The sequence below is a fragment of the Oncorhynchus nerka genome, linkage group LG1, assembly GCF_034236695.1.
Source record: "Oncorhynchus nerka isolate Pitt River linkage group LG1, Oner_Uvic_2.0, whole genome shotgun sequence".
NCBI lineage: Eukaryota > Metazoa > Chordata > Actinopteri > Salmoniformes > Salmonidae > Oncorhynchus > Oncorhynchus nerka.
In genome coordinates this window covers 14,853,401-14,906,467 of record NC_088396.1, presented here as the reverse complement: position 1 = coordinate 14,906,467, position 53,067 = coordinate 14,853,401, and the positions used below count along the sequence as shown (strand labels likewise).

General features: G+C 42.7%; 1 protein-coding gene across 2 annotated transcripts; it reads right to left on the bottom strand.

Annotated features, from left to right (window-relative positions):
- Positions 1–1,096: 1,096 nt before the first annotated feature.
- On the bottom strand, positions 1,097–36,043 carry LOC115102636 (integrin alpha-6-like). 2 transcript variants are annotated; one of them, XM_029622822.2, is made up of 26 exons: positions 35,728–36,042; positions 16,133–16,260; positions 15,917–15,996; positions 15,501–15,762; positions 14,610–14,741; positions 13,874–14,087; positions 11,947–12,140; positions 11,767–11,861; positions 11,533–11,660; positions 11,338–11,427; positions 11,156–11,217; positions 10,871–11,040; positions 10,634–10,777; positions 10,381–10,496; positions 10,103–10,262; positions 9,929–10,015; positions 9,743–9,822; positions 5,275–5,352; positions 4,455–4,557; positions 4,187–4,363; positions 3,963–4,055; positions 3,765–3,881; positions 3,559–3,657; positions 3,297–3,422; positions 2,993–3,127; positions 2,386–2,473 (listed from the first exon to the last, which is right to left on the bottom strand). In XM_029622822.2, exons 1-25 carry the CDS (start codon positions 35,907–35,909, stop codon positions 3,020–3,022), a joined length of 3,225 nt encoding a protein of 1,074 aa, XP_029478682.1. In that variant the 5' UTR covers positions 35,910–36,042; the 3' UTR covers positions 2,386–2,473; positions 2,993–3,019. The 2 variants fall into 2 exon arrangements, with proteins under 2 accessions (XP_064864080.1, XP_029478682.1); XM_065008008.1 differs by lacking the exon at positions 2,993–3,127 and having other exon boundaries at positions 1,097–2,473; positions 35,728–36,043.
- Between the last annotated feature and the right edge of the window lie 17,024 nt (positions 36,044–53,067).

Sequence of the window (53,067 nt, the reverse complement as noted above, 5' to 3'; positions counted from 1 at the left end):
AACACCTGCACAGGATCGGTACATCCAAACATCACACCTGCGGGGCAGGTACAGGATGGCAACAACAACTGCCCGAGTTACACCAGGAATGCACAATCCCTCCATCAGTGCTCAGACTGACCGCAATAGGCTGAGAGAGGCTGGACTGGGGGCTTGTAGGCCTGTTGTAAGGCAGGTCCTCACCAGACATCACCGGCAACAACGTTGCCTATGGACACAAACCCATCGTCGCTGGACCAGACAAGACTGGCAAAAAGTGCCCTTCACTGACGAGTCACAGTTTTGTCTCACCAGGGGTGATGGTCGGATTCGCGTTTATTGACGGAATGAGCATTACACCGAGGCCTGTACTCTGGAGTGGGATCGATTTGGAGGTGGAGGGTCTGTCATGGTCTGGGGCAGTGTGTCACAGCATCATCGGACCGCACTTGTTGTCATTGCAGGCAATCTCAACGCTGTGCGTTACAGGGAAGACATCCTCCTCCCTCATGTGGTACCCTTCCTGCAGGCTCATCCTAACATGACCCTCCAGCATGACAATGCCACCACCCATACTGCTCATTCTGTGAGTGATTTCCTGCAAGACAGGAATGTCGGTGTTCTGCCATGGCCAGCGAAGAGCCCGGATCTCCATCCCATTGTGCATGTCTGGAAACTGTTGGATCGGGGGGTGAGGGCTAGAGCCATTCCCCACAGAAATGTCCGGGAACTTGCAGGTGCCTTGGTGGAAGAGTGGGGCAACATCTCACAGCAAGAACTGGCAAATCTGGTGCAATCCATAAGGAGATGCAATGCAGTACTTAATGCAGCTGGTGACCACACCAGATACTGTTACTTTTGATTTTGAACCCACCCTTTGTTCAGGGACACATTATTCCATTTCTGTCCGTCACGTCTGTGGAACTTGTTCACTTTGTCTCAGTTGTTGAATCTTATGTTCATACAAATATTTACACATGTTAAGTTTGCTGGAAATAAACGCAGTTGACAGTGAGAGGATGTTTCTTTTTTGCCGAGTTTATATCTGGCCTAACCTAATATATTTTGGCCATAGATATGTAAAACAGAAGGAGGAAAAAGAGTGAAATACTGGTACTTTCAACTTTCATACATTTCTCTATTTATTGCAATTTGCACAGTATTCAAAACATCTGAATTGAGGAATGAATAGTCAGTGATTTACATAATCCCCCCCCCCTTTTTAGGTAGGGCTACTAAATTTCTCATTGATCACCATTCCATAGCAATATCCCTTTGAATAGATTCCATATAATGAAATCTGATACAGAGGCAATTACATAAAACATACATTTAAATGTGAACAATGATAGTTTAGTCGCACCTCTTATCACAGTGAACATATTATGTGTGAACAACCAATTTGGAGTGTCCAAACTACATCACCTGGACCTGGCCATAACCACAAGTGAACAACGATGCAGGTTATTCATCAACAAAATCAATGTTTCTCAATTCTGCATTTTTGTGCGTATTATGTGTCCTCTTCAAGACCCACACATCCTTCAAATACAATTAGCTAAACAAGAATTAGCATTTTATTGCTTGTTGGCTCCAGTTGTCCCAGCTGCATTGCTATTAACTGAAGCATATCCCAGTACAGGGGGGTAAACAAAGGTATGGTGTTAATCATAGTTCTCAAAACTCTTAACTGATTTATATCTAATAGCGTGTATTGAATGACCTTTTTTATAATCAAAGCAAGTGCAAAGAAATGACTCCCAATGACAATATTGTTTGCCTAATACCTGTAGCTACTTTTTAGTCTGTGTAGCACTAGAAAATCATCAGTAACATTTGCCCTTACTGAAAAGTAACTTTTAGATAAACATTTTTTTTTTTAAGTATTTGGCAAATGCATTTTTTTTTTTTTAAATAATGACTCAAATAAATATACAGTGTGCTAAAGTATTTAAATATATACAAACATACAAAATGTTCCAGTCTATACAGTACATTAGATTGGACAAAAGTGACTGCAAAAAAAAGATTATCTTCAGGTAAACATTGGATTGAAACTGTTTATGCTAAAAATAAAATAAAAACTGTATCAATGACAGATAATTTGTTTAAAAAGTCCCAATTCAGAGAAAATGAATTGTAAGATATGATGCTTCTCATTTCCCCAGGATGGGACACAGTTTATTTTGTAGTTTGCTTCACAAATGCAGTCAATTGAGTTTAGACTGTACACAATAAATAACTAAGATCAATGGGTTCGTGACACTGGGATGTTTAGAAAAAAAATGGGAGATTCTTGTCTCTGACAGCATCCCAACAGTCAAGTGTCTTATGAGTAGTTCTCATTCTCATTCCAGCGTGTCACCCACTGCTTTTTCTCAAAGGAATGCAGCTTGGCTTTCCTGTCTTTGAACTGACGAGCCTCTTTCCTTATCCGTACAGCATGGTATATTGGAACGCTGTCATCATGTTCAGAACGTTTGAAAAATCCACACTGGCAAGAGAAAGGCAAGGATAATGATTCATTCTGCATTTCATAGGCTTGTATCAACCTGAACATACAAATAGAACACACATAATGCTCAAGCAAATCAGAGAGGCAATCCAAAGAGAGTTGTGTGAGAGCATGCTAAGAGTAGTAATTCAAAATAGCATTTCCAAACAGCCAGCCTGACAAAGCAGAAACCTAGAAAACATTAAGAAACTCCAAAGCACACCAGAAATAGTGGTTGATAGGTGTGAAATGTAGGAAAATGTAATAACTGCTCATTTGGGGGGGGGCATTGAATGCTGACCTAATTCAAACACACATACATGAACAAATGTCTGAACACCCTATCAAAGCTCGTTTTACATACTAATTGGCTAAATGATCAATTAGAGTACAAACTACATTGGTCTATGTATGTGTCTCTGACATTTTTGCACTCGAGACGTGCGGAAGTAAGCATTTCCTTTGAAGCAAAAGTGAGTTAGTGTTTAAGCGCCATGCTGACTGCAATGCCCATTTTACCCCAGGTCTGAGCGCAGAGAACGGGCACTATGCCTCAGTAGTGAGTTTCTCTTTATCAGAGGCCTGAACATGGATCTGAGCCTTGTGATACGCTGCATCGTACTGGTCTTGTGGGGCTCTCTTGAAGAAACCACACTAAAGGAGAGCGAGGGTGATGAATCATTGGGAACAATATGAGAACACAGATATACTATAACACTACCTGAATGAATAATGATTCAATGTTGCATGTGTCTACTAATAGCTCAGAGTAGAATACAGTGAATATGTTGGTAAGTGTGTTGCGGTTGTAGACCACGCCTACCTTCCAGAGTAGAAACACTAGCAATGCCAACATCAGAATACCAGCCAGGACAGCCACAAGGATGATCCACCAGGGAACTCCACCATACTGGGTTACTGCCTTCTCTGGAAACACTGTGACTCTCACCTGCATGGGTACAAGAAGAAACAGTCTGTTTATTTCGATTTGTTACATATACATTCTTAAAATTGTATTGATCAGTGAAGGTGTCATTGTGTGAGTGGATGATAACGGATGTCAAGAGTTCTTCTGTGCCACACACCTGAGTCTCAGCATTCCTGAGAACCATATTCTTTGCAGGAGCATCAAGGCTGATGGATGCTTTCACAATTATATCAAGATAGTTCAAATTGGCATAATTCTGTTTCAAAACAAAGGTTTTCAATGTTAGAGAATGACTGAATTATTCGTATCTGCTATTTAGGACTCTTTTGAAAAGCAAATAGCAACAGGCATGTTGTTTCTGACCTCAAGGAAGGTAGCGTTCCACAGACGGCATCGCAGCGCAATCACTGCACTACTGTCCAAGCCCTGTAGAGGGCACTTGATCACCACACATCTAGCGTCATAGCCATTGCCACACATCTGAGAGGAACATAACCTTTTGTCAGACAGACAACGTGTCATCATTGATCTATTTTTAAATGCAAGTGAAAGTGTGTTTACCAAAATCTTGTGCTTTTTTTGGTCCAAAAAAGTCATTTTGCTTCCAGATTTTTTGCCTCCAACTTCACGCTTTTTCCTAGATGTGCTGGACTCCTAAAAAATAAATAAACTCATCACAAGTTAGTGATTCAAACTTGAATGTCTTAATAACGCTTAATCTCTGGCCCATTTAGCTTTTCCACAAATGCATCAGGTACAGTGAAACTTCAGTAGGAAAGTATTACCTGAATGTGTTTGAGAGAGTTGATCTCAGTCTCTGGGGAGCAGGGGACCTCTTCCAGGCCAGTACTGCTGATCTTAACCAGATATAACAGCCATTTCCCATCCACATTCTCTTTGGGCCACTGGATGTTCAACGAGGCTGTGCCAAAGGACTTCAACGGCTTACCCAAATTGATTATCTGGAGGTATAATATTAACATTTTTTACATCACGGTCAAACTCAGACAACGTGATATTGAGAAACTGAGATAAGCAGACAATGATAATTACCTTAAATTCATAATCAATCAAACCGCCGATCTCCTCTTCTGTCTTGATGGCACTCTCTCCTTTCACATCACCCCCAAAATACACCTGGGAGGGTCTCGCAACTCTGATTGATAAACAAACCACATATTAGTGGACTACATTTGTATTTATTAAGGATCTCCATTAGCTGCTGCCAAGGCTACTCTTCCTGGGGTCTGTCGGAATTAAGGCAGTTATACAATTTTAAAAACATTACAATACATTCATTACAGAATTCACAACACACTCAGTGTGTGCCCTCGGGCCCTTACTCCACCACCACATATCTACAACACAAAATATATTTGTTTGTGTGTGTATAGTGCGTATGTTATCGTGTGTGTGTGCATGTGTCTGTGTGTGTTACGTCATAGTCCCCGCTGTTCCATAAGGTGTATTTTTACCTGCTTTTTAAGTCTAATTCTACTGTTTGCATCAGTTACCTGATGTGGAATAGAGTTCTATGTAGCCATGGCTCTATGTAGTGCTGAGCGCCTCCATAGTCTGTTCTGGACTGTGAAGAGACCTCTGGTGGCATGTCTTGTGGGGTATGCATGGGTGTCCGAGCTGTGTGCTAGTATTTTAAAAACAGACGGCTCGGTACCTTCAGCTTGTCAACGTGTCTTACGAAAGCAAGTAATGATGATGTCTATCTCTCTTCCAATTTGAGCCATGAGAGATTGACATGGATGCCATTAATGTTCGCTCTCCATGTACTTTTAAATACATCAGATCAAAAAAAGTATTGGAAATCGAGTCGATGCAGTAGTCAACAAGTGAAAACGTTAGAAACACTACTTACCCTGCAACAGAAAGTAACAGCTCAATCACGACTTTCGCCTTTGCTTTCACTCTTCCCATTTTGTCCTGTGTACTGGTCCTGAAGGTAGAGAAGTGACACATAACTGTTTGTTATCCTCTTAAAATGTAATGGCAAAAGATACATTTCCGCCTGAAATAGACATACCCAAAAGTAACTGCTGTTCGTGTGTAATTACATGCTTCTGACATGCAGAAACTTTGTGTATTTGGAAAGAAGACATCTGGGAGATGAGGAAATGATCAGAAGATAGATAGTTTACACATGAACAAGAACACACAAAATACGTTTTTATTGTTCTTTTGATGGTCATCTTTCATTAACCAGCTAGCTATAAGTGAATTATTGATGACTAGAGCTGGAAACCCATCAGATGGCTTCCACAACATGTGAACAATATCAGAAAAAAAATAGGCTTGATAGACCTAACAATTAGAAATGGGCAGATGTTTTAGTAAGTGGTGTCAGGTATGGTCACGGGACGTTTCCAAGTGTCCCTAAACCTCTCCAAAGTGGGATATGTCTGCAAATTAGATCATTCCAATGCTATTACATATTTGCAATCCCTAAATGCTATTTGTTCAGTATAAAAAGTATTTTTACCATATCAACCTCACTTCAAACATTGTGGTGGTGTTATGGGTTAGGCAGGGTACATTTCAGTGTCCTTTCAACGTCTCCAAAGTGTCTGAATGTGGTAATTGCACTGTTTTTGCTAAATGGATGTGCCTAAAAGTTATTGTTAACTATAAAAACAACATTTCTACAACACCAACCTCTCTCAAACATTGTGGTGGTGTCGGGGGACATAGAAGTGTTTTTTCAACCTCTCCAAAGTGCCTGAACGTTTAGCGTAGGCTTATCCAATGTATTGGTCCCACATTCAAATGAACTGTTTACAAAAACAATATTAAAGCAACATGTATACATAAAAAAATGATATAAAATGTATTCTGAAACACAACTTGGTTTCGCATGTGTCCTTCACTAGAAAATGTGCAAAAATGGAATGAATAGAAACTATTTACAAATGGCATTTGTGTTCGTTTTACATCCCAGATGATTAGATTTCACCATAGCTTGTGCATGTCAATAGTCTTTGAAGCAGTCCCTCTCTGCCAGGAAACAAAAAGTGAGCTGGCATTTCAGCCCCCCCCTAGTTGGGCCCCTAATTCAGGCCCCTAATTCAGCCATTTCCAACACCAGCTGCTCTCAGAAGGCCAACTGGGAGAGAGGGGTTTGACCTTTTGCTTTGGCCATCTGCTTGTGGAGAATGAAAGCATTTACTGTAGCAATGTCCACAAAGTGGTAAACGAAAGTCTTACACCACTTCCTGGTCTGGTGGAGGACCTGGTAGTAGCCTATCAGAGCATCAGTCCTTCACAGAAACGGGGACATTCTTCCTCACCCGTGCCCCATTGGCATTTTTCACCCTCTTTGAGACATGGTTGTTATTAAATGCCTTATGCTGTGTGGTGAGAGTGGTTACTTCCATAGTGTCTATCCATTTCACAAAATGCAGCTTATTAGTCCTGATCCAACATATAGTACCCCTCTTCGCTGTCTTTGCCATGCCGTTTACCTTGGTTTTAGGGAAACGCGATTCTGTTAGGACGAATGGTGCCACAAGCCAATATTTTATTTTTCAAGAGGTCTATGAAAAGCATGGGACTAGTGTAAAAATGGTCCACAAAGAGCTTGTACTCACTGCCAAGTAAGGGGAAGTCCATCAGCTGCATAACAGAGGCCCTTCCCAGTGGGTGTGATGACCTTGCCTTCAAAGATGAAAAGGGTTCACGTGTAGGCAGGGGCTGAATTGGCACAAAGAGCTTGTAGCCCCACTTGGTCGGCTTATTATTCATATACTGCTTCAAGCCAATTCGAGCCTTTGAGGCAACCATGCGCTCAACTATAGATAGATTTTGAGCAGAATGTAAATAAGTTTTGCATGCCTCCACCATGTCATGATAAAGGGGTTTGACTCTTACGAGATGATCATACCCTGCAATCCCTTTCTTCTGGTCATTCTCCTGATCCTTTTGTGGGTCACTCATGTGAAGTGACCAAGAATCGGTTTTCACCTACGATGGAGGTGGGGAACTCAAAACCGATAGAGTGGGGTCTTGCTCCAGTTGTCAACTAGTCTTGATACCTTTACCAGTCCCATGTAAATCACCAAGGACATGTAGTTGAGCATGTCACCCCTGGTGACAGGTTTCCAAGACATCTTCCTTCCCTCCCTGCTGCTTCTTGTCGGTATTACTAATTAGTGTTCCCAGTACAGAGGTGGTAAAGTAAAGCTGAAACAGCTGTAAGGGGGGCCTTCAGGTCGTTTGGGAAGGCCCCCAGCTGTAAGGGGGCCTTCAGGTCATTTGGGAAGGCCCTCAGCTGTAAGGGGGGCCTTCAGGTCGTTTGGGAAGGCACCCAGCTGTAAGGGGGGCCTTCAGGTCGTTTGGGAAGGCCCTCAGCTGTAAGGGGGGCCTTCAGGTCGTTTGGGAAGGCCCCCAGCTGTAAGGGGGTCCTTCAGGTCGTTTGGGAAGGCCCTCAGCTGTAAGGGGGTCCTTCAGGTCGTTTGGGAAGGCCCCCAGCTGTAAGGGGGGCCTTCAGGTCATTTGGGAAGGCCCCCAGCTGTAAGGGGGGCCTTCAGGTCGTTTGGGAAGGCACCCAAGTGTAAGGGGGGCCTTCAGGTCGTTTTAGTTTAAACCTAAATTGTTCTGGCTCCTCATCATCTTGAAGGACTGTATAGCACCTGTCCTCCGTTGTGCTGCTTCCACCACCTCTCCCTCTTCTCTGTTGAGGCCTAGATCTCCTCCCTGCCTCCCTCTTCTCTGTTGAGGCCTAGATCTCCTCCCTGCCTCCCTCTCCCTCTTCCTCTTCTCTGTTGAGGCCTAGATCTCCTCCCTGCCTCCCTCTCCCTCTTCCTCTTCTCTGTTGAGGCCTAGATCTCCTCCCTGCCTCCGCACCTCCAGATGAACTAGCAGACAGGGGAGTGGTGCCAGGGCCTGCAGTGGGGGTGGTTGAAGAGGAGTGGGGCCTTTGTCGAGTGGTGGATGTAGAACCATCAGACAGGGTGATTGACAGAGCAGTGGGGGGTGAAGACCTTAACCGGCAGGGGCGCTTGCTGGGAAGGGGGGCTCCCAAACGTCATCATCCAAATTCTATGCATCCTCCACTCTGTGGCGACTAAAATAAAGGGATATTTTGTTGTAAGACACACAGAATAACAGTTGACTAAATTTACCAAACAATATTACTGTAAAGTGAAAACACCAAGCCTAAATTTGATCTGGACAGTGACTCACATAGATGGTGAGAAGCACACACACAATGCAAACAGTAACACTTTGGAGACAAAGGTAGAGGTGAGAACCACAAAGAAAGGGAAAGGAAAATGGGGATACCTAGTCAGTTGTACAACTGAAATGTGTCTTCAGCATTTAACCACTCTGAATAAACAATGGCCATAAGAGTATAGTGGCCTCTCCAGATTTACAAGGATGAAACTTAGACAATAACTACTTTGGAATTATATAACATTGAAATGACTTGTTACATAGGCCTATGTAAACTAAATCCAAAGCACAAAAAGCAGACAACATAAAAACTGAAATACACATAGTAAATGAGCTATGCAAAGCCATGGAAACCATTTACTTACAGATCTAAAAGAGGATCCAATCCTTCTAGAAAGCGTCTTCGTCGGCCCGAGTCGAATTCTTCCTTTTCCAAATCGCTCCCCTGATCCGAGTACAACTCCAGAATTTTATTTAAAGCGTCTATGTCGATATACTTATTCAAAGCGGCCTTCTTTTTAGGTTCCTATTAGATATATTTATTTGAGTTTACTTCACTTCAATATTCTTTTTTATTTTCTTGAGAAGCCATATTTTATGAAAAAGTGTTTAAATGTGTTTACAATGTGATGTACGGTGCTCGGTACGTCTCGTCCTCTGAGTCAGGTAGCAATTGTTCGCATCACGCATAAATGTTTCTAGGCCTAGCTTTGTCCCGCCCAAGTCAACTCTAGTGGTTAGAGCGTTGGACTAGTAACCGAAAGGTTGCAAGATCGAATCCCCGAGCTGACAAGCTACAAAGAAATAACCGTCGCTCTGCCCCTAAACAAGGAAGTTAAACCACTGTTCCTAGGCAGTCATTGAAAATAAGAATTTGTTCTTAATTGACTTGCCTAGTTAAATAAAAATATATATTAAAATCCGCAATCTAGGTAGCGGTCATCGGCTCGGCCTGCCCTTATAAATGTGTTTTCCCATATATGCTATTAAGTCACACCAAAGAAGGTAGATCAATGGCCAAGATACTCAGCTTTCCACAGACACCATACTTTTGCAGATAGGGGCTACCGTTATAATACCAGACTGAATTGAAGAAAAAATTATTTATACAAGTCAATCATCAGTCACCTTTGTGAAAAAATAATAGTGCCACTTACGTTTGAAGCTCAAGGTCAATATTAATTTCTGTCGTATCGAGAGAGATACCAGAAGTGCTCAAGATTATGTAGAAAGTAACCTGGAAACACATTGCATCCAAATATTTCATAACATTCACCACAAGTGAGCCACACAATGACAGAATAATAAAAAAATACTGTCATGAAAACAAGTGCATAGCCTACCTCTGAATCTCTTTTGAATGGATTCCCCAGTTCACACTCTGTTTGGGAGCCATTCTGGTTGGCTAAACAGAGAACCGGTTTATCCCTCTGGAGAACAGGAACTCATTACAATGGTATTACTTGACGGATAGCAAAAAGGTGTATGCTGAAATAAACCAGAGTCACTTCACTTACTGTCATTTTCTGAGAGCGGAAACCGGAGTATGAGAGAGCGTTGGGGAACATCCCCACCAGTTTAGCCTCATGGGCATCATCCCCATTTCTGTTCTTCACTGTCACCTCCAGAGCTATGTCCTTCTGATCACTGAGGGAGATCACTGGTAGCCCATTCTCCCTGGATAAAAACAAAACATTGCCTGATACCTCTTCCTCAGAGGCGTGGTTTTCTTTTCCAAATCTTATCATGAAAGTCCCTGAATGTATATGCACTAAGAATGTTTGTTCATACTCACATAGGTAATGGGGGAAATATATCTTGGTTGAGCTCTTTGGAGCAGAATCTGTACTCCAGTTGTAAGCTACTCTGGCAAATATTATCGTTTCCGCATCCCTCCTTTAAGAAGTTCACCTGTAAGGAAGCAAGATCAAGCTCATTTTCAATGCATCTGACAGTAAGTCCATTCTAAAAATGTACTGAATTCCAATCACTCTGAGACATTCAATGACATCATGAAACACGTGTAACAGTTGGGAAAGGAAGGTTACCTCAGTGATGACCTTGCTTGGCTGGGAGTTGTCAAGAATAGGCACAAGCTGGGGGAGAGCGTTCTGCCTCTTCTGCCGCTTGGTACCCTGGATTCCCAACGACACCTCAATGGGAATACCACGCAGCTTGTCCCTGATGTTATCCTACAGACAGAGAAAACAATTATGTACACCATCTCCCTTCTAGGTATCCTTCTAGAATCCCAAGAGGGTTAGAAGAATACCAAAAAGTATTACCTGCAGTTTGATTTTTGTCTTGGTGCAAGCTCTTTTGTTTTGTCCCCGGAGGTCCAGAGTTCCGGTCGATTGGAAGTCCTGGTCGGTGCGAGACTTGTTGAGGAAGAGGATCCTGGAGGGAAGCCCTTGCTTCCTGCGATCTGCCTCACCCTCAAATGCGTAGCGGATAGCTGTAAGGAAACATTCCAGAACAACAGTGTGTATTATGTAAGGACAAAAGGATTCAGGACTATGACAAAGTATGCCAATTGGGCTGAGGTGAAAGAAGAGAGAGGCTTCGCTTACTTAGTTTTGGGCTGTAGGATACAGGGTTTGCTTTATAGGTGAAACATGCCTCCACGGTCAAGCTATAGACAACACATAGAATATAATTAAATTGTGTTCATAGGAAACAAATCTACAGTAGCGCAAAGATGTCAGACATATTTTCAAACATGAGCACTCATCAAATCCCATCAACACCTTACCAGATACTGTTGCCACAGGTTTTCTTTGTGAGGTCAATTTCCTTTGGAGTAATTTTGACATCCTTCTGAATGCTAATAATTGGCCTTGCCCTAAAACAAAGAGTTGTTATGCGAGTTGTTACTGTATGTGTTATCGTGAAATGTATTTGTGAGGTCGTAACTGGATTGTTGTAGATAGCCGAACAAGATTGTTACCTGTAAACGAGAACTGTATCTGAGAGAGACCCAATAGCTATATCAGGATAGGAATTCTTATCTAAATCCATATTCCCAGCCAGAGAATATCCAAATAATCTGATGTTGTTGGGCATTCCCTCAAGGATCTGAAATGACAAATAAATCAAGAGGTGAAAATGGGATGCAGCAGTGATGTCATTCCACTACGTCAACAAGCATATCCCGTGACCAATAAAACACTGCATAACCAACTTGTGCCGGCTTGGTGTTGATTCCAATTGCAGAACCGTGGTAAATGTACACTTTTCCTGCCCCGGCATCAGCGTAGGGCGCTCCAACAGCAATGTCTGTAAAAGAGAAGCCATTTAGCTGTGGAATGTTATGACACAAGCACAGAAAGGTCAGAAATAAGTACAGATGCCAGGTTCCCACCTTGATAAGAGTCCTGATTGATGTCACCAATGTTTTCCACTGCCAGCCCAAACATTGAGTCTTTGGTTCCATTGAGGCGGATTGGGGTGATCTTGTCCCACTTTCCTGCCTGGTTGATGTAGACATAAACAGCTCCTCCAAAGTCTCCCTCTTTCATGAAGAACTGAGGGGCTCCAACAACAATATCCTGCCACCTGTGATGCAAAAAAATAAAGGTGATATTTGAAACATAAGTTACAATATCCATGTAGGTTTGATGACATCATGCGGGGTTCCCCAATAGGCGGATGATTTTATACTGAACAAAAATATAAACGCAACATGCAACAATTTCAAAGATTTTACTGAGTTACAGTTCATATAAGGAAATCAGTTAATTATGCATTTCACATGACTTGGCAGGGGTGCAGCCAGGCCCACCTACTGGGGAGCCAATGAGAATGAGTTTTCCCCACAAAAGAGCTTTATTACATACAGAAAAACTCTTCAGTTTCATCAGCTGTCCGGGTCGCTGGTCCCAGATGATCCCGCAGGTAAAGAAGCTGGATGTGGAGGTCCTGGGCTGTCATGGTTACACGTGTGCGGCGTCAGTGAGGCTGATTGGACGTACTGCCAAATCCTCAAAAACAACGTTGGAGGCGGCTTATGGTAGAGAAATGAACATTAAATGCTCTGGCAACAGCTCTGGTGGAGAACCCTGCAGCTGGCCAGCCAATTGCATGCTCCCTCAAAACTTGAGACATCTGTTGCATTGTGTTGTGTGACAAAACTGCACATTTTAGAGTGGCCTTTTATTGTCCCCAACACAGGGTGCACCTGAGCAATGATCATGCTGTTTTGTCAGCTTCATGATATGCCACACCTGTCAGGTGGATGGATTATCTTGTCAATGCTTTTTTTTTTTGCACGTATAGGAACATTTCTGGGATCTTTTTTCCAGCTCATAAAACATGGCACCAACACTTTACATGTTGCGTTTAAATTTTTGTTCAGTATATTTCACCCAAATGTTTTGGGGGGGATATAATTTTCCTAAAATCACCAGGAAATCATCTCAAAGGGATTGTAATTCAGGAAATCTGTTCCCAAGTATTCACACTGTGATCGTATCCCAATTAGAGCCCTGCACAAGCATGAATTTTAAACCCAAGCCCTACCCATACCCACAATGTTCATGCCCTACCCTACCCATGCCCACAATGTTCATGCCCTACCCTACCCAGGCCGATTGTTTCTGCAAAATTTTCGGCCCTGCCCGAAACCAGAAATAACTTCCTCCATTAGTAAATCCACTAGCTGCTCCTCTGTGTGTCACTCACTCCCTGCACGCTGCTCACTCTGCATGCACTCTGCTCATGGCGGCTCTGGATCTGTAAGTACCCATAGCAACGGCTCCGCTTGGGCTGCTCTGCTCAATGATGAGACATGAGAGCAGTTAGCTGTTAGCTACTTTTCATCACTGCAAACTCCGACAAAACTCAAGGAACATTAGCATTTTCGGTGAAATCTCTCCCATCTTATATTTGATGAGGTTATGATCTTAGTCAGATATGACTGTACGTTGCAGCAGGGCATGAGCAAATGGCTCAAGCCATGCCCATATCCTAGTTATTTATGGAAAAAAAATGGCCCTACGCGGCACTAACCCTATGTATAATGTCAGGGCCCGTCAGACTCAGCTTGGGTAGCAGAGCTCTAATCCCAATATAATCAAGGTTGGAAATTATTCTGTGTATGCCAAATATTGTGTCTGTTTGGGATTCTTAAAGTGAATTTGCAGTGTACAAATGATTTATAACTAAGTTCCGGCACCCCAAACAGCCGCTCAAGGAAAAATGGGCCCGCGGCTGAATGTAATTGGGGACCCCTGACATAATGTATGGATAAGCCAAAACTGGAAAAGCAGAAGTCAACTTGTGTCACATACCCATCTCCATTCAGGTCGACCACAGCTACATCATATCCAAAAGAAGATGCCAGTCCAGGCCCTTCTAGAATGTACTCTGGGGAGAGTCTTGCGGACGCTTCATTCTCCTTTCTCAACAGGACCACGGCCCCACAGTGATTGGCTCGCGGTGCCCCAGACACAATGGTCAGGCCACGCCCCTTGGTGATGCTATGCCCAGAATCAATGGAAAAGCCTGCAACATGAAATAAGAGGAATCTATATATTGTTCATAAGCTTGTTCAGCTTATATCTTATTCTATGTATAATTCAGAGCATTCATCTTTCATGAATAAATGAGTGAATTTGGGATGTAAAGAAAATCACAAGATGTGAACTATAGTAGTCATGTCAGCTTGAAGCAACCAAGACAACATATGTTGATATACATATAAGTAATTCCAGTAAAAACTGCAGTACATTCAAACATTACATTGAAATAATTACATGGTAAATGTTCAGATTAGAAACCATTCACCAGTTAACGACCATGTAGATGGAATGGTTAAGAGAGTATGTTTTAGCCACCTCGGAAGTCACAAACCTAAGAAACTATTGGATCGTCACATCCAGAGTTTTCTCAGGGCTGACCTGTAGAGAAGGCGACTTATACAGAAACTGATCCGCGTTGGCAGCAGACAAACTGGCCACGAGCAGGATGCCTAAGCACAGAAAACACGTAGTTCCCGCAGTCAAGGTTCAGACCTACTGTACCCACCTAAGTAGCTGTTAGCAGGCACAGGCACCAGGTCAGGATCCAAGCGGTTCTCATCTCCAACTTCATAAGGTCCGTCATCATAAAATCCCCTTTCCAACAAAGTGTTGTTCTTTTGCTCTACACGTACAATGCCTGGAGTGGTTGAGAGTGAAGATGACAACGGAATGGTGCTGGATTAAATATGATCCTCAACAAAACCATATGAAATCTTCAACAATAATGACACAAGCAAAATGTAACTGGGTGAATTTCTTTTTTTACAGGTGAAAATAACATTGTATTGAAGGGCCATCCATGGGTGGACTGCTGAATGAATGAAATGTACTCATTCAGTCTCGAAGAATGACTTATAAATGGCTCCTGAGCTTAGGTCAACTGTCGTACCCTATCAGAACCCAAAATATAAGCTTGTTCAATGTTTGTAAACAAAGTACATGTAAACACACACTATATAGCCTAAAAACATGGTTAAAACTATAATTGTGAAATCATAGATGGTCATCCATAGCTCTGTCTTTAAATTTGAGGGTGGTTACATTTATCCAGCCCCATCCCCAGCTTTTTACAGAAACAGTGGTCGGAAGAATACTTGGTCATTGTTTCAACTGCTGATTGACACTTTAAAGCACAGTAAGGAAATGTCTGATGAAGTCTGTTGCAGAGCCTTTCATTACCTCTAGAGGACATGTGAGTCACAAACTGCACAGCTCATTCTGCAGAGATTTAAATCTATATATTGTACATCCATTGATTTTGATTGATTGAAGTAAATAGGTTTTGATAACTTACATTTACTTTTCACATTGTACATGTCTTGTCATTTAGCAGACTTCTTATCCAGAGCGACTTACAATGGCAACTTAATTGCATACCTTATGAATAGACACCTACCTTTCCAGTTGTAGGCGCCAGGCGCTCCAAACACCACGTAATGGTAGTCCTTGGTGAAAGTGGCAGCCAGACCCTGCTGACAGGAGCCAAACCTCTCATGGCCTCTGGCTCTCCCCTCACAGAACCTCCAGTTCCCTCCATCTTCATCAGAGGATTCGTCAATAGTGAGGTCCTGACTCAGGATGTAGCAGCGACCTGTGATGTCACGGGACTCCTGAGCAGTGTCCACAAACAGACGTCTCTGATAGCGGTGAGCACAGGTCTGCAACGACGAGACAGCGGAATCAGCACGCAAGGCAGATCCTAAGCTAATGATACTGTAGATCTGACGCAAAGTTCTGCATGACAGATATACAAAGCACTATGAACCTGGCTAGTAACACAGCAATGCACAGTATTCTCCGACACTGACTTACCACAATCTTCCCTCCGGGGCCCTGGCTGTTAACTGTCACCCCCATCCACTGGTTCTCCTTGTTCTCAACTCTCACATCCTCTGTGGGAATTGATGTTGATTCTCGCTTTAGAATGAATTTTACTTACAGTGTATTGTGGTTAATAAAACATAATGTTCAACCATATGTTGTGTAAGAAAGAGAAACAGAGAGAACCAGATTTGAGTAACACCTCACCTTCATTGTCAAAATCGATTCGGCGACAGTCATCGGATTCGGTGGTGATGTCACAACTGTACAGGCCACCGGTTATGTTGGCTCTCTGGTTAGCCAGTGCTTTGGCTCTTGGTGCTCCAATCAACAGTCTGCAAAAAAAAACATATATATATATTTTCCAATTACTGTCTCTTTAAGATATTCATGGTCTATAGATGAATGTATTGTGACAATAGCAGATGTTAGAGATGTTTGGTAATCCTATACTGCAGCTGTTATAATCAAATAATTCATATTGACCAAAGCGGTCAGTTTAGTAACCCAGAACTGGCCTGGATAACAGACACCATGTCAAACTGGCAAATATAGTACATGTCCACTACTTAATATTCAAACTGCCTGCAATCATAGTACTGTCTCATAGACTTCAAGAAATTGTGAACATGGCATTTGAGATGTACCACAATGAAATATGTTTTTTTTTGTATTTCATCTGGCTGTCAGTTAATGTCCTCAGAATAATTATTTTTGTGAACTTCTCGTGATCTGTCTGTAGCACAGTAGTCTACTGTGCTTTACAATTAGCACTAGGCAGAGAAACAGTATGATCTCATTTGGAGCATATTCAATCATACGATTGTCCTGTACAACATTAGTTCACTGACAACAACATATCCAAATCACCCCGAGTGCCGAAGAGAATCTTAACAACCGCAGGGGATAATATCCTACATGAATACGTTTTAGGGTTGAATAACTTGTAGAGCCATTTATTTATGCCCTCTATTTATGCACAATACTTTATAATAGCTGTGACTGACTGATATTGCAATGAAATGTAATAGCTTAGGAGGGCTTTGAGGAATTGGCTGTAGTTGGCACTTTGCTAAATCACAAAAGCATCCCTGTTAGGCTAACACTACAAAAGGGGAACAAACAGAACAACCACAGTGAGAGACAAACACTTCAGCAGGACCTATCTGGGTCATATTTTCCAGCCTGAACAGTGAGTGAGAGCCACAGCCACATACTAAGGAACACTGAAAACATGATCAGATGCATCAATGAGAATGGCTAACAATACCGAAGCCTCCCACCATTAGCTCGGACAAATTGAAAACCCAAGTCATTGGCGACTCCATTACCAGCAGTATTAGACTTAAAAAAGAATCATCCAGCGATCATACACTGTTTACCAGGGGGCAGGGCTACCAACGTTAAGGCTACGCTGAATTTTGTTATCCACGTCGGCACCAACGATGTTCGGATGAAACAGTTAGAGGTCACCAAGCGCAACATAGCTTCAGCATGTAAATCAACTAGAAAGATGTGTCGGCATCGAGTAATTGTCTCTGGCCCCCTCCCAGTTAGGGGGAGTGATGAGCTCTACAGCAGAGTCTCACAACTCAATCGCTGGTTGAAAACTGTTTTCTGCCCCTCCCAAAATAGATAATTGGCCCTCTTTCTGGGACTCAAACAGGACCAAACAGGACCAAGCTTGGCCTGATGAGGAGTGACGGACTCCATCCTATCTGGACAGGTGCTCTCATCTTATCTGTGAACATAGACAGGGCTCTAACTCCCCTAGCTCCACAATGAGATAGGGTGCAGGCCTGTCGGCTTAGCAGAGTCTGCCACTAGCACAGTCAGTGTAGTCAGCTCAGCTATCCCCATTGAGACGGGGGCTGTGCCTAGATTTCGGTTGGGAAAAACTTAACATGGCGGTGTTTGCCTTAGCAAACTCACTAGAATAAAGACCTCCTCCATTCCTGCCATTATTGAAAGAGAATGTGATATCTCACTTCTCAAAATAGGGCTACTTAATGTTAGATCCCTCACTTCCAAGGCAGTCAACTAATCACTGATCATAATCTTGATGCAATTGGCCTGACTAAAACATGGCTTAAGCCTGATGAATTTATGTGTTAAATGAGGCCTCACCTCCTGGTTACACTAGTGACCATATCCCCTGTGCATCCCGCAAAGGCAGAGGTGTTGCTAACATTTACGATTCCAAATTTCAATGTATAAAAACAAAAATGACTGTGTTTTCATATTTTGAGCTTCTAGTCATGAAATCTATGCAGCCTACTCAATCCATTTTTATAGCTACTGTTTACAGGCCTCCTGTGCCATATACAGCGTTCCTCACCGAGTTCCCTGAATTCCTTTCGTACCTTGTAGTCATGGCAGATAATATTCTATTTTTAAATTTAATATTCACATGGAGAAGTCCACAGACACACCCCAAAAGGCTTTCGGATCCATCATCGACTCAGTGGGTTTTGTCCAACATGTCTCCAGACCTACTCACTAACATAGTCATACTCTGGACCTAGTTCTGTCCCGCGGAATAAATACTGTGGATCTTAATGTTTTTCCTCATAATCCTGGACTATCGGACTACCATTTTATTACGTTTGCAATTGCAAAAAATAATCTGCTCAACCAAGGATCTTCAAAAGCCATGCTATAAATTCTCAGACAACCCAAAGTTTTCTAGATGCCCTTCCAGACTCCTTCCACCTACCCAAGGACGGCAGAGTACAACAATCGGTCAACCACCTAACTGAGGAACTTAATCGCTGCCTGCACCCGCATGCCCGACTAGCATCACCACCCTGGATGGTTCCGACCTTGAATATGTGGACATCTATAAGTACCTAGGTGTCTGGCTAGACTGCAAACTCTCCTTCCAGACTCACATCAAACATCTCCAATCGAAAATCAAATCAAGAGTCGGCTTTCTATTCCGCAACAAAGCCTCCTTCACTCACGCCGCCAAGCTTACCCTAGTAAAACTGACTATCCTACCGATCCTCGATTTCGGCGATGTCATCTACAAAATGGCTTCCAACACTCTACTCAGCAAACTGGATGCAGTCTATCATAGTGCCATCCGTTTTGTCACCAAAGCACCTTATACCACCCACCACTGCGACTTGTATGCTCTAGTCGGCTGGCCCTCGCTACATATTCGTCGCCAGACCCACTGGCTCCAGGTCATCTACAAGTCCATGCTAGGTAAAGCTCCGCCTTATCTCAGTTAACTGGTCACGATGGCAACACCCATCCGTAGCACACGCTCCAGCAGGTGTATCTCACTGATCATCCCTAAAGCCAACACCTCATTCGGCCGCCTTTCGTTCCAGTACTCTGCTGCCTGTGACTGGAACGAACTGCAAAAATCACTGAAGTTGGAGACTTTTATCTCCCTCACCAACTTCAAACATCAGCTATCCGAGCAGCTAACCGATCGCTGCAGCTGTACATAGTCTATTGGTAAATAGCCCACCCATTTTCACCTACCTCATTCCCATACTGTTTTTATACTGTTTTTAAAAAAAAAATTATTTACTTTTCTGCTCTTTTGCACACCAATATCTCTACCTGTACATGACCATCTGATCATTTATCACCCCAGTGTTAATCTGCAAAATTGTATTATTCGCCTACCTCCTCATGCCTTTTGCACACATTGTAAATAGACTGCCCATTTTTTTTTCTACTGTGTTATTGACTTGTTAATTGTTTACTCCATGTGTAACTCTGTGTTGTCTGTTCACACTGCTATGCTTTATCTTGGCCAGGTCGCAGTTGCAAATGAGAACTTGTTCTCAACTAGCCTACCTGGTTAAATAAAGGTGAAATAAAAAATTTAAAAAAATAAAAAATGCAGTCGCACCCCTAAAAACAAAAAACATTTGTCATAAGAAACTAGCGCCCTGGTATACAGAAAATAACCGAGCCCTGAAGCAAGCTTCCAGAAAATTGGAACGGAAATGACGCTACACCAACTGTAAGTCTTCCGACTAGCTTGGAAAAGACAGTACCATACAATATCGAAGAGCCCTCACTGCTGCTCGATCATCCTATTTTTCCAACTTAATTGAGGAGACGAAGAACAATCCAAAATGTGTTCTTGATACTGTCACAAAGCTAACTAAAAAGCAGCATTCCCCAAGAGAGGATGGCTTTCACTTCAGCAGTGAAAAATTAATGAAACTCTTTGACAAAAAGATCATGATCATTAGAAAGCAAATTACGGACTCCTCTTTAAATGCGTATTTCTCCAAAGCTTAGTTGTCCTGAGTCTGCACAACTCTGTCAGGACCTAGGATCAAGGGAGACACTCAAGTTTTTTAATACTATATCTCTTGAAATATTGATGAAAATAGTCATGGCCGCTAAACCTTCAACCTGCGTACATAAATCTTTGTTTGCAATTACAGAGATCATACGTTTCATGTAGTTATTGACCAGGTTTGCACACATTGCAGCAGGGATTATGGCCCATTATGGCTCCTCCATACAGACCTTCTCCAGATCCTTCAGGTTTCGGGGCTGTCGCTGGGCAATAAGGACTTTCAGCTCCCTCCAAAGATTTTCTATTGGGTTCAGGTCTGGAGACTGGCTAGGCCACTCCAGGACCTTGAGATGCTTCTTACGGAGGCAGTCCTTAGTTGCCCTGGCTGTGTGTTTTGGGTCGTTGTCATGCTGGAAGACCCAGCCACGACCCATCTTCAATGCTCTTACTGAGGGAAGGAGGTTGTTGGCCAAGATCTCGCGATACATGGCCCCATCCATCCTCCCCTCAATACGGTGCAGTCATCCTGTCCCCTTTGCAGAAAAGCATCACCAAAGAATGATGTTTCCACCTCCATGCTTCACGGTTGGGATGGTGTTCTTCTTCTTCCTCAAAACATGGCGAGTGGAGTTTAGACCAAAAAGCTCTATTTTTGTCTCATCAGACCACATGACCTTCTCCCATTCCTCCTCTGGATCATCCAGATGGTCATTGGCAAACTTCAGACGGGACTGGACATGCGCTGGCTTGAGCAGGGGGACCTTGCGTGCGCTGCAGGATTTTAATCCATGACGGCGTAGTGTGTTACTAATGGTTTTTTTGAGACTGTGGTCCCAGCTCTCTTCAGGTCATTGACCAGGTCCTGCTGTGTAGTTCTGGGCTGATCCCTCACCTTCCTCATGATCATTGATGCCCCACGAGGTGAGATCTTGAACTTCTTCCATTTTCTAATAATTGCGCCAACAGTTGTTGCCTTCTCACCAAGCTGCTTGCCTATTGTCCTGTAGCCCATCCCAGCCTTGTGCAGGTCTACAATTTTATCCCTGATGTCCTTACACAGCTCTCTGGTATTGACCATTGTGGAGAGGTTGGAGTCTGTTTGATTGAGTGTGTGGACAGGTGTCTTTTATACAGGTAACGAGTTCAAACAGGTGCAGTTAATACAGGTAATGAGTGGAGAACAGGAGGGCTTCTTAAAGAAAAACTAACAGGTCTGTGAGAGCCAGAATTCTTACTGGTTGGTAGGTGATCAAATACTTATGTCATGCAATAAAATGCAAATTAATTACTTAAAAATCATACAATGTGATTTTCTGGATTATTGTTTTAGATTCTGTCTCTCACAGTTGAAGTGTACCTATGATAAAAATGACAGACCTCTACATGCTTTGTAAGTAGGAAAACCTGCAAAATCGGCAGTGTATCAAATACTTGTTCTCCCCACTGTACCTACATGTACGCTACGGTCACAAGACGCAGGCCTCCTTATTGTGCCTATAATTTCTAAGCAATCAGCTGGAGGCAGGGCTTTCTCCTATAGAGCTCAATTTTCATGGAATGGTCTGCCTACCCATGTGAGAGTCTTTATTGGACTCATCTCTTCAGTAGGTCCTATGATTGAGTGTAGTCTGGCCCAGGGGTGTGAAGGTGAATGGAAAGGCACTGGAGCGACGAACCGCCCTTGCTGTCTCTGCCTGGCCGGTTCCCCTCTCTCCACTGAGATTCTCTGCCTCTAACTCTATTACAAGGGCTGAGTCACACTGGCTTACTGGTGCTCTTACATGCCGTCCCTGGGAGGGGTGCTTCACTTGAGTGGGTTGAGTCACTGATGTCATCGTCCTGTCTGGGTTGGCACCCCCCTCGGGTTCGTGCCGTGGGGGAGATCGTGGGCTATACTCGGCGTTTGCGCAAATCAAATCAAAGTTTATTTGTCAAGTGCCAACTACAACAGGTGTAGACCTTACAGTGAAATGCTTACTTACAAGCTCTAACCAATAGTGCAAAAAACAGGGTAGTAAGTTGGTGGTTGAAGATATCCCTCTAGTGGTGTGGGGGCTGTGCTTTGGCAAAGTTGGTGGGGTTATATCCTGCCTGTTTGGCCCTGTCCGGAGGTATAGTCAGATGGTGCCATAGAGTCTCCCAACCCCTCCGGTCTCTCTCTCTCTCTCTCTCTCTCTCTCTCTCTCTCTCTCTCAGGCTAATTGACATAATTTGAGTCAATTGGTGGTGTATCCGTGGATGTATTTCACGGCCTACCTTCAAACTCAGTGCCTTTTTGCTTGACATCATGGGAAAATCAAAAGAAGGTACCACGTTCATCTGTACAAAAAATTGTATGCAAAGTATAATCACCATGAGACCACGCAGCCGTCATACCGCTCAGGAAGGAGACACATTCTGTCTCCTAGAGATGAACTACTTCGGTGCGAAAAGTGCAAATCAATCCCAGAACAACAGCAACGGACCTTGTGAAGATGCTGGAGGAAACAGGTACAAAAGTATCTACAGTAAAACGAGAACTCTATCGACATAACCTGAAAGGCCGCTCAGCAAGGAAGAAGCCACTGCTCCAAAACCGCCATAAAAAAGCCAGACTACAGTTTACAACTGCAAATGTGGACAAAGATCATACTTTTTGGAGAAATGTCCTCTGGTCTGATGGAACTTCCAAAGTTGTGGCAAAATGGCTTAAGGACAACAAAGTCAAGGTATTGGAGTGGCCATCACAAAGCCCTGACCTCAATTCTATAGAACATTTGTGGGCAGAAGTGAAAAAGCGTGTGCGAGCAAGGAGGCCTACATGCCTGACTCAGTTACACCAGCTCTGTCAGGAGGAATGGGCCAAAATTCACCCAACTTATTGTGGGAAGCTTGTGGAAGGCTACCCGAAACATTTGACCCAAGCGAAACAATTTAAAGGCAATGCTACCAAATACTAATTGAGTGTATGTAAACTTCTGACCCGCTGGGAATGTGATGAAAGAAATAAAAGCTTAAATAAATCATTCTCTCTGCTATTATTCTGACATTTCACATTCTTAAAATAAATTGGTGATCCTAACTGACCTAAAACAGGGAATTTTTACTAGGATTAAATGTCAGGAATTGTGAGAAACTGAGTTTAAATGTATTTGGCTAAGGTGTATGTAAACCTCTGACTTCAACTGTAGTTGTAAAATTTGGAAAGTCACTGAAGGGTAACATCGACATTCACACGCAGCACTCCAGCCTTTGCGTACAAAGTCTAGATGACACATGAAAACAGGCTGCTCATTTCTGAAGGAGTACTTATAGAAGTACTTATAGATATGTACCTTATTCCCCTGTTATAATGTTTACCCAACAGCTTCTGATCTAGATAAACTAATAGGGAACTATTAAGCAATTAGACTCAAGCCAGGCTGGACTTCGTTAGCTTAGTCCACAAGACAAAAAGTCAAAAGTGCTACTGGTAGTTGAGAACTTTGACAGTCATGGAACTTGCCTGACGACTATCCTAGAAGTAGTTTATGCTGACGTAAAAATTACATGATTCATGATTCGTGTTGGATGGCTCTGGCCCAACGCATCGGTTTCTTGAACCAAACAGAATGGTTAGAATGTGTACACATTCTAGAAGTCCTCGGGGAGGAAGCAAATCCAGACTCACCGTGGAGAAGAAACGTTAGTGGGCGTGGCGTTTGACAGGAGCGATGTGGATGGGTAGCCAGGCAAAGACGGAACTGCCAACAAGTTACACTTAGGGGAAAGGAGACTCATTTTCCAAGTACAGACAGATTTGAAAAGGTTCAAAGCATCGGAAATGAACTTTTAAGACACATTATCAAAAATAACATTGCAACTCTACTGTCCTATGTTCTGTATACTTCCGGCCCTTCTTTGGACACTGTGTTAACAACCCTCCAGGCAAGCTTCAATGCCATACAACTCTCCTTCCGTGGCCTCCAATTGCTCTTAAATACAAGTAAAACTAAATGCATGCTCTTCAACCGATCGCTACCTGCACCTACCCGCCTGTCCAACATCACTACTCTGGACGGCTCTGACTTAGAATACGTGGACAACTACAAATACTTAGGTGTCTGGTTAGACTGTAAACTCTCCTTCCAGACCCATATCAAACATCTCCAATCCAAAGTTAAATCTAGAATTGGCTTCCTATTTCGCAACAAAGCATCCTTCACTCATGCTGCCAAACATACCCTTGTAAAAGTGACCATCCTACCAATCCTCGACTTTGGCGATGTCATTTACAAAATAGCCTCCAATACCCTACTCAACAAATTGGATGCAGTCTATCACAGTGCAATCCGTTTTGTCACCAAAGCCCCATATACTACCCAACATTGCGACCTGTACGCTCTCGTTGGCTGGCCCTCGCTTCATACTCGTCGCCAAACCCACTGGCTCCATGTCATCTACAAGACCCTGCTAGGTAAAGTCCCCCCTTATCTCAGCTCGCTGGTCACCATAGCATCTCCCACCTGTAGCACACGCTCCAGCAGGTATATCTCTCTAGTCACCCCAAAACCAATTCTTTCTTTGGCCGCCTCTCCTTCCAGTTCTCTGCTGCCAATGACTGGAACAAACTACAAAAATCTCTGAAACTGGAAACACTTATCTCCCTCACTAGCTTTAAGCACCAACTGTCAGAGCAGCTCACAGATTACTGCACCTGTACATAGCCCACCTATAATTTAGCCCAAACAACTACCTCTTTCCCAACTGTATTTAATTAATTAATTTATTTTGCTCCTTTGCACCCCATTATTTTTATTTCTACTTTGCACATTCTTCCATTGCAAAACTACCATTCCAGTGTTTTACTTGCTATATTGTATTTACTTTGTCACCATGGCCTTTTTTGCCTTTACCTCCCTTCTCACCTCATTTGCTCACATTGTATATAGACTTGTTTATACTGTATTATTGACTGTATGTTTGTTTTACTCCATGTGTAACTCTGTGTCGTTGTATCTGTCGAACTGCTTTGCTTTATCTTGGCCAGGTCGCAATTGTAAATGAGAACTTGTTCTCAACTTGCCTACCTGGTTAAATAAAGGTGAAATAAAAATAATTTAAAAAATCCTCTAAAAAAAGAAACCCCCAGGTTATAGCATCAAGTTAGCTGAGCAACTAAGTGCATGGAGAGCCATCATACTCCTATCCATGTCAAGAAGTCTAAGACAGTCGGATTGGTTACAGACTATGGCTAGGAGGGGTGGCAATATTTGCGGTGTGTCCTTAAAAACAAGTGGAAAAGTGACAATTTCATTCAGCGCTAGTGGGAAGTTTTAAGACCCACAAAAAGCAGTAACGCAGTTGATAATGGCAGGGATTTTGAGATCAGAAGGGCAGCCAATCCAGCCATGACGCACAGTGGCCATGTGGAAACATCTTTTTGTTGTTGTTGAAAAATGTAGTATTTAGAAAAATTTTAAAAAACAATTGGTTTCCCCCCGATTTCATTTCATTTGATTCAAAACCAACCATAGCCTCCCCTCCCCTTAATCATGGCTGGTTTAGCAGCGTAGCACATAGTGTGTCTTTTTTATTTTGACCCTCATTCTTTTTTATTACTCACAATTCGCATCCCTGCATTTTGCTTGTTCACGTAGGCTATCCATCCCCCTTTTGGAAGAGCACTCGTCATCCCATTACCAAAGACACACTCCTCATCCCATTACCAAAGACACACTCCTCATCCCATTACCAAAGACACACTCCTCATCCCATTACCAAAGACACACTCCTCATCCCATTACCAAAGACACACTCCTCATCCCATTACCAAAGACACACTCCTCATCCCATTACCAAAGACACACTCCTCATCCCATTACCAAAGACACACTCCTCATCCCATTACCAAAGACACACTCCTCATCCCATTACCAAAGACACACTCCTCATCCCATTACCAAAGACACACTCCTCATCCGATTACCAAAGACACACTTCTTCGAATGCAACTCAGTTTTGTCTGATATTTCTGCAGAAGTGCAAATACAGTATGATCTGTAAGAGGGTTCTATGATGTTTATAAAACATGATTTTATAAACAATGTTTGGATGTGTGTAAAAACCCTCCATAGTCTAAGTTGCCTTGTCTGTATTATTATGCGCCCCACAGGGAGCAATTATGGTGTCTGTAACTGTCTCTATACATAGCCTATTTAAAACAAGTTGTTGTTCATTTTTTTTGTGTGTGTCTTTTTAGGCCTTATCAATAGCCTAGTGAATTTGATCTTGCTTATTGACTACGTTTAGCATGTCCATATCCAGACTGCAATATACAGTAAGGCTAGCCCCTATATCAGTGCGAATGCTATACCGTAGCCTATGTTTAACAATGTATTTCCATACTGGACCAATGCAATTAGAAGACTGTGGACTGCAAACATGTTCAACATATTTAGCAAATATGGGGCAGGCTATTTAACGAAGGAGGCTATAAGGGACTAACTTTCAAATTGGAGTTGATGACAAAGCAATACATAAAATACCGTAAATACACAACATGAAGCAACCACATATTTAGCCATGGAGCACGTTCTGATTGGCTAGTGAGGGGCCAAGCCTTCACACACCCACAAGTTGTTTATTCTCCAAAACCCAGCCCTTTCACGGCATCGCCAGCTACTACGCCCATAATTCCAATTGTGAAAATAGTTCAAATATTTCTGACACACCCCTGAACCTATAACGCTACCACCAGCGCTACGATTTACAATTGCGTTGGGCGTGTTAAAATAGAGCCCAACGTGTAAATGAATAGTGGTGGCCAAACTGTAGTTGTATCCTGTGACCTTGCTGACCTTTTTCCCCAAATGTTGTGTGATGCTGACCCTACAGCTGTGCACTCAAAGCCCCCAGAACCACTGCAGCTGTTCTAACTGTGTCTGTTTACCTACACCAACACTTGGCACTGGCCTAGAGTTGGCTTGTTAAACCAGCCAGGCCATAACAACATTTGGCAAAAGTGTGTGGTTTTTCAAACCACCAGGGCCTGAGCTCCTCTATCCCTGCTAATAAATCAGTGTCTCAGTCTCTACCCAGGAGATTATAACCTGCCTTTGAGCTTTCCTGGGACACAGCCAACTGCCAGGCTCTTGAGAAATTCCAAGCTTCTGTTTTTCCATCAAAGATCATGAAATGTAAACCTCCTGTTCCAGGCCCTGGGTCTCCTGCCCTGCTAGGCCCCGAGTTGGCTGTCACTCTAGGTCTGCAGTCCCTGCTCCTAGCCACTTCGCAGCCCCCAGCCTCAGCCAGTGCCCAGCCACCTGTCCTAGCGCTATGCTCCCAGATCCCTACTCAGCTAGGCTTGCAGGCCTCTGTCTCCAGTTCTGGGAGGCCGCCCCACCTCCTGCACTTGAAGACCCTTGGCCATCACACCTGGGAAATCACCTGACCTCATCTCTGGGGCCCAGCCTGCCCCTGCCTTCGGATCTCTGATGAGCCTCGCCCAGAGGTCTCCACCTGCTCCACCATGGGAGCCATCATCTTCAGCAGTAGGGAGAAGTCACTAACTCAGTGCCCAGGAATGGGCCCCAGCGGCCTTCAACCAGCTGAGCTAGAGGATCTTCCACCATCCCTGTGGCATCCCATGGGATGGCCAGACACTGTTCCTCCTCGTGGGGTGGCCCCTACGCCCTTACGTGCCCCAAAGCCAGCACCCTCCCGGCCCCCATGGTCCTCTAAAGTGACACTTGCTATCAGCTGCCCCTCTAGTTTGGCCAGATGCACAGTAGGACTGGACCCCATTTTGTCTGGTCCCTTAGCTGCTCTGAACCTGTGCCCTGCCTGTCCTGCTGGATAGGGCAAGGCACTTAAAGACTATGCCCCACATTGAGGCATTTCCGAAGTTGTTTGGATTTCCGTAAGAAACCCAAGGGCGGCTGTAAAAAAGGCCATTCCTTTCAGCCAAATGGCAGGTTTGAATGATCATTTGGATTCTGGCTCCGCCCACTGTAGCTCAGTGTTTTTTAGTCTTCGACAGAAGATGCAAGTCTGGCTGGCGACTAAGTTTTCAGTGTTTATTTTAGAAGTGTTGTGTGTGCATCCACAATGTAAGTTGGGGCTTATATTGTTATAACGTAGTTGTTCTGTCGCCAGTTGGTATCATTGTTTACCTGTTTAACTAATACATATCGTCAGTACAGAATTGCCAGTTAATATACATTTTGCATGTCTGTATTTACACTATATGACCAAAAGTATTTGCACACTTGCTCGTCGAACATCTCATTCCAAATTCATGGGCATTAATATGGAGTTGGTCCCCCTCTTGTTGCTATAATAAAGGTAAAATTAAATAATAGGCTCAATTCTTCTGGGATGGCTTTCCACTAGTTGGAACATTGCTGCGGGGACATTCAGCCACAAGAGCATTAGTGAGGTTGGGCACTGATGTTGGGCGATTAGGCCTGGCTCGCAGTCAGGGTTCCAATTCATCCCAAAGGTGTTCAACGGGGTTGAAGTCAGGGCTTGCACAAGTTTGTGCACGGGGGCACTGTCATGCTGAAACAGGAAAGGGCCTTTCCCAAACTGTTGCCACAATGTTGGAAACACAGAATCGTCTAGAATGTCATTGTATGCTGTAGCGTACAGATTTCCCTTCATTGGACCTAAGGGGTCTAGCCCAAACAATGAAAAACAGCCCCAGACCATTATTCCTCCTTCACCAAACTTTACATTTGACACTATGCATTCGGGCAGGTAGCGTTCTCCTGACATACGCCAAACTCAGATTCATCCGCCGGGCTACCAGATGGTGAAGCGTGATTTATCACTCCAGAGAACGTGTTTCCACTGCTCCAGAGTCCAATGGCGGCGAGCTTTACACCACTCCAGCTGACATCTTGGAATTGATGATCTTAGGCTTGTGTGTGGCTGCTCTGCCATGGAAATCCATTTCATTAAGCTCCTGATGAACAGTAGTTATTGTGCTGATGTTGCTTCCAGAGGCAGTTTGGACCTCGGTAGTGAGTGTTGCAGCCGAGGACAGACCATTTTTATTCGCTACGTGCTTCAGCACTCTGCAGTCCCATTCTGTGAGCTTATGTGGCCTACCACTTCACGGCTGAGCCGTTGTTGCTCCTAGACATTTCCACTTCACAATAACAGCGCTTACAGTTGACCAGGGCAGCTCTAGCAGGGCAGAAATTTGACTTTCTGCTTGTTGGAAAAGTGGAATCATATGACGGTGCCACGTTGTAATTGCCAATGTTTGTCTATGAAGATTGCATGGATGTGTGCTCGATTTTATACCGCTGACAGCAATGACTGTGACTGAAATAGCCGAATGCACTAATTTTAATCGGTGTCCACATACTTTTGTATATATATAGTGTATTATTATGAGTATGTTGTACTGGAAGATAATGCGTTATATGCCAGATAAAGTTAGTAAATTAGTAGAAGACTCTAAATGGCCTGGTGCACTCTGCATGCACACTTGATTTATGGCCTATCAGATAAGATCTCTAGCTGGCCAGAGAGAGAAGGCCATCAATTCTGACTGGCAGCAGTAATTAGCCTCTCTCTCTCTGCCAAGATGTTGACATATCATCTTTAGTTGTGTGAATTGGTGTCTGCAATGATAATGATAGGCTATGTAGTCTACAGTCAGTAATGGTGGGTGGATAAAATCACTGGGGAATCCAAGTCCAAAGAAAAAGCACATTTTTCAACCTGTTGTGATAATTGCGTTGTTTGCTTTGTAACCCGTTAGTTCATAAGCCTTGCGACCGTGATATACTGTACAGGCCTAAGGCAGAGACAATGAGAAGAATACATTCAACCACATCTTTGTTTCATCACAAAACCGGAGAGCATCCTCTGTCCGGTGAAGTCAAAATCAAATCAAATTGTATTTGTCACACGCGTCGAAAATGCAGTTAAGAAAATAGAGTTAAGAACATTTGTACTAAATAAACTAAAGTTTAAAAAAACAAGTACAAAAATAAGTAACAATAATGAGATTATATACAGGGGGTACGGGTACCGAGTCAATGTGCGGGGGTACAGGTTAGTCCAGGTAATTTGTACATGTAGGTAGGGGTAAAGTGACTATGAATAGATAATAAACAGTGAGTAGCAGCAGTGTAAAAACAAAGGGAGGGGGTCAATGAAAATAGTCTGGGTGGTCATTTGATCAATTGTTCAGCAGTCTTATGGCTTGGGGGTAGAAGCTGTTCAGGAGCCTTTTGGACCTAGACTTGGTGCTCTGGTACCGTTTCCGTGCAGTAGCAGAGAGAACAGTCTATGACTTAGGTGACTGGAGTCTTTGACCTTTTTTTAGGACTTCCTCTGACACTGCCTAGTATATAGGTACGGGATGGCAGGAAGCTTTGCCCCAGTGATGTACAGGGCTGTACGCACTACCCTCTGTAGCGCGTTACGGTCGAAATGCCGATGCTCTCGATGGATCTGGGGACCCATGCCAAGTCTTTTCATTCTCCTGAGGGGAGAAAGGAGTTGTCATGGTCTCTTAATGATTTTCTTGGTGTGTTTGGACCATGACAGTTTGTTTGTTGGTGAAAGCATATTGCATGTAACAAACATGACCTACAGCATGGTCAAGCAAGTTAATGTTTCCAACATTTTAGAACCACGGAGAGGTACCGCAAGTCGCAAAGAAAACAGGAGCTGCCTACACTATTCCAGCACCATTTCAACATCATCTAATCACCTATGCTTCGTCTAATACAGTGACAACTAAAATATTCCAAAAACAATTTAGTCCAATTTATTTTTATTTATTTCACCTTTATTTAACCAGGTAGGCAAGTTGAGAACAAGTTCTCATTTACAATTGCGACCTGGCCAAGATAAAGCAAAGCAGTTCGACAGATACAACGACACAGAGTTACACATGGAGTAAAACAAACATACAGTCAATAATACAGTATAAACAAGTCTATATACAATGTGAGCAAATGAGGTGAGAAGGGAGGTAAAGGCAAAAAAGGCCATGGTGGCAAAGTAAATACAATATAGCAAGTAAAACACCAGAATAGTAGTTTTGCAATGGAAGAATGTGCAAAGTAGAAATAAAAATAATGGGGTGCAAAGGAGCAAAATTAATTAATTATTTAAATACAGTTGGGAAAGAGGTAGTTGTTTGGGCTAAATTATAGGTGGGCTATGTACAGGTGCAGTAATCTGTGAGCTGCTCTGACAGTTGGTGCTTAAAGCTAGTGAGGGAGATAAGTGTTTCCAGTTTCAGAGATTTTTGTAGTTCGTTCCAGTCATTGGCAGCAGAGAACTGGAAGGAGAGGCGGCCAAAGAAAGAATTGGTTTTGGGGGTGACTAGAGAGATATACCTGCTGGAGCGTGTGCTACAGGTGGGAGATGCTATGGTGACCAGCGAGCTGAGATAAGGGGGGACTTTACCTAGCAGGGTCTTGTAGATGACATGGAGCCAGTGGGTTTGGCGACGAGTATGAAGCGAGGGCCAGCCAACGAGAGCGTACAGGTCGCAATGGTGGGTAGTATATGGGGCTTTGGTGACAAAACGGATTCCACTGTGATAGACTGCATCCAATTTGTTGAGTAGGGTATTGGAGGCTATTTTGTAAATGACATCGCCGAAGTCGAGGATCGGTAGGATGGTCAGTTTTACGAGTGTATGTTTGGCAGCATGAGTGAAGGATGCTTTGTTGCGAAATAGGAAGCCAATTCTAGATTTAACTTTGGATTGGAGATGTTTGATATGGGTCTGGAAGGAGAGTTTACAGTCTAACCAGACACCTAAGTATTTGTAGTTGTCCACGTATTCTGGCTCCAGGTCATCTACAAGTCCATGCTAGGTAAAGCTCCGCCTTACCTCAGTTCACTGGTCACGATGGCAACACCCATCCGTAGCACACGCTCCAGCAGGTGTATCTCACTGATCATCCCTAAAGCCAACACCTCATTTGGCCGCCTTTCGTTCCAGTACTCTGCTGCCTGTGACTGGAACGAACTGCAAAAATCGCTGAAGTTGGAGACTTTTATCTCCCTCACCAACTTCAAACATCAGCTATCCGAGCAGCTAACCGATCGCTGCAGCTGTACATAGTCTATTGGTAAATAGCCCACCCATTTTCACCTACCTCATCCCCATACTGTTTTTATACTGTTTTTTTAATTTTTTTATTTACTTTTCTGCTCTTTTGCACACCAATATCTCTACCTGTACATGACCATCTGATAATTTATCACCCCAGTGTTAATCTGCAAAATTGTATTATTCGCCTACCTCCTCATGCCTTTTGCACACATTGTATATAGACTGCCCATTTTTTTTTTCTACTGTGTTATTGACTTGTTAATTGCTTACTCCATGTGTAACTCTGTGTTGTCTGTTCACACTGCTATGCTTTATCTTGGCCAGGTCGCAGTTGCAAATGAGAACTTGTTCTCAACTAGCCTACCTGGTTAAATAAAGGTGAAATAAAAATAAAAATTCTAAGTCAGAGCCGTCCAGAGTAGTGATGTTGGACAGGCGGGTAGGTGCAGGTAGCGATCGGTTGAAGAGCATGCATTTAGTTTTACTTGTATTTAAGAGCAATTGGAGGCCACGGAAAGGGGAGTTGTATGGCATTGAAGCTTGCCTGGAGGGTTGTTAACACAGTGTCCAAAGAAGGGCCAGAAGTATACAGAATGGTGTCGTCTGCGTAGAGGTGGATCAGAGACTCACCAGCAGCAAGAGCGACCTCATTGATGTATACAGAGAAGAGAGTTGGTCCAAGAATTGAACCCTGTGGCACCCCCATAGAGACTGCCAGAGGTCCGGACAGCAGACCCTCCGATTTGACACACTGAACTCTATCAGAGAAGTAGTTGGTGAACCAGGCGAGGCAATCATTTGAGAAACCAATCAACTTAAGCTAAATATGATGTGGCTGTCCATGGTTCTGATGTGTGTGTGTGTGTATTTATGCAAGTAGAAAAAACATGTTGACTCACTACCTGTAGAGGAAAGCCAATGCCATCCTCCTCTCTTCATGTTGACGAAACGGTCTATGACTGTCATACAGTACACGTTTTTATTTTTTGTTGTCCTTAGGCTACCTGAATAAAATGCTCGCTCGCTAGCATAACTTCCTTTCATGGGCAACGTTAGCTAGTTAACGTTAGTCGTCTACATCTAGCTACATATTGAACTTCCATCATCTCAGTCCAGGGGCACTATGTATAGATTTATGGTTGGATCGCCGTTATAATAATTGGCCAGTAAGATGAATTGAGTAAAACCACAAGTCCAAATCCCTATCTCCATCCATAGCTAATTTAGGAAAGGGCCCATCTTAGCTAGCTAGCTAGCCACCAGAGGACGACAACACAAGGGCCAGATGTATACAGAACGGTGCATTTATGATGTGTGTGTGCGCAACTCTGTGGTGGTTGCCAAGAGCCAATAAAACTCTGAATATGGACACATCTGCCTGGTTTTTGCCGGACCGCCTGTAGTGGGCAGATCTTAGTCAATCAGCACATAGCGGGTAAGGGCTCAGAAGTCAACTGCTCAGATGTGCTCCAGCTAGCCATTTTTTTCAATAGTAAATAGCTCAGACTTCATGGATTGTTAATTATCTAAGTTATGCAATGATTGGGCTTCCATGTTTTTAAATGGTGCACAATGCACTGTACTTACACAGATGTTTGACAGTTAAAATCCCAGTGTGTTCTGTCTGGACCACTGCCCTTAGCACTCCTGTTCTAAACCAACAACTAACCTTGACTCATGTCACACGTAGCCACTCTCACTGTTGGGAAAACAACAGGTCACAGATCATTGCTCTTTTCACAGGAATAAATCTCAACTGTCAAAGAATGGATCACAGCTTAATAGTGAAAACCATGGTCACACCACTGAAGATGCCAGAGTTGTTATTTAGTAGAATGACAACCGTTTGTTTTATAGACCAGGGTTTATAAACATGTTATGAACTCATTCAATAAGTGCAAAAGGCTGGAGTCATTGGTGAAAGGAAATATTGACAGTAAGAACCCCAGACAAAGTACACTGAACAAAAATATAAACGCAACATGTAAAGTGTTGGTCACAGAAAGATCCCAGAAATGTTCCAGATGCACAAAAAAGCTTATTTCTCTCAAATGTTGTGCACACATTTGTTTACATCCCAGTTAGTGAGCATTTCTCCTATTGCCAAGATAATCCATCCACCTGACAGGTGTGGCATATCAAGAAGCTGATTAAACAGCATGATCCTTACACAGGTGCACCTTGTGCTGGGGAAAGAAAAGGCCAAATGTACAGTTTTGTCACACGACACAATGCCACAGATGTCTCAGGTTTGAGGGAGTGTGCAATTTGCTGGCTGACTGCAGGAATGTCCACCAGAGCTGTTGCCAGAAAATTGAATGTTAATATATCTACAATAAGCCGGCTCCACCTTTGTTTTAGAGAATTTGGCAGTACATCCAACCGGCCTCACAACCTGCAGACCACGTGTATGGCGTTGTGTAGGTGGACGGTTTGCTGATGTCAACGTTGTGAACAGAGTGCCCCATGGTGGCAGTGGGGTTATGGTATGGGCAGGCATAAACTACGGACAATGAACACAATTGCATTTTATCGACAGCAATTTGAATGCACAAAAATACTGTGACGAGATCCTAAGGCCCATTGTGAGGCCCCCTTTTTTTAAGGTATCTGTGAAAACAGATGCATATCTGTGTTCCCGGTCATGTGAAATCCATTGATTAGGGCCTAATTAATGTATTTCAATTGACTGATTTCCTCATATGAACTGTAACTCAGTAAAATCTTTGAAATTGTTGCATGTTGCATTTATATTTTTGTTCAGTATAATACTGTTTGACCAATTGACACTGCCAAAAGGCTTCTGAAATGATAACAGTAATATTATACTTTTAAAATAACAGCTAGGCATGTATTACAGTGTCCAATACTGTGAAAAGGGGTTAGATAGATATCCCTTGAGTAGTCACTTGTTACTGGGGATTTAGAGTCACTTTCATTGGAACAAATTCAATTAACATGCAAGATTTCTCGAGTGACAAAGCTTGTTACCTCTGGTTTGCCATTGTTAACTTGTAGCAAGGTCTCTGTCAAAGGGGCATTCTTAAACACACAATGCCTGGCCCCACGCTCTACTGAATATAAATCCTCACTGTGCTCTTACTACAGCGCATTCAACATGTAGGTCTACAAAACATTGGGAGTAAAAATCTACAAGTATTTCAAATCTGACAACTAAGCAATGGATAATTTATCTACATAATGAAACAATTGCGGAAAGTTGATTTTAATTGGGAAAGGATTTCAACAAAACGTATTAGTTTTAAATGTGCCTATTCACCTCCGTCGACAAGAAAACGGTCCCATAAGAATTTGGCCAATGAACCTGCTACCATGCTTCGAGTGATGAATGATCCAACTATGCGTAAAGTGGAGACGTAAAATAAGTAGCTAACCAAACTCAAACGTAGTGCAATAAACGCAACAGAACTCATACAGCAACAATAACACAAACAAACAAACAAAAAATCTTACATTGTTTTATCTGAAGGATTAAGTTGCCGGTGCATGGCTAGAGAGAATCCAAATAAACTGCCCGGTTCTCCGTCTTTCCTCAGGACATTCAAGGTATCCAGGTTGAAGCCTGATATATGGGTCCATTCTAGCAAACAAATAAGTATCACATGAATTGGAAAATATATTCTCGGGTGCACCATTGCGTTAGGACCTAAGGGTACCACTATAGTTCAATGCTGTGCTGGTTGTTCCACTACCCCTCGCTCAGGATTCGCTGCAGAATTCCATGACCTGCTGAATGCCTCTGTTGTTATCCCGGGTTTACGGATTAGTAATCGTGCACTACAGCGCTCCTCCTCTGCTCCCTCCACCCTTTACGTCACCACACAAATCCCTAACAGTTTTCTAACTTTGGGGTTTGATTTGACCTCCAGTCCCTGCCCATTCAGTCGTCTTCATTCATTCCAGTTCACATTAGAGGTAACATTTGATAAAAATATACACAATGTCATTAAATTAAATCAAAGTACACTGTAGCCAATATTGATCAGAAATGGCTATTTGGTAACCAGACTGGACTGAGAGGCACATTAAGTCTATTCATCAACATGTACAGTATATTTATCAATAATCACACTCTTATGCCCAGAACTGATCATCAAAAGAGGTCCATGTGTCTTAGGGCATCTAGCTAATAATGCACGAGTGGCCAGGGTAGTGGTTGGACGCGGATGGACACTAGGTCAAATGTGAAGCTAATCAATTGGACAAATGAACCTCCCAAATCCAGGTGGACAATGGGTTAGGTAGAATTGGCACTGACTCGACACTCTGCCTCAAGCCTTTTGTGTTCATTAAACTGCAGGGAATGGAGCCTCTAAAATTCAAGCTCCATAAAAAAAACATGAGAGTCAGGGAATGTCTTGTGTCATAGTAGTTTGCCAAGTTGATTAAATGTTTAAAGCTTCTTAAAACAAGGAATATTTTTCGATAGACAATGGTCCATTTGATAGGCTCCTAATCATTCATCCAAAAGAGAACGGCTTCTGAAATATGTATGACCATTCTGACGAATAACACCTGGTGGACACACTGTTCATGAATTAGTCATGATCCCTAAATGTGGTCTCTGCGTTTACGTCACAATTGTGGAAAGGTCTTCAGGAAATGGCATCCTCCTCTCCAAGCTCCTTTGGAACATCCCTTTACAGGAAGAACCCAGCCCATGTGCCAGCCATGCCCTGCTATCTTCTCAAGACATATTGGGAACGTAGAAAACAAATGGATGAGTCACTCAGAGCCACTGTAAGACAGCGCTGAGAACACTTTTAACTCTTAACTGTCTGTCAAGGCAGCCAAGTTTTAATGTCACATGCACAAGTATAGTGAAATGTATCTCTGGCAAATCTATAAACCTAACAATGCAATGATCAATATTAATGTAGTAGTAAAGGTAACATAAGGTAGAACAAAAACACATGAGGAATAAAGATACACTGAACCGATATATAAGCGGAACATGTAAAGTGTTGGTCACATGTTTCATGAGCTGAAATATAAGACTCCAGAAATGTTCCATACGCACAGAAAGCTTATCTCTCTCTTATTTTTGTTTACATACCTGTTAGTGAGCATTTCTCCTCTGCTAACGTAATCCATCCACCTGACAGGTGTGGCATTACACAGGTGCACCTTCCGCTGGGGACAATAAAAAGGACACTCTAAAATGTGCAGTTTTGTCACACAAGACAAAGCCACAGATGTCTCAAGTTTTGAGGGAGTGTGCAAATTGGCATGCTGTCTGTAGGAATGCCCACCAGAGCTGTTGTCAAAGAATTGAATGTTCATTTCTTTACCACAAGCCACCTCCAACGTTGTTTTAGAGAATTTGGCAGTGCGTCCAACCGGCCTCACAACCGCAGACCACGTGTAACCACGCCAGCCCAGGACCTCCACATCCGGTTTTCTCACCTGTGGGATGTCTGAGACCAGCCACCCGGACAGCTGATGAAACTGTGGGTTGGCACAACCAACACATTTCTGCACAAACTGTAGGAAACCATCTCAGGGAAGCTCATCTGTGTGCTCATCGTCCTCACCAGGATCTTGACCTGACAGCAGTTTGGCGTCGTAACCGACTGCAGTGGGAAAATGCTCACCTTCGATGGCCACTGGCACACTGGAGAAGTGCGCTCTTCACAGATGAATCCCGGTTTCATCCCGGTGTACCGGGCAGATGGCAGACAGCGTGTATGGCATTGTGTGGGTGAGCGGTTTGCTGATACCAATGCTGTGAACAGAGTGCCCCATGGTGGCGGTGGGGTTACGCCAATATCGAGTAACTTCGCACAGCCATTAAAGAGGAGTGGGACACACTTTCCACAGGCCACAATCAACAGCCTAATCAACTCTATGAGAAGGAGATGAGTTGGGCTGCATAAGGCCAATGGTTGTCACACCAGATACTGACTGGTTTTCTGATTCACACCACTACCTTTTTTTAAGGTCTGTGGCCAACAGATGCATATCTGTATTCCCAGTCATATGAAATATATAGATTAGAGCCTAATTTGTTTATTTCAATTGACTGATTTCCTTATATGAGCTGGAACTCAGTAAAATCTTTTAAATTGTTGCATGTTGCAGTTATATTTTTGTTCAGTATATTTAGAGGGTCAGTTCCAATACCATATTTATAATGTGCAGAATACTGGAGTGATAGAGGTAGATATGTATCGGTGTAAGGTGACTAGGCATCGGGATGTATGATAAACGAAGTAGCAGCAGCGTAAATTAAGATTACGTGTGTGTGTGTGTGTGTGTGTGTGTGTGTGTGTGTGTGTGTGTGTGTGTGTGTGTGTATAGAGTCAGTATAAATGTGTGTGTGTGTGTGTGTGTGTGTGTGTGTGTGTGTGTGTGTGTGTGTGTGTGTGTGTGTGTGTGTGTGTGTGTGTGTGTGTGTGTGTGTGTGTGTGTGTGTAGAGTCCTGTGAGTATGCATAAAGACAGCAAAAATCAAAAATGAGGGTAAATTCAGATAGTCCATTGATGTTGTTGTCCCAGCACCACACTGCCAGGTCACTGGTCTCCTCCCTGCAGGGTGTCTCATCGTCGCTAGTGATCAGGCCTACCATTGTTGTATCATCAGCAAACTTGATGATGGTATTGGAGTTGTGTTTTGCCACGCGGTCATGGGTGAACAGTCAGTACAGGAGGGGACTATGATGATGATGGAGTTGATGCGTGCCATAACCATCCTTTCAAAGCACTTTATGATTACAGATGTGAGTGCTGTAGGGCAGTGTTCATTGTGGCATAAAGCCTTAAAGTTCTTGGGAACAGGAATGATGGTAGTCATCTTAAAATGTGGGGATTTACACACTGGGACAAGGAGAGGTTGAAAATCGATGTGAATATGCCTGCCAGCTGATCTGCCCTATGGGACGGGCATAGGTGCTTGTGTAATATGATTCCACCTTATTCCTATATTGGACTTTTGCTCGTAGCAGGACTTCATGTACTTGTTCCTGGCCTCAGCTATGGCCTCAGAGTTGTCAGTGATAGCGCTGTGTGTGGTATCCCTGTCCTTTAGTTTAGCACCAACCTCTGTGTTAATCCAGGGCTTTTGATTGGGAAAGCAGCAAACCTTCACTGTGGGTAGAATGTCGCTGATGCATTTCCTTGTGAAGCCGGTGATAGAGGTGGTTTGCTCGTTGATGTTATTGGCGGAGTCTCGGAACATATTCCAATCAGCGCTAGCAAAACAGTCCTGTAGCATAATCTCTGATACTGATGACCATTTCTCAATGGAGTGAGTCACAGGTACTTCCTGTTTGAGCTTATTCTTGTGAACCGGAAGCAGGAGTACAGAGTCATGATCTGATTTGCCGAACGGGGGAGGGCCTTGTATGCTTGCTTGTGTGTAGAGTAACAGTGGTCTAGGACTCTATCGTCCCTAGCGGCGAAAGAGACGTGTTGATGGAAGTTGAGCGTCACGTGTCTTAATGACAGAGAATTAAAATCACCACCAACGAGGAAGGCATCCTCTGGATGTCAGTTTCCCTTCTTGTTTATAGCCTTCATACAGTTTGTTAAGTGCCAGCTTGTTATAGTTATTGTCCTGAAGTGGAATGTATACAACAGTCACGATAACAGCTGAAAACTCCCTTGGGAGGTAGAAGGGTCGTCATTTGACCATCAGGTATTCCAATGGCTTGAGACAACCACTGCACTCGAGTCAGAACACCATTTTTACTTAATGAAGAGGCACACCCCTCCCCCTCTCGATTTCCCTGACTCTAATGTCCCGTCCGCTCTCTGAATGTAGAATCCAACGAGTTGGAAAACCATGTTTCAGAAACGCAGAGAATATTGCAGTTACGAGAGTCCTGTTGGTAGCAAATCAGTGACTGGTCAATAGAATGGAGGAAAGAGGTGGCCGGTTTTCCCTTTGCTTTAATCTCGCCAGAATTCCCCCTCTCTTGCCTCTGTAATGCCGCCATGTCCTCTTGGTTACCCTGAAATTACAGAAAGAGCCCAGGGCAGATGAGTCGAAGTCAAAGTCGAAGCTGGAATTGGGGTAAGTAACTGCAGATCTCATGTTCAAAAGTCATCATCGGTTATAAGAAACGGTAGTGGATACATTTTGTGAAAATGCCAAAAAGAATCACAAGGGGTAGGAGCCATCCAGTACGGCGCCATCTTGTCTGATGAACTCGAGGGCAACACTGGGAATAACACTCTTATTAGGAGACTGTTGACTGGACAAAGGGATGACAAAGGCATGAATACAGTGTTGACATGTCCTGAGACAAAATATTATTGATGAGTGTATTTTAGCCTTGAGGAACACTTTTTAAAATGTTTTTCTTGAAAAACCTGTGCACATAAATCTACTGTATATTTACATACACTGAGTGTACAAAACATTAGGCATATTGAGTTACACCCTCTTTGGCCCTCAGAAGAGCCTCAATTCGCCGGGGCATGGACTCTACAAGGTGTTGAATGCGTTCCACAGGGATGCTGGCCCATGTTGACCCCAAATGCTTCCCCAGTTGTGTTAAGTTGGCTGGATGTCCTTTGGGTGGTGGACCATTCTTGATACACACAGGATACTGTTGAGTGTGAAAAAACCCAGTTCTTGACACACTCAAACCGGTGCGCCTGGCACCTACTACCACTTAAATATTTTGCCTTGCCCATTCACCATCTGAATGGCACACATACACAATCCATGTCTCAATTGTCTCCTCGCCTTCATCTACACTGATTGAAGTGGATTTAACAGGTGATATCCATAAGGGATCATAGCTTTCACCTGGATTCACCTGGTCAGTCTATGTTATGGAAAGAGCAGGTGTTCCCAATGTGTTGTGCTCTCAGTGTATATCACACACAATTGGTTTTAACATGTTTCAATGGAATGTTTTCTGCCTATCATTCACAAAATATGTCGTTTGATCATGCCTTTAAGATGGGTTACAGCTTGAACTGACCTGGGTCTTATTCTCACTGCAGATCATAAAACAATGTGGACATTGTAGAGACCTCAAAGCTAAGTCTGGCCCCATTTAAACATTTCAAAGATTATAGGGAGAGAGAGAGAGAGAGAGAGAGAGAGAGAGAGAGAGAGAGAGAGAGAGAGTGAGAGGTAGAGAGAGAGAGGTAGAGAGAGAGAGAGAGAGAGAGACAGAGAGAGAGAGGTAGAGAGAGAGAGAGGTAGAGAGAGAGAGAGACAGAGAGAGAGAGAGAGGTAGAGAGAGAGAGAGAGAGAGGTAGAGAGAGAGAGAGAGAGAGAGAGAGAGAGAGGTAGAGAGAGAGAGAGGGAGAGAGAGAGAGAGAGAGAGAGGTAGAGAGAGAGAGAGAGCGAGAGGTAGAGAGAGAGAGGTAGAGAGAGAGAGAGAGAGAGGAGAGAGAGAGAGAGAGACAGAGAGAGAGAGAGAGGTAGAGAGAGAGAGAGGTAGAGAGAGAGAGAGAGAGAGAGAGGTAGAGAGAGAGAGAGAGAGAGAGAGAGGTAGAGAGAGAGAGAGAGAGAGAGAGAGAGGTAGAGAGAGAGAGAGAGAGAGAGAGAGAGGTAGAGAGAGAGGTAGAGAGAGAGAGAGAGAGAGAGAGAGAGGACTTTCTAAACGCATTCCTAATTTCTACAAAGGATTAGAAAGGGGCCTATGTCAGGTCATCATAATGGCAGCATTACTGGTTACAGCAAAGATGTGTCAGAACACAAGGGTTACAATTATGGAGCTCACAAGACCAAAGCAAGGGACCATATGGAAGTATGTTTACTAACATAGTCCATTTATCTCATGAGGTAGAAAGAATAGTACAGTTAATGTATGTTTGCAGTGTTATGCTCAGCATTTACTCAATAAGAAGATTCACATGGTCAGTGTATGCTTTACAGTTGCAATAAAGCAAGCTATTGAGTTCCAATCCAAAGGAACTTTTGTATTTATCCTTTTAAACTACATCTTGTCAAACACAAAGCCAATTACATGACCATTTTGAGTCAGGAACAAGAATTCCAGATTGCGTGTTGAATAGCTTTCGATTCAAAATGTCACCTTTCACTCTTCTCTTAAAGACACTAGAATGTGAGTGGCTAATAGTGACACTGTTCTGAAACAGGCTTCTAATGTTGCTGATAGGCGTGTAGCATTCTGTTAACTTCTAGGTTAAGGATAAATATACTAGATTTAGAGTGAATAAATAACTTCTTGATTTAAGCTTAGTCACAGGAGTTCAGGTTCAGACCAAAGTCGATTGTAAGATGTACTTAGAAAGGATTTATCTTGATCAATGTTGGCAAATTACCAAATGAGGTGGCAAATTAATGAATGGCTTTGTGACATAAATCAAGGCGGCTGATGGCGGCTGATGGCGCGGTGCTGTATATTATCATAAAGAATTATACAATCTGTTATTCTGTATTACTGTCCAGCATTTTGATTTGTTAAATCAATGTGTAGAAAAGGGTCATGAAGTCACCAGGGCCTTTTACCTACAGTGCATTTGGAAAGTATTCATCAATCTACACACAATACCACGTAATGAAAAAGCAAAGACACGTTTTTAGACATCTTTGAAAATGTATTTGTAAAAATACAAATAAAAATGATCACATTTACATAAGTATTCAGACCTGTCACACCCTGATATGTATCACCTGTCCACCCCAATCCAGGTGTCGCCCATATTCCACATTATCCCCTGTGTATTTATACCTGTGTTTTCTGTTTGTCTGTTGCCAGTTTGTCTTGTTTGTCAAGTCAACCAACGTTTTTATATCAGCACCTGCTATTCCCCAGTCTCTCTTTTCTCGTCCTCCTGGTTTTGACACTTGCCTGTCCTGACCCTGAGCCCGCCCCGCCTGACCACTCTGCTTCCCCCTGGCCCTGAGCCTGCCTGCCGTCCTGTACCTTTGTCCCACCTCTGGATTACCGACCTCTGCCTAACCTGACCCTGAGCCTGCCTGCCTGCCATCCTGTACCTTTGCCCCTGTTGCTGTAATAAACATTGTTACTTCGACACGGTCTGCATCTGGGTCTTACCTTTATCCTGATAAGACCCTTTAATCAGTACGTTGTTGAAGCACCTTTGGCAGCAATTACAGCCTCAAGTCTTCTTGGGTATGATGCTACAAGCTTGACACCCCTGTATTTGGGAGTTTATCCCATTCTTCTCTGCAGACCCTCTCAATCTCTGTCAGGTTGGACGGGGAGCGTCGCTGTACAGCTGTTGTCAGGTGTCTCCAGAGATGTTTGATCGGGTTCAAGTCCAGGCTCTGGCTGGGACACTCAAGGACATTCAGAGACTTGTCCTGAAGCCGCTCCTGCGTTGTCTTGGCTGTGTGCTTAGGGTTTTGTCCTGTTGGAAGGGGAACCTTCGCCCCAATCTGAGGTCCTGAGTGCTCTGGAGCAGGTTTTCATCAAGAATCTCTCTGTACTTTACTCCATTCATCTTTAACTCGATACTGACTAGTCGCCCAATCCCTACCGCTGAAAAACATCCCCATAGCATGATGCTGCCACCACCATGCTTCACCGTCTGGATGGTATTGGCCAGGTGATGAGCAGTGCTTGGTTTCCTCCAGAAGTGACGCTTGGCATTCAGGCAAAAGGGTTCCTTCTTGGTTCCATCAGATCAGATAATCTTGTTTCTCATGGTCTGAAAGTCATTTAGGTGCCTTTTGGCAAATTCCAAGATGGCTGTCATGTGCCTTTTACTGAGGTGTGGCTTCTGTCTGGCCACTCTACCATAAAGGCCTGATTGGTGGAGTACTGCAGAGATGGTAATCCTTCTGGAAGGTTCTCTCATCTCCACAGAGGAGCCCTGGAGCTCAGTCAAAGTGACTTGTCAACTGTGGGACCTTATATAGACAGGTGTGTGCCTTTCCAAATAATATCCAATTAATTGAATGTAACACCGGTGGACTCCAATCAAGTTGTAGAAACATCTCAATAAAATTGTTTATTTAATACATTTTAGAATGAAGCTGTAACATAACAAAATGTGAAAAAGGGGGTGGGGTCTGAACAATTTCCAAATGCATTGTATGAGGTGTAGCCTTTAATTACCAAACTAGTATAGAAATTTTTAAAAGAAACCAGATAAACAGCAGGGCCAGCCAGGGCTTTCATGTCCACTATAGCCCTGGGTGGCTGTGTAATGTGAGCAGTCAGAAGAGGTCAGTCTGCTATGTCAGATTTTCTCATGTCAATGGTAGGGGGTAACCTGAGAGACTGTGCATATTGAGGAGGGACACAGGTGGGTGTTCACAGATGAGAGAGCCTTTCTCTACATATTTGCTTTTACATTTGTATACAGATGTAGGATCTTAATTTGAGCTGGTTTCCGACAGCAGGAAAATAAGTCCTGCAACAACAGTTATTATGTGGATTATGATTAATGGACATTTTTGTAGGGGTTGATACATTTTTTGTTAGGGAAATCAAGTCTCAAATTTCCAAGTGGATATTCTTAAACATTAGAAGCCTTTTAAAAACTCAAATAGGCTACAGCTTGCATTTCCTGCTTTGCAAGAAAATTCTCAGCAACAAAAGAGTGATCAAACTAAGATCCTACATCTGTAGCAGGAGGGAGCTTTTACCTTTATATGTGGTTGGTCTTCTTACAACATTTGCATCTTTGTATGCTCAAAAATACAACGATGAGTCCTGTACACAAAGACTGACCCCAAGTAAACTGCTGTAACGTTATTTTCAAAAACGTGTGGTACATCTCAGTGGCATATATTTTGTAAGCATGCATGTCATGCCCCAACTGTCACTATCTTTCAGAAGCAATGTTTTTTTTGTTTTTTTTTACCAAATGCTAAAGAGAGGAAGGATGTCTGAGGCTGATATGGGCCCCTGCGTAATCAAGCTGTGGTGAAAAATGTCAGACATGATTTGAAAATGAGTGTGTGCTATTTGGGTGCCCCTAATTCAACATTTCTTTTCCATAATGTTCAAACCATTATATACATGTTGTATATTCTATAATCCCTCTAAAGGTTGGTGATTTATATAGAAAAAAAGAGATGGATAACTTTTAGTACTTTTTGCGATCGGACTTTATTGCTTTGTCCAGGCATCTTTGTAACACTGCCGTTTGGATTTTGCAGACCTGTCACCCAAGCTGCTTTTGAGATTGAAGGACTAACTTCTGAAGTTACACTATGGTGAAATCAAAGCTGACTGGCTAAAGAAATCAAACCCACAAGTTATCGGACACAGCCCAAAGAGCACAGCAGGCATGGCACTCATAAAGGCATTTAGACAACTGCCGTTACACCCCATCTAACAATCCTGGACTGGTCACTGCTATGCAATGCAATGACAGATGCACTATTAGACCACTAAGGAGTACAGAACTCCTCAGTCATTATCATGCCATCTGTCCACCTCAGTTATTACATACTTAGCCTATTGTCATGAGGAAGTAGGTTCACAGGGATTTCAAAGCATTCTCGTTCATGAGATCCATTTTTTAAAGTTGGATGCCTTTGTAATCCACCTTGGTGTAGCTCTAATAAATCGCGCTCCCATACTTCACTAGGCAAGGAGAGGAACACTGGTTACATGATCACGTTATAATGATTTCAAACATTTGTGTTTGGGGAGATATACCTGGCTACATGCATATCAGGTGGTTCTTTGGCCTTATCAAAACATCACTCGGACGGATTTGTCCTGCTTATGTTCGCATATTCATCTGACAGCCGAAACAAGGACGACAGAGTGTTATCTGAGACAAGTTCACCGCGAAACTCCACAGGGCACAGTCTCTGGCGTGATCATGGTGTCAGTATTGCGACACCACCCGCACAATCCTCTCTCTCGGCATCCCTTAAAATCAATCTTTTGTTTTCTTCTTTTTTTTTATAATAAAAAAATAGGTAAATACAAATATTCAACTTTATAGGAAAATGAACATTTTGATTAGCATTTTATCAAGGTTATACATTTCAGGAAAGGCTGTATGGAAAAGCAAACATTAGTCACAGCTATTAATATGGAGTACACAGACCTCTTACTGCTTTACAGTGAACGTGTGGGAATGCCTGGTGAGTGAGTGAGTGTGGCTGAAGCTGAAGGCCCCAATGAAAAGTCTGTGGCCAGATAGTTTTGTCTGCACCAGTGGCTGTGTGAAGCGTGGCGTTAAATCACACTGTGTGAAAGGGAGAGCTCCTCATCTGCTCCTGTTGTGACAGTGACAACGCCCTTTGTGGAGGAACCCCTGGAAGTAAATCTGCTCTGGTCCTCCTCACAAAGCACTGCCTCCATTTACGACTCCTCTGAGGGAGGTGTGCCTCTGAATAAACAATGAGGGGAGTGGGACCTCACGGACCTCACTGCATTCTTTCTCAGGCAGGTCCAGCAGATGAGGCAGGGAATTCTGGGAGACTCCCCTTTGTTGTCTCTCTGCAAACTGCAGGACTGCGTTCCTTTGATACAAAGCCATGCATCTCTCCATGTGCCTCGCAGGTTGTTCTTGCATAGCATCACAAGGCTCATCGGCAGGTAATTACTGAATAAGGTAAATGTATAATATCATCAAAAATGGCTCATTCTGTATTATAATACATATGTAATAGATTAATAACACAATTATATTCTGTGCACACCAATGTTGTATTCAACATCTAAATGTACAAAATGAGTGCAATGTGTAAACGAAAAATACTATTTCAAAGTGTCAAAAAACAAGAAAAATCCCGTCAATACTGACATTATCAGCTGAATAATATGCACTCAAGCACATCAGACGTTAACCTAAATAGCAGTATAGAGTTCCAAAGGGAAGGCTTCCTTCCAGTTGTGATTGTCTACTGCAGCTTGCCCATGGAAGCCATTGTTGTTCAAAAATACCCTAGCATCTGACAAAAGCAAGCATGACTAATTCAAAGGAAACATGTGCTCAATCATGAGAGCCCAGGGGTGGATGGTCCCAATATAAACAGTCTCTTCCTGCACCCAGCAGTGGAACAGTCTCAGAGCTACTTTGGCCCCAGTCTGACAGGGAATGGTCTTGCAAAGCTAAAAACCATTAAGGAAATCGTATCCGTGTTCACAGGATACACAATCACGTGTGATACATTACGAAAATGCCATACACTCATGGCATGCATGTATTTTTATTAACCAATGGTTATATGAATCAAACAACAGTTGGTGCTTGACTAATCAGCAAATCAATATGCTATTTTTCAGTAAATTAGTTCTGTGTGCTAAGACAAAGGGAAAAATAAGCCACCAGTTGTTTCGAGGTTGTGTATGGATACCCACCACACAAACAACCAGGTATAATAAACGTTGGGTACACTGAACTAAGGGATTACCAAGGGCGATTTGCCATAGTGATTAATACTGCAACACTCTCAGCAGGACATAGGTTCCGTGAATCGTAGCAAAAGCTATTTTACTGAACTGGAAAGCCGCCTGCATTTCATTGAGTGTTCTCACTCATAGTTTACTCAAACTTAAATGTATGACATTGTCTTGTGGATCTGAACCGAGTTATTGTCTCATACAGTATGCGTAAGGCTATGGTAGATGTATCCACCCCAGTAGATTTATGGGGCTCCTCTGCACCACTGCTCACTCAGCATTGTGAGAGAGTGGACAGGGCGACGGGAGGTGCCAGCTTACACAGTGGGGTTGACCATAGTTGATTAGCCTCACAATGAAAGTCATGTCCTCTACTTTCTCCTGTTATCTTGTGAGGTGCAGGAGCCGTGCTTGGCAGCTTAAGTGTTGCAAACTCCACCATGTATGTTTTGTGTATGTTTTCCCATGTTGAAAGTTTAAACAGTAACAGATTTCTCATTACTGAAATGGGCCTGACCGCCAGGCACCATTTGCATCTCCAGCCTTTGTCTGTATAGTCCAATTTCATAATCATTCAAGGGATAAATAAACAACATGGAAACATACTAATAAAATTAACCATACCCCTCCCCTCTCCCACTGCCAATCTATGCCTGATGAGAGGAATGGCTGCTTTTATAAAGGGAGTTGGAAGTGCAAAGAGACAGCATTGGTCACCCTGGACACCTGGAATTCCAAACAGAGAACAGGGTGGAAGACCACATTTCAAATCAAATCAAATCAAATTGTATTTGTCACATACACATGGTTAGCAGATGTTAATGCGAGTGTAGCGAAATGCTTGTGCTTCTAGTTCCGACAATGCAGTAATAACCAACAAGTAATCTAACTAACAATTCCAAAACTACTGTCTTATACACAGTGTAAGGGGATAAAGAATATGTACATAAGGATATATGAATGAGTGATGGTACAGGGCAGCATACAGTAGATGGTATCGAGTACAGTATATACATATGAGATGAGTATGTAGACAAAGCAAACAAAGTGGCATAGTTAAAGTGGCTAGTGATACATGTATTACATAAGGATGCAGTCGATGATATAGAGTACAGTATATACGTATTCATATGAGATGAATAATGTAGGGTAAGTAACATTATATAAGGTAGCATTTGTATCAAGGGTCATGTTTCCCAGGGCCTGAGTCACAGGGGTCATTAACAACCCTCATGGAAAAACGGCATGATTTCCCATGTGACATTTCCACACGTTTGGCACATGAAACCATGTACCACCATCTGTTTTTGGAACCCTTCACATGTGACATTTCACATGTGTTTTTGGAACACTTCAGATTTTCACGTATGAAATAGTGTGTTTATACTTTATTATTCATTATGTCCTTACCTGGGATTTGAACTCACAACCTCTTGGTTCACTGTATTTCAATCATCCTGCTATGATCTGTGTCAATGACTGATTTCCCCTGTATTCCTACACTTTGGACTTCAAAGTAGATCTCAGCTTTGTTAAAAATACACTGAAGAAAAACTATTATATTTATCATAGTGATTCAGGAGTAACATTAAATCAGAATAATATGCCCAACCAACATTAGACAACAAAAAACCCTCAAGTTGCTGAAATCAATGATGAGAGAATAGTCAGAATAACTGATCATTAAAATAACAGTGCAGATGACACTATTTTGCTAAGTGCAGAGATGCATTATTAAGTATTGAACATGTATGTGAATGCTGCAGAAAGGTCAGTGTACTTCAAGTCCAGGTTGTGAGTTCAAATCCCTGGTAGGGTTGTACTTTGGCGATAACACATGAAATTGCACTTGAATCGCATGTGAAATAAAAATAATAATCATGTGAAGTGCTCCAAAAACACTTTTTCAAATGTGAAATGTTACATGTGAAGTGTTCCAAAAACACGTTTTCACATGTGAAATGTCATGTGAATTGTCACGTGACGTTTTCCAAAAATACATTTTCCATGTGTGAAATCACATGGTTCAACATGTGATAACATGAAACTGAATTGTTAGCCATTGCTGTAAATTTAGTGGGATTTTTTTTTGTCATTTTACTGTACATTTCTACAGTAATAGGATACTGTATTAGTGTTCTGCTATATATTTACTGTCATCACAATGCACTTGGTAAGGCTACTTTTTGGCCCGTCCTACAAATGAACTTAGCATGCCTCACTTGAAATTGCATTTAAACTCATAGGATACTTTAGATGCACTTATTCTTTTATAGTAAGCTACCAGCTATTGAGTTTCGGTGAAAATGGTGGAAACAACTTTTAATGTATTTCTACAGCTGAACTGCATTTTGTCAGTAAATATACAACAACAAACTGTATTCAGGAAGTATACAGAAATTCAAATTACTTTCAATGATAGAAAATTATGAAGTAGAATTTAGTTTACTTTCTCAATTGACTGGAATTAACCTCAAAATTGGTAAGCACACTTCGGACACAACCACCCCTGGGATTTAAACTCACAACCACTTGGATGCCAGCAACATGAATTTCCTGCTTTGCCACCGAGTCTGTGGCCATGACAACGATCGACCACAGATTTACTGGCAAGAATACATTTCTGCACTTAATTGTGCGATTATGCGACGAAACCAACAAAAACGTTCAGGGACACTTGACATTAAGGTCTATTTTCATTCAGATCAAGCGTAATCCTGTCTAACGCTGCATTTAAAAAATATATATATTGCTTAGTAAAACTGCATAAGCGTTGCTCTTCACTTTCTGGAGGACCGAGTTTTGAAATCAGTAGAAGATCTTCAAACTAAGGGCAACCATGGCATCAGTGACAGAGAGGAAGAGGTGTCCATCCATGTAAGAGTCTACTGTAGCTAGCTACATTTTCAGATATTACACGTTTCTAATTTTGTCAGAAAGTAATTTTCATTTAAAGTTAAAATGTACTGTTAGCTAGCTAACTAACATTAGCTGGCTGGCTGGCTTGCTAGCTAGCATTACGTGTATGATCTGTGTAGTAATATTTATTTATATCATTTGCTTTGCTAGTTATAGCCTAAAGTTAGTGAGCTAACATTGAACCTGGTTGGTTAGCTACCTGCAGATTCATACAGGGTAGTAACATCATAAATTGGGATTATGGTTCATTGTTTAGCTAGCTACGTCTTAACAAAAGACTCCACTATGCAAGTAACTATTTCAATTGAATGAAAAGGGAAATGGTTGCCAGCAGTACAGTTGTAGTTGCCAAAACTCTGGATAACACAAAAACAGTCTAAAAAGCTCTGAATGGGCAAGTAAAATGGTCAGAGTGAGCTATTCTGTTATGTGTCTGGAAGTAGCTAGCAAGTTAGCCAACGTTAGCCAGTTAGCTTGGGTGTTGACTGCTGTGGTTAGGACAGAACACTCAGATCAACCCTTAAAGAGATGGGTGGGGCTAAAGCTTAAGAGGGTGTGAACGACGCTGAATGGGTGTCGACAAATAACTCTCCATTAGGTGTACCAAAACATTCAAAGGCCATTTTCTCAAAAGTGAGGTTACAAGTTAATCAACTTTCAAAGCAGAATGACTTTCCCATTGTTCCTCAAATGTAGTGTATGATATTCCATTTTCTAGCTCCGAGTCTCTACTTTTATCCAATGTAAATCATTTCAAATGTTGCTATATAAAACCAAATGGTGCCAGTCGGTCACAATTAACAAAGCTAACCCATCACTCTCTCTGATAGTCTGGTAGGAAGTATTACAACATGGTGATCAGCTATAAATTAAATATTTGCATGCTTTTTCACAGTAGACGCACTTACCTCAGCTTTAAATACGGCAGAATACAAGATTAACTGGGATGACAATCCCTTTCATGGGAGACCTTAAAAATAAGCAATTTTCTGATAGGCTGCCAGTGCTACAGTACGCTGCCAATCAGCAAGTGATGCACATGTTGTCAATAGAAGAGTAGGAGAACACTGTAGTTTACCGGCAAGGATTGCTAGTGGCAAAATTTGACCTGTAGGTTCCTGGCAATGTACTGTGAATTTTACACTAACTGTTAATTTCCAGGTAAGAAATGTCAAATACACAGCAACAAGTTGCTTTTAACTTAGTGAAAAAGAGAACAAAAACCTCTCACAGTGCTGCTCATTACTGACATATTCTCTTACAATGTTTGCAGGACAGACAGTGTCAAAGGAGATGTTTAACTTGAATCGGCATAGCCACCAAACCCTTAAACTGCTAAAACACTTTCACTGACGGTTGGCACAAATGCACATATATTTGACCATGCGCCCAAATATGCTAACGTCTTTCACCAGTACATTTCCCTACCCTACTCATTGAAGGATTTTTCTTTATTCTTCTTTTTAATTATTTTTTAATTTTCAGACAATTAAAACTGGGAAATAACATAAGGAATCATGTAGTAAGCAAAAAAGTGTTTCAAGTTCTCATTTACAACTGGGACCTGGCCAAGATAAAGCAAAGCAGTGCGACAAAAAAACAACAACACAGAGTTACACATGGGAAAATCAAAAGTACAGTCAATAACAATAGAAAAATCTACATACAGTGTGTGCAAATGGAGTAAGGAGGTAAGGCAATAAATAGGCCATAGTAGCAAAGTAATTACAACATGGCAAATTAACACTGGAGTGATACATGTGCAGGTGATGATGTGTAAGTAGAAATCCTGTTATGCAAAAGAGCAAAAAAAGTACATAAAAACAATATGGGGATGGGGTAGGTAGTTGGATGGGCTATTTACAGATGGGCTGTGTACAGTTGCAGCGATCTGTGAGCTGCTCAGATAGCTGGTGCTTAAAGTTAGTGAGGGAGATATAAGTCTCCAACTTCAGCGATTTTTGCAATTCATTCCAGTCATTGGCAGAAGAGAAATGGAAGGAAAGGCGGCCAAAGGAGATGTTGGCTTTGGGGATGACCAGTGAAATATACCTGCTGGAGCGCGTGCTACGGGTGGGTGTTGCTATGGTGACCAGTGAGCTGAAATAAGGCAGGGCTTTGCCTAGCAAAGACTTATAGATGACCTATAACTAAATTGGCCTTTGCACTCCATCTAAACAATGCGATTTTTAAAAAACTTTGGGAAAGGGTCTAAAGTCAAAAAAACTTAGTCCACTCTGTTCATAACAGATTCTAGTTTTGGGAAGAGAAAACTTTCGACGGGAAAATGTGCAGAATGTCAGTCAAAATCCATCTCCTTCCATCTTCTCCCACTGCCGGCCACTGGGCTTCCTCTCACTATGGAAACGCCAAGCGGCTGCTTTACATTTACACATTGGTGAAATATCGGTCTCATTTTTCTATCTGTCATAACTATAGATGGTTTAATTGGAATACTTGTGTGCTGCCAGAGCGGCCACTAATTATCATTTCCTACTCTATCTGAGTCTCAATATCCTGAGTCATTTTTTGTTTTTTTCCACTGGCAGCCAAAGGTTTTGAGAAAGAAACCAGAGCGTCCTCTGCCAGGAATAGTTCATTAACGGCCA

Bases quoted from the DNA above. Each gene is read 5' to 3' on its own strand.
- LOC115102636 (XM_065008008.1), bottom strand. From the start codon at position 35,909: ATGGTGCACCCGAGAATATATTTTCCAATTCATGTGATACTTATTTGT. The intron at 16,261-35,727 runs GTAAGATTTTTT...TTTTTTTTGCAG, and splicing joins AATCCTTCAGATAAAACAAT to ACTGTTGATTGGAGCACCAA. The intron at 9,823-9,928 runs GTAGGCTATGCA...ATGTGTTTCCAG, and splicing joins CATTCAAAAGAGATTCAGAG to GTTACTTTCTACATAATCTT.